This window comes from Triticum aestivum, chromosome 5B, assembly GCF_018294505.1.
Source record: "Triticum aestivum cultivar Chinese Spring chromosome 5B, IWGSC CS RefSeq v2.1, whole genome shotgun sequence".
NCBI classification, from domain to species: domain Eukaryota; kingdom Viridiplantae; phylum Streptophyta; class Magnoliopsida; order Poales; family Poaceae; genus Triticum; species Triticum aestivum.
Window position 1 is genome coordinate 164734764 of NC_057807.1, and position 72089 is coordinate 164806852.

Here is a 72089-nt window from a genome sequence, read left to right on the forward strand (position 1 = left end):
ACATATCTCGTTCTCAGGGCAACACCGGATGATACATCCTACGAGTAAAACCAGACCTCGAGTCTCCCCAAGGGGGCCCCGCAGTCTACTCGGTTCGGACCAGCACTTAGAGAAGCACTGGCCCGGGGGGGGGGGCTAAAATAAAGATGACCCTTGGGTTAATTACTCCCAAGGGAAAGGTATAGTTGGTAGGCAAATGGTAAAACCAATGTTGGGCCTTGCTGGAGGAGTTTTATTCAAGGCGAACTGTCAAGGGGGTCCCATAAATCACCCAACCACGTTAGGGACGCAAAATTCGGGAACATAATACCGGTATGACGGAAACTAGGGCGGCAAGAGTGGAACAAAACACCAGGCATAAGGCCGAGCCTTCCACCCTTTACCAAGTATATAGATGCATTAATAATATAAGAGATATTGTGATATCCCAACATAATCCTGTCCACCATGGAGCAATCTTCAACTTCATCTGCAACTAACAATGCTATAAGAGGGGCTAAGCAAAAGTGGTAACATAGCCAAGCAACGGTTTGCTAGGAAGGGTGAAAAAGGTTAGAGACTGACATGGCAAATTGGGAGGCTTGAGGAACAAGAGATAGGTAGCGCAACATAGCGATAGAACGAAGCAACTAGCATAGCAATGATAGTAGTGAGATCCAGGGTAGCGGTCATCTTGCCTGAAATCCTGCAAGGAAGAAGAACGAGTCCATGAAGAAGATGAAGCCACGAAGACGAATCAAGCGTAGATGAACGAATCCTCACGATCGCAACGAAACGGGAACTATCGAGAAGAAGCACACAACATGGTAAACACACCACACATATACATGACATGATGCACAAACACTCATGATGCATGACCAAGCTAGATGAGGCTACTCATGGCAAGATATGATGCATACAAGAGCAACATATCAAAGCAAGTTTATATGAGGCCGGAAACAACATGTAACAATTCCGGTAAGTCCTCATATGCAAATTTAGAAATTGGTCCGAACTGAATAAACCTTATGTTCAAGTTGTTAAACAGCAAGTTAAGATGCACCAAGATGATCTACACGAGATTCTAGTCAAGTTTCATATAAAATTCATTTAATTCGGAGCTACGGCCTAGAAGATATGAGCAAAACAAGTTAAACATGGCATTGATGCAAAATGCATACAAACATCAATCAAACACTCCCAAAACAAGGATGCAACATGATAATATGAAACTACATGCAAAATCAAGCAAGTTTCATATAGAGCACACTCAAAACGGAGCAACGGTTCAACACACACTCTATACAAGTTTAAAGGACAAGCTGTCCAAAACAGCAACTAGGCATCTAGCAAGCATCAAAACAATATGCTACATCATCTCAACGTAAGAACAAAAGGCATGGGCATGAATTACAGGTAAAGCATGACAAAACATGAACACTGAGCTATCTCCAGAAACCACTAGAACATGCACAAAAGGTCATGGCAAGATTGCAAATAATAACAGTTTCAGACTTGGCAGAAATAACATCAGGTTGCAATGTTTAGAGCTATCAAACAATAAGTAGGCATGTTGGTGAGCTTGTAACACTCACCACAGAGCAATACATGGCATGACAAGGTGACCAACAGTAAGAAGACTTGTTTATGAAGCTAAGCATGGCAAGAGAAAGTTCATAGGGTGCATGGATCACTAGCAAAGCTCATGGCAAAACTGAACTTAATGTTAACAGGCTGACATCAACATTATTTAGCAAGTTTGGAGCAAGATAACAACAAGTTACAGCAGGCTATAAATGCAACCAGGGGTATGGATGGATAGAGCATGACATGTACAACAAAACATCCTTAGTGAACATCTCCATATTATGCATAGAATGACTTGTAGCAGCAGGTTTACATAGCATCATGATATAGCAATTTCAGCCTAGCAAAACAGCAACAGCAAGTATCCTACTTAACAAGCTTGATTCACTCACTACAAGACTCACAAAAATACATGGATTGCACCACTGTAAAGAAGGCATGATGTAGCTCAAAACTCATGTAGACATCATGCTCATAGGATGCACACACAAAATGCAATGAAAAAGATAAAACAGCAAGTTATAACAGTTTCAGCAGGTTAACATCATATAACACTCTTGCAACGATGATTAGGGCATCAAGACAAGCATCTCACAATGAACATTTTGTCATATCATGCGCATGAAACGGAGCTATGGATGCAGATTTATGATGCGATGAACATGAGCTAAAAATACTGAAGAAAAAGGACTTGGAAGAATTAGACCTCTCCGAGATCTAGGGTAGACCCGGACACGGACTACGAGGTTCGCTGGAGCTCGTCGGGGTCTCGCCGGAGAACACGGGGAAGGCGGCGCCGGAGTTGGATCCGGTCGGTCCCGTCCCGGATCCGGCCGGGGAAGGCGCGACCGGGCGCGGCGGCGTCTGGCGGAGCGCGGCGAAGGGCGGCGGTGGCCGGTGGCGTGCTGGGCGGCGAGGGGCGGTGCGGTCACCGGGCGGCGGCGGAGGCGGGCGCCGTTGCGGAGGCGAGGGCGGGCGGCGCGGGAGCGGGCACGGGCCGGGGAGGGCCTGCCTCGGGCCCGAGCAGGCCGGCGGCGACAGGCGGTGGGGAGTGCCACGTGGCGCGCCCCGATTGGCGCGGGCAGCAGCGGCGGTTTCGTCCGGTGGCGCCGGGGAGGATTTAGACTAGGGTTTGGACCCGAAATTTGGACGGGGAGGTGCAAATATATAGGTAGAGGGAGCTAGGAGAGTCCAAATGGGGAGCGGTTTTCGGCCACGCGATCATGATAGAATGACCGAGAGCAGGGAGGGGGTTAGGATGGGCTCATGGGCTGTTATGAAGGGGTGTTGGGCTGCACACAAAAGAGGGCTTTACGGTTACCTGGTTAACCGTTGGAGTATCAGACGACCTCCAAATGGCACGAAACTTGACAGGCGGTCTATCGGTGGTGTACCAAGGCCGCTTGGCAAGCCACGGTCCATTCTGAGAATGTTTAACACCCGCTCACAACAGGAGACAAAAGGGGAACGCCGGAGGGCATAGGAGTGCCAGATTGCAAAATGGACAACGGGGAAAAAGCTTGGATGCATGAGACGAACACGTATGCAAAATGAAATGCACAAGATGACATGGCAAAATGCAACACACAAGCAAATGACATGGCAATGCCGACGAATAACTGGCAGACACCTGGAGCATCGAATCCGGGGCGTTATAGTGATGGCTCAAGCTTGTAAAAGGATACTCAGAAGTTCAAAGTAGACTTAAACAGAAGTTCAGAAAATAAAATAAATAGTGTTATGTGTTGCTGCGTCCATGCTAGGTCTTATGTCTTGCATGTGTGTGTGCACTCACTGTGTGGGTGCTTCGTGTGTGTGTCGTACTCTTTATATCCTTGTTCTTCGTCACAGAAGGTTAACCGTCTCCAAAAGCATTTTGCAAGGCCACAATTTTCTTGTGTTACGATCAAATTTTCTGTGAGTAATTAGTATGGCTGTAGTCCAATGTGTTGATTTTTAGCAGGCCAAAATTGTGTTCATTAATCAAATTTGTAGAAATGGAAGGCGCTTGGCTGCAACTCCTTGTGTTATGACCTTGTAGTCCAATTTTCTCATTTCAAAAAACACGTAGAGGTTCAATTTTAAATAATGGAGAAGTCCAACATTCATTAGAAAGTTGGGAAGGTGAAACTAAAAATATAGTGCAGTTTATTTTTTTTAAAAGCAAAATTTTCCCATTGCTAAAAAAACCTAGAAGTTCAATTAAAATACCAGAGCGGTTCAGTATTATAATAAAATTTGGATTTCTCCAGTTCCTAAAAAATAAAAACCAAGAAGTTCAATTTAAGATAACACGGAAGTTCGATGGTTATATACCATGAAGAAAAACAAAGCATCAACTATAATAGTGTTAACTTGGGGAGTTCAAATTTGATAAAAATAGAGATTTTGAAGAAAATGTTATCATTGTACTAAAAAAATCCCATGAATTTTCCCATTATTGAAAAATGATTACCAAAAAGTTCAAATTAAAATAACAAAGCCGTTCAATATATGTAATAGAAAACATTTTTTCATGGTTTTAAATAACACCTAGAAGGTCAAATTAAAATAACATAGCAATTTAAAAAGACTTTATAAAAAAGATTTTCTCCTTTTCTGTGAAAAACCTAGAGGTTCAAATTTATAAAATGAAGTGGGTCTATGTTTATAAAGCCAAAACGTTCACTTTAAAAAAATGGAGGGTCCGATGTATACAAAAAAAATCAGATTCTTTTCATTTCATGAAGAAGTAAGTATAAAGTTCAATTTGAAAAACTAAAGTGTAAGGGATTTTCACTGTTTCTAAATAAAAAGTCTCGAAGTTCAAATTAAAATAAGAGAGCGGTTCGATTTAACTAAAAACTAGGTTTATTCCCATTACTATAAAACAAGAAGTCCAAATTTAAAAGATGGTGAAGTTCGGTGTGAATAAAGTACTCAGATTTTTTCTCGTGACTAAAAAATAAAATGAAGATGTTGAAATTTAAATAAAGAAACAAGTAAAAAAAATTAAAATATAATATGAAAAAGTGCAATATTACATTGGATTAAAAAATAGAGGTCAAAAAACTTATGAGGATGTTGATATTCTAAAAATGTGGAAGTTGAAAAACAATTGAGCAAGAAGTTTTTGTTGCTAGAAGTTCAAGTGCTCGGCCCGAGAAATTCAAATAATTTCATGAGAGAGGTTGAACAAAAAAATGTGACAGTAGTTCAAGGTGAAAACAGTGGGAAGTTCGATGATTATAGAAAAATCAAAATTTTCCTCGTTATTAAAGAATGGAAACAAGTAGTTCAAAAATAAAAACAAGAAGTTCAACTTTTAAAAATAGAGGGCTTCAAAATTTCATAAAGAAGATTAAGAAATAAACCCTTGAAGTCCATATTAAAAAGATGGGGAAATTCAATGATTATAGATAACTCAGATTTTTCCTTGTTATTAAAGAATGGAAACAAGAAGTTCAAAAAATAAATAACAAGAAGTTCAACTTTTAAAAATAGAGCGCTTCAATATTCATAAAAAACAATTAAGAAAATCAGATTAAAAATTCATAAGAAAACTCAAATATATTCACGTAACCGAGAGAAGTTCAGACTGATAACTGCCAGAAGTTCACGTACTACACGGTGTGCATTTTGTATTAAAAAAGAATGAAAAAAGCAAAGGTTGATAGTGTTGTTGCTACAATTTCAAGTGCTCAGCCCGAGAAAATTCAAAAATTCGTGTGAGAGAGGTTGAACAAAAAAACGTGACAGAAGTTCAAGGTGAAAAGAGCGGGAAGTTCAACTACCACATGGAATGCGTTTCATATAAGAATATAAGAATAGAAAACAAAACGCTTAAAAGGTTTGTTGCAAGAAGTTCAAGTGTTTTGTCCGGGGAAGTTCAAAAATTCTTGCGAGAGAGGTTCACCTTGTATTTCCATGTTCGAAAACAATAAAAAAGAAATTGTTTTTCTACGTTTTGAAATAATTCTCTCAATACACAAAGAAGTTCAATTACTATTTGGGAGCAATTTGATTTCAAAAAGAAATAAAAAATTTAAATTATAAAAATGGAAAAGGTTCATGTAGTGCATGGCGTGTGTTTGATATGAGAAAAATGAATTAAAAGGCAAGGTCCCAATTTTTTGTCATAAGTTCAAGTCCTCGGTCGGGGAAAGTTAAAAAAATTATTGTGAGTGAGGTTTGTAAAAAGGAATATCATTCGTGTAACGCTGACAAAATGAATAAGAAAATTACAAACAAAAATACGTCACAGAAGTTCAACGTGAAAACAGTAGGAAGTTCAACTACTACACTGACTGAATTTCAGATGGAATTTTTTTAAACCGCCGCGAGTATGAAAAAATAATCAACACGGGAAAGTTGCGTGTTTACAGCAGCTTTCCATCGGTATATCACCTGCTCAATTCCAGTGAATGAATGGAGAGCTACAAGCAGTGGATGGAGATCTACAAGCAAAAAAAAACACGTGAAAAACAAAGGGAAGTTCAGGTAGACATGCCGAGAAGTTCAAGTTCTTCACGCGGTGCATTTTCCAAGAATTCGTTTCGCGATAAAGGCAGAACGCATGATCTCACTGTGTTTGAAATTACTTAAAAACGGCTAGGAATCAGAGAAAACCATTAACATGAAAAAGTTTCGCATTTTCTGTAGCTTTTTAGCCGTATATTATTTGCCCCATTCTGATAAAGTTTGTAGAAATTATGCCAAAAATACATTTTGAGCCATTTTCAAAATAGACTTAAAACAGTAAGGAATTGAGAGAAACAATATATACAAAACAGTTTCGCATTTCCTCACGCTTTCGAACGCCATATCATTTGTTGCATGCGGACGTACCGTTAAAAAATTAGCTTGAAAATACAAACCTGGTGGAACCTATACCATTTTCTAAATTACTTTTAAACCGTTCAAAATTAGAAAAAACTTTCAACATGAAAAAATAGCGCATTTTCACAATCTTTCCAACGCAATATCATTTGCCTCAATTGGATTAGCCGTTTAGAAATTATATTGAAAATACGAACTTGACTCTTCGGTTTGAGAAATTTTACGATTTTCCAAGTTACTCTTTTATCTATGGGGAATTAGAGAAAACTTTCAACATGTCGAAGGAGCGGTTTTGCGGCAGTTTTCCAATGCCATATTATTTACCTCATTCCGATAAACGGTTTGGAAATGCGATCGAAAATACGATTCACGTTGTTTGTATGAAGAAAAAACGGTTTTCAAAACTGCTCTTAAATCGCTCACATTTTGCCAAAAATTTAACTTGGGTCATGATACTGATGACCATAGCTTTCCAACAATATATCGCAAGCCCCATTTAGACACCTTTTAGCTGAAGTTCAACCTAGTACTCAGAGAAGGTCAGGCGCGTTACTCGGGAAGTCCATGTTGTGATCAGAATATTATTCTGATCCCATTATTGGTAAAATGTTTGGGGTACCTAGGTGCCTGGGCACCTAAAGCGTCCACCGTTGGGTCAATCTATGATTCAACCAATACATATCGGATTCTGGATGGTGCAACCCGTTAACAAAATTCATTAGCGATTCTTAAATATTGCATGCGTTCCAATTTGTAATGGATTCCTAGCTTCCAAATATTGTTGCATGTATATGATTTATTCCTTTCCATATTTTTCGCATTATATTGTTGCTCTTTAATTCTATTCTTTCCAAATATAAAAGTTGCCTTCTAATTTGATTTTTACCAAGAAAATGGCCCCACGATACTTGCCATAATTTGTTGGAGCAATTAAACATGGACCAAAGCCAACCACTCCATCACGCATTGCACACCTACGTGATTCATTCATCTCTCTCTCAATCGTCTTCTACACGCACTGCATACCCAGATGATTCGTTGCTGCCGTCGTGTATATACGCCTTCTGTGCATCTTGCTTTTTTTGCGGGGTTTCTGTGCATCTTGCTGGCCGACGATGATTTGACAAGGTCATCTATCAAGGTACGTGTGTATGGTATTGTTCATTTTTAAAGGCTCTACTAGGTATGCATGTCTCTACGGCCGTCTCCTACAGGTATGGTTATACACGGTTAATCTAGCATAAGAAATTATGCGCAATATCGAATTGATTCTTCTTATATGTTCTTTCTGTGCCAGGCTACATAAAGAATATTTTTTGCCGCATGCGGCTTCAAACGGAACTAGGTTAATCTAAATCCTTACATGCAGTAATGGGTTTCTTGATACCTTGCGCGGCAAGAGCAAACGAATTTACGAGAGAAGATACACATGACATTTTGATTTATTTAAAATGTTTGTTTGTATTCTTTTTGATAACTTGCAATTTGTTTCCTCCCATGTATAGACTTGAATGAGTTTGCGTGAAAAAAGGCGATTCAAATAATATGTGCACTTTTAATCTTTGATCATTTTTCTACGGCTAGCAGAGACATACCCGATACTTCAAATTTCCTCCCCTGGGAAAATATGTGAGTGGGAAATTAATACCCGACTAGTAGAATGCCCGTGCGTTGCCACGGGCTTCTGAAATATTTTTCTAAAGTTGTGTAAAGATAATGCATGCTAAATTTCACAGGTAGAGACCATATATAGAGACAATGTAACATGGTCACAAGTGCATAATAATTCAAGTTCACTTCATTTGTAATGTAAAGTGATCACAAAATGGAAAATTAACAATGTGTACAAATATAGTCTGTTGGCATGATACAAAATCGAGTGAATTAGGCAATATGACGAAGGAAAGATCGATAACAACATTGAAAAAAAATACATTGCGCGGTAACATTTAATTGGCATCCTTTTTTGATTTTTTATGAGATATCACCGCTTCCACATCATTATGTTGTAAAAAATTCGATGAAGCCCCATTTTAGTGACGTCGCTTCGGAACCCTTGTCGATGGATTCTTTTTGTGCATCTCCAAATTCCATATCTATGTCTCCTATATTCTGAAAAAAATACATAAAGAATACACCTTTTGTATTATCATGTATAACATACATACAAAGATTAGCTATATGCACCTCTTCTCATAGTGTTTCAGTCAGGTCAGCCATCGTTACATCAGTGTGTATGTCGGAACCCATCACTTTTTATATCCGATGAAAGAAACATAGATAATATATAAAATGAAAATAAAAGTGAAACTAACACAACTATTTTATTTTGTAAAATAGAAAACCCGTTTTTCATATTATAAAAAAAGATGTTGCATTTATCTCGGAGAAAATAACCAACTATAATGTTCTTATATAAATAAGCAGTCATATGAAATTTCTTCAATCATTTTAATTTATTTATATAGGCTAAGGAAAATCGTCCGACAAAAGATAAAATCATGCAAGCAATCCAACACAAACCAAGTATATTCGGTTTCTTCTCTCAAAATTGCGTTTTTTGTGTGATACTTTCAATATATCTAATAAGTATAAAAAATATTTTTTTGTATGCTCCATGTTTAATTAATATATGTATACACTTTAATATATATGTTTTTGTATGCCCAAATCAGCTACAAACACGGCCCAACCAGCACCCAATCTACCCCCTAAAAAAACAGCACCCAACCTATCCTTCCCCGCACGACCCAAGCCCAACCAGCACCTGTCTCCCTCCCCTGATCCCCTCACTCTCTCCACTCCCAGACTCCCAGTCCACTCACGATGCCAGATCTCGACGAGTCACCCATTCCACCCCCTCCGCTCTCGCCCCCACAGCTGGCGACCTCGTCTCGCACCGCCGCCTCCTCTCATCCCCTCCCCAGCTCCCCTCCACTCATCCGACGGCGGCTAGATGCGCACACAACCAGCGACCAACATCACACAAAGGTCGCCACCGCCGGCGGTGGAAGGACAGTCTTCTACCGCCGCTAGCCGCAGCCTCCGCCTCACCCTGATCCTCGGCCTCCTCGACCGCCGCTCACTCTCCTAGGAAGCACCTCGCCGCCTCCCTGCCCATGCCGTGTTCGCCGACTGCCCTGCTCGCGCTGACCTCGCCAATCTCGCGGCCGCGCTTGGTAGTGCTCGACTTGTCCTCGCCGCCGCCAGCGGCGACGGGTCCTTGCCGTGCCTCTACCGCCTCGTGGCCGTTTCCTTTGTCGAGCCTGCCGTGCCAGCGACATGAGCAGGATGGTGTACCGGCTTCACAGACATGTGGCCGTCGAGGCTTCGGATGAGGTCGACGCAGATGAGAACAGTCCATAGAGCCGTACCAGGTATAGCTACTCTTCCCCTTCAATCAATAGCATGCAATTCTGTGTGTGGAGGTTGCAGCTCACATGGGTTTGTGGAGGTGTTGGCTCCAGTATTTACCAAGGATGTTTGTAGATGTGTTGGCATATGAACCAGTACATAAATTGATTGATTGATTGCTTAGCACAATGCTGGTTAGACTAAATAATTAGTTGATCGAATTATTTGCATCTGACATGTTGCACACATATATCAGGCAGAACAAGCTGTTCCACGCATGGGGTCTGATTACAATATTTTCGGAGATGCATAATATGCCAAACACTTCTAAAGGTGCCTCGTCCATGGGCGCATGATAGTGGAAAAACATCTGTAAATTGTGCAGGATCCTATAGAGCAAATGGGCATCATCGACATGCAGTACACGCTCTCTTAGGCAGATAAGTAACCTCAGACAACTTATTTTGTGAAGATCGGTGGTTCATGGTCTGAAAGTTTTGTTTTTCTCTCTAAATTTTGTACTTAGATAATCCCTTAAATGCTTTTTACTGCTTGATCACATAATACATGTCCGTGCAAGAAAGGAGTTGTTAATTGAAACAATAATGTTAATTTTTGTTGTTAACTGAAACAATAATGTTAATTTATGTTAACTACAAACTGTCTTGGACATTGGTTTTTTCAAATTAACTCCGTGTTGAACTGGTTCTTCTTGTTGTGTGCTGCAGCCCAGCAATCTGTTCATGCCAAATGATTGAGTCCTGGTGAGGTTCATTGCTGGACATGCACGGTCTCCGCAGGCAAGGTATTCGAAGCTGCCCTTTGGTCGCTTTTGTTTTATTTCCAAAGAGTTGCAAGACCTCTAAAGGAAATTTTCGTATTGATGTGATTAGCAGTGTATTTAACAATGCATATATGTACGCGAGTTATGTGTAGTGCTGAATCTGATGTGGCTGAACTATCTTCAATTTATGAAGACCTATTTTCCTTTTTAGCATTTTGTACGAACAATATACTTATAATCAGTGTGGAGTTTATTGTAATTTTGGTTGTTCTCTCATAAGTAGAGGCATGCTTTACTGCATTTATGACCACAATCTTCAATTGCCTGACCCCAACAACAAAACTCATGATAGCTACAATGTATTTGTTTTGTGTATTTTGGATTTGTTCCTCTATGGCTGCATTATCACAGTTTTCTCCTTGCATGTAAAGATGAATCTAAAAGATGTGACTCCCTTAGAGTAGCCTAATAATAAATTCTTTCCTCCCCCTCCCTCTTTGTCGGAAAATGCTGGTACCATCTTCTACTTTATGTAGTCAAGAAGAAAACCCATTTTCACTTAATTTGGTTACTCTATTCAGGAACACATAAAAGTAAATCAGCGTGTTATCAGAAACTCATGAGCACGAAAGAGAAATTTGGATCATGTGCGAACATGGGTAGAGAGCAGATCGAGGAGAACTTGAAGATTAAAGGCAATGAAAGGTATGTGCCTATAACCATCATATTTTTATGTTGAATATTCGCTAGCTGGTATGTGCTAATTTCCGACGAAGTAAAGCCCGACATCATTGGTCAGTGAGGTATAACAAAAATAATCATTCTGGTGAAAGTACATGCAAGATAATAAAGAACTTCTCCTTATTAGGAGCATGCATAGTTTGAATTAATCTTTCAAACTGATTAGGAAGTAGAGATAGTATATACTTTATATCTCAGGGAATGCAAGAGAAGTACTTGCGCGGCAATGAAGGAAGACTTGCTAATTACAGGCCAAAGTACTCTATAGTGGTTTTTGCAGATTAAAAGTTTAGCGGTGCTAATTTCGTTATCTACATAGAGCAAAGCCTATAACAGAAAAGCGTCAATGGATTTAAGATGCGGGAGGATTCTGGATAGTTGGCCTCACCGGAAATAGATGCGCTCGGTTGTGCTCGATGCGGATACGATAGTAAGATATCAAATAAATCACAATTTTATTTCAGGTATGAATTATCATGGAATTCGATGCCTGTAAGTGCATCTAGTGCCCCTTAGTGATTTTGGTGTATTGAAGACTTATAGGTTAAGGGATTAATGTGTTTATGAGTGTACACAGGTTTATAAGTCTATGAGGAGTTTGATATTTACAGAGAAAGTCGACCCCTAAAAATGAATATCTTCGACTGAAGATTTTGGTATTCCTGAAGACTTTCATGGAGACTTTGAAAGTGAAGAAATTGGTGTGTCCGTGAAGACTTGATATTCATGCGAGGAATATGAAGCTTGAAGACTTTCGTTTTCATAGTTTTGTTTTTCTCTTTCTTGAGTCATAGGAAACACCGTACTGTTAAAGGGGGTCGAGGAAATACTAAGGAAAAATTTTCATGTGATGCTCAACTCAAAATCCTACACCTACCAATCCTTTCGAGTGAAGCCATTGGAAATCTCATACAGTTCAGTCAATTTCTTCAGTGATAGAGACGAAGTTCTTCTGGTCGCTGAGGAATTTGTTTTGACTGAGGAGTTAGGAATTCGCCAGTGCGGATTGCCTACACAGTGAGGAACATGATAGCCCTGAGGAATTTGAGAGTCAAATTTCCGACCATTGCTGTGCTACACGCCAGCTGTCCCAAATATCTTATCCATCTAACGGTCATATCATTGAAGGGCATTTATGTCTTATCATGTCAGGCTGCTCCCTAGGCTATAAATAGCCGCCCCTACAACCACTAGCTGGTTGGCTGCTCCGAGAGAAACTGACACTTGTCATTTGAGAGCAACCCATCCTCCGAGGACTTTGAGTGAAAATCATTGAGTGAGGAAAATCCAAATCCAAACACCCATAAACCCAAAGTGATTGAGCATCACTGAAGAGATTGATCCTGCGTGGATCCGACGCTTGTTACCTTTGAAGACTGTGCTTCTTTCAGACGGTTAGGCCTCATGGTCTAGAGCATCCAAGAGGAATTGTGGATCGCCGAGTGGCCAAAGTCTGTGAAGGTTTGGAAGTCGCCTGAAGACTTACCACGAGTGATTGGACGAGGTCTGTGTGACCTTAGTTCAAGGAGAATACGGTGAGGACTTGGTGTCCTGAGCTGCGTGCTCAGTGACTGGGTGTCCGGGACTGTGTGTCCTCGAGTTTAAATACTCAGCCGCTCCAACCAGACGTACAACTGAGACAGCAGTTGGAACTGCTCTATCAAATCATTGTCTTCTCCAACCCTACTGGTTCTATTTCCTCAACTCTTCCATTTCCTCATTACTGTGTTGAGTAGTTGTTCATATATGTGTTTGAAGACTTTGACTGAAGACTTTCTCAATTTCCTCAGTTCAATTTCTTCAGTCTGTTTGTCTTCGTCTTGTGTTATCCTGTGTTTATGCTTTCTGTACTCTGTAATTGTCTTCATTTCATCATGATGACCATGCATGTCTTCTGTTATGCTTACTTCTGAGTACTTATTCCGCTGGAAGTAGTTCTTCGCTAAGGAATTTCCTCACCATCAAATTCCTCGGTGAAGAATTCATAAAAATCACCTATTCACCCTCCTCTAGTCGATATAACGCACTTTCAATTGGTATCAGAGCAAGGTACTCCCTTGTTCTGTGTAATTTTGGTTTAACCGCCTGGAGTTTTTGTTATGTCGACCACAGGTATGATCAAGGTCTTTGCTGGGTGTCCTACCTTCGATGGCACGGACTACCCCTACTGGAAGAATAAGATGCGAATGCATCTTGAAGCAATTGACAACGATCTCTGGTACGTTGTGGAAAATGGTGTTCCCTCAGTCACGCCTTCCCTGAATGCTGCTGATGTGAAGAGATTCAAGCAACCGATTCTCAAGCGAAGAGTATCATATGTGGTCATCTGAGTAAAGGGCAGTATGGTAGAGTGAGTGCTTTGGAAACTACTAAGCTTATCAGGGATAGGCTCTCCAAAGTTAAAGAAGGAGTCTCAACTCAACGTGACTCTCGTGTTGACGTTCTTCGCAATCTCTTCAACCGCTTCAAAAGACTCGACAATGAAAATGTTCAGCAAACCTTCAATCGCCTCACTGATATCTCAAATGAGCTTCAAGCACTTGGTGCCATTGACATCACCGATCATGAGGTGGTGAAGAAATTGCAGAGATCACTCGATTTGTCATTTGACACTCTGGCACTGATGATACAAGAGCGTGCTAATTATAAGTCACTAGATCTTGCTGATATCCTCGAGAGGCCAAATACTCATGAGTTCCAGCTTGCTGAAAAGAGAGATCTCTATGGTTCAAGCTATGGCAAACCACGTGCCCTGAAGGCCAAGGCAGTGTCTGAATCTGAGTGTGAAGATTCTGGTAGTAGCCTTGGTGACCCTGAAGAATTGAGCCAGGAGCTAGCACTGCTCGTGAAGAAGTTTCAGAAATTCTCAAGACGTGGTCGTTTTGGAAAATCTTCAAGGAGCAGTGATTCCTCATCAAGTGACTATAAGAGAAGGCTATGCCACAAATGTAAGAAGCCTGGTCACTACATTCAAGATTGTCCTCAATGGGACAAGGAACTAAAGAAGAAGAAATACAAGGATTACAGTTCTGATGATGCCAAGAAGAAGAAGAAATCTTCAAAGTCCTCATCATCAAAATCCTCGAAGTCTTCATCCCACAAGAAGAGCAGCTCCAAGAAGGCTCGGGCATTCATTGGCAAGTAAATGGATTCTGAGGCTGAATCTGAGGATAATGAGGAAGAAGAGGAATCCGAGGAGTCTGAGTAAGGTGTGTCGAGTCTAGCTCTTGCTACCGCATTTGTCAGCAAGTCTATCTTCAACTCTGAAGAAAATGGCAACACCAACAACGCTGATGAAGGCAATGATGACTATGCCCCACCTATTGCTTCATGGCAAAGGCTACTAAGGTAACTAAATACCCCTCCTCTGAATCAAGTGAGGATGAATCTGATGAAAATCTTAAGCCTAGCTACTCTAAACTTGCTAAGATTGCTGTGAAACAACAAAAGGCTATTGAAAAACTTCGAAACATGCTAGACAAAAGTGATGATATGTTGGGTGAAGAAATGGACCGCACTAAAGACTTAACTGAAAATCTTCAGAAACTTCAGTCTAAGTTTGACAATCTTCAGAGTCATCATAAAACACTCTTAACTGATCATGAGAAGCTTTCTTATGAATTTCTTCAAAGAAAGCAAGATCTTGAGAAGTTAAGAGTGAGTTATGAAGATCTTCAGAAGGAGCGTGATTCGTTACTTGCTCAACAAATCAGCGCCACTCAGGAACAATTTGATCCTCCATGCTTAAAGTGCATTGAATATGAATCTGCTAATTCTTCACCTGAATGTTCAAATGCTTCAAATATTACAAATTTTTCACCTGCCTCTGCTATCACTAATTCCTTATCTGAGGACAGTGCTAGTATCACTGACAATGCAGGGCTGAAGGAATTGTATATGACGGGCATGTACAAAACCCTCAAAGGGCATCAGACTCTTTGTGATGTGCTTAAAAAGCAGATCCTCAACAGAAACCCTAGGAAAGAGGGTATTGCCTTTGAGAGGAAACTCAATGCTGATGGAACATATTGGAAGCCTGAGCAGTACCCCAAAACCTCATGGGTTGCTGCAAAGGGACCTCCAGTTGATCCATCTAACTTATCTGGCTTTACATGTGAATCTCCTCATTCTTCTGATGAGTCATTTGACTCCAACTATAAACTGTTCAAAAATCAGAATGGTGAAGTATTTGCTAGATATGTTGACATTAACTGCAGGAACGATTCCCCTATGAAGAAAATCTGGGTTCCCAAAAGTTATGTTGAAAGTCTTCAGGTGAATGTCCTCATGACACCACCAGTGAAGAACAGGAACCCCAGATCAAATTCTTCATATGGACCAAATTCTTCATATGGATCCAAGTCCTCATAAGGACCAAATTCCTCACATGGATCAAATTCCTCAAAAGGATCAAACTCCTCATATGAACATCATCGTGCTAACAACTCTGTTTCGCAGGGAAGAGCTAAGGGCTATGAATATGTGCATTATTCTTCAAATCATTATGTTCATAAGTCCTCAAAGAATTTCTCTGCTTATTCATATGCTTACCCTAACCCCTCTTATGTGAAACGAAATGGTTTGGCATCTTTGCCACCTTTTTCATATGGTGCTCGCAGAGTGATGAACTCTTTGCCACCCCTCCAGATGTGGGTGGTGAAGAAAAAGAATTAATCTCTTATGCAGGGTCAGGCCTCCAGACGTGCGTTAACGTCTGAATAATTTGCTGGGGGCCTGACAAAATGCCTGAAAGGACGCAGGCTAATCATGATGAAATGAACCTTCATTTCACACATCCTCAATACTGCTTATCTGTGCTATTGATTGATGAAATTGAACTGATGATACTGATGTCATATTCTTCACTGATGAAGTATGAGTTTGTAAGCTGCACTAATTCATCTGCAGGATGATCAACCCAAAGCAAATGAGTGGGTCCTCGACAGTGGATGTACAAATCACATGACTGGTGATAAGAATCTATTAATGGATGCTCCATTAACATCGTCACATCTGAAGCATATCATCTTCGTTGATAAACGCAAAAGTCAGGTATTGGGTCTAGGTAAGGTTGCGATCTCTAAAGATCGACACATGGACAAAGTCATGCTTGTCGAGTCCTTGGGATACAACCTCATGTCTGTCTCAATGCTTTGTGATCTTGATATGGTTGTTGTCTTTGGCAAGTATCATTGTGTTGTGATCATGAAAGCTGACAATTCCAAAGTCTTCGAAGGCTTTAGGAGAGGATACTTGTACATTGTTGATTTCTCTACAGGACCACAGCCTGCCGTGTGCTTACTTGCAAAAGCTTCAGAAGGCTGGCTATGGCATACGACTTGGTCATGCTAGCATGAGGAATCTGCACATGCTCGCGAAGAAGAAGCATGTCATTGGCATTGAGAATGTCAAATTCCTCAAGGATCACCTGTGTGGTGTTTGTGAAGCTGGAAAAATGACCAAGGCCAAGCATCCAGCGAAGACTATCATGACTACCACTTGACCATTTGAATTGCTTCACATGGATCTCTTCGGTCCTAATCATTATTCTGCTGTGACTAATGATGCATCTCTATATGGCTTTGTTATTGTTGATGATTACTCTCATTACACATGGGTACACATAGTTACTTACAAACATGAAGTGTAGGAAGTCTTCAAATGATTTTCCTCAAGGGCTTCAACCAACTTTGGTGTGAAGATCAAGCACATCAGGAGTGACAATGGAACTGAATTCAAGAATTCCGGTCTTGATGGCTATCTTGATGAACTTGGTATTACTCATGAATTATCTGCTCCTTATACTCCCCAGCAAAATGGCGTCTTGGAGCGCAAGAACAGAACTCTTGTTGAGATGGCTCGCACTATGCTTGATGAATACAAAACCCCTCATCGGTTTTGGATTGATGCAATTGATACCACGTGCCACATCATCAACAGAGTATATCTTCACAAATTCTTCAAGAAGATTGCCTATGAACTCCTCACTGACAAGAAACCCAATATGAACCAGCACCTGAAGATTCTATCAAGCTTATGGCTACTGAGGATGTTATTCCTACTGAAAAATCTACTGAATAATTCATTACCGAACGCGAAGACCGTCCAACTGATGTACCTGAGGAAAATGCTGAAGAAAATGGTGCTGAAGAAAATGCTGATCAAATTCCTCGACGACAACCAGCTCATCCTCGCGTTGCAAAAGAAGTGCAAGTTGAAAAGATCATCGATGACATTGAAGCACCAGGTCCTCTCACACGCTCAAAAGCTTCACATTTATCTAACTTTTGTGGGCACTATGCTTTTGTCTCTATCACAGAGCCCACTAAGGTAGATGAAGCATTTCTGGAGCCTGAGTGGATTCAGGCTATGCAAGAAGAATTACATCAGTTCGAGCTCAATAATGTCTGGGAACTGGTCAAACGTCCAGATCCTCGCAAGCATAATATCATCAGCACAAAGTGGATCTACCACAACAAGCAAGATGAAAATGGCCTTGTGGTGAGGAATAAGGCACGACTTGTAGCTCAAGGCTACACACAGGTTGAAGGAATTGATTTCGATGAAACCTTTGCACCTGTTGCTAGACTTGAGGCTATTCGCATATTACTTGCTTATGCCAACCATCATAATATCACTTTATATCAAATGGATGTGAAAAGTGCATTCCTCAATGGTAAGCTTGAGGAAGAAGTATATGTTGCTCAACCCCCAGGTTTTGAAGATCCAAAGAATCCTGACAAAGTCTTAAGACTCAACAAGGCCCTCTATGGCCTCAAGCAGGCCCCTCGGGCGTGGTATGATACTTTGAAGGAATTCTTCATGAAGAATGGCTTCACACCCGGTTCACTCGATTCTACTCTCTTTACTAAATCTTATGATGGTGAACTGTTTGTGTGTCAAATATATGTTGATGATATTATCTTTGGCTGTACTGACCAACGTTATAGTGATGAATTTGCCTATATGATGAGTGTCGGTGTCAAAACCGGCGGATCTCGGGTAGGGGGTCCCGAACTGTGCGTCTAGGCGGATGGTAACAGGAGACAAGGGGCACGATGTTTTACCCAGGTTCGGGCCCTCTTGATGGAGGTAAAACCCTATGTCCTGCTTGATTGATATTGATATTGTGGATGTTACAAGAGTGGATCTACCACGAGATCGAGGAGGCTAAACCCTAAAAGCTAGCCTATGGTATGATTGTAAGGGTTGATGTTGTTGTCCTACGGACTAGAGCCATCCGGTTTATATAGACACCGGAGAGGGCTAGGGTTACATAGAGTCGGTTACAAGGGTAGGAGATCTACATATCCGTATCTCCAAGCTTGCCTTCCACGCCAAGGAAAGTCCCATCCGGACACGGGACGAAGTCTTCAATCTTGTATCTTCATAGTCTTGGAGTCCGGTCGATGATGATAGTCCGGCCGATGATAGTTCGGCCGATGGTGGTAGTCCGGCTATCCGGACACCCCCTAGTCTAGGACTCCCTCAGTAGCCCCCGAACCAGTCTTCAATGACGATAAGTCCAGCATGTGTATAGTCTTCGGCGTTGCAAGGCGGGTTCTCCTTCAAGTTCCATGTACCGGCCGAACAGTGTCCGGCTTGCTCATCAATGTTGTGCTTCTTGGCTTCCACGCCCAATAATGGCCTTCTTCCACGCATCGCACGAATACGAAAAGCCAGGGTGTCTTTTATGTTTTACCCCCTAGTTGTGCGAATAATCTGCCCATAAGAGAGGCAAGAATCCAGATCCAGATCGCCATCTTCCTCCCGCGAATACTCATCGGAGCGCTTTCGACCAAGAATCCATTCCATCATGGACCATCAACGCAGATCCTCTTCTCGCGCTCCCAGCCCTCTGCCAGGAGATTGGAGGAGATGCTCTGTTCCGCACAACGAGCTGGTGAAGCTCCAAACAGGGGGATATCTCCCTCCGGCCTTCATGGTTCCGGTCCAAGCCGGGCTAGCCACCTACAAAGGTGGGAAGCAAGCGGAGGCTACCCCAAGTCCCAACAAAGGGGAGCAGGTATGCTTTGTCCCCTATCTGATAAGGGGGCTCGGATTTCCTGTACATCCGTTCCTCCGCGGGCTCCTGGAGTTCTACGGACTCCAGCTTCATCACCTCACGCCTGCCTCGATCCTGCATATTGTGGGTTACGTAGCTCTTTGCGAGCTATTCCTGGGCGTCGAGCCCCATTTCGCGTTGTGGAAGAGGTTGTTTTGCCTTGTACCCCGCTCTCACGAGGGGTCCATATATCAACTGGGCGGCGCCGAAATATGGCGCATCGCCGGGACCGGATATCCATCCGGAACCCCTAAGAAGGCGTCCGAAGACTGGCCCTCGGAATGGTTTTATATAGAAGACGCTCCGCTGCCGGACCCTGTTCGGATCGGCCTCCCGGAGTTTAGCAACGCTCCTCTGAAGAAACGCCTTAGTTGGCGTCCGCGGAGCCCCCAACTGGAGGAAGACAAGAGCGTCCATTATTTGATGGGCCGGATAAGGTTACTGGCCCATTCCAAGTTGACCATGATTGGAGTCATGGCAACATGCATTATGCGGGGGGGGGGGGGGGTGCAACCACTACAATACAGGGGCCACCCCATGTGGGATTTTAACGGGGAGGACGACGCCACCCGCCACGGCTGCAAGTGGCCGGGCTCGGCCGAGGATCTGGTGAAGATCCTGTCCGGCCTGTACAAGGGGGAGAAAGAAGACTTCCTCCGGACGAACCCATTGAACGGGTTTTCTATGAGTAACCCTCAGAGCTGGGTAAGCGAACGTTTATTCATCCGACCCGTGCTTCTAAAGCCGAGTACCTTATTCTGTGATTTTGACGCAGGAACTGCGCCGGGATGTGGAGGACATTCACAGTCCGGCTCCACAACCCGAGGATCCGGGAAGATCCCTTGATCCGACCTCCGAAGAGGATCCGGATATAAAGGTGGAGCTAATTGATGGGGTGTTCCATCAGCTCAGCATCGATAATGCTTTAGTCGCCATCACGGCCGACTACCCCGGCCTGTCGCCGGCTCCCCAGGTACTTTATGGCCGGATTCTTAACACCATTACTCCATCTTCGCGCATTTCTGACCACCATATACAACGGTATCGTGCAGGCTGCGCCTTCAAGGCGGGAAGCCGAACCCATTACGGCTGACCAACAAGGGTCAGTTCGGCCCAGCAGGCGGAAGAGGAGTGCGGCGCAAGTCGAAACATCGCCGCAAAGGTATAGCTCATGGTTCGTTGTTTAAAACAACGTCCCTAGGAAGTGTTTGAGTGCTTATGAGTTTTGTAGGAGAAAAAGCGCCCGCCGGACTGCGGGCGTGGAGGTGGCCAATCCGGCCTCTACCAGCCAAGCTCCAGCGCCTGGCCTGGAGGGGGAGGCGAGTGCAAGGCGCGAGCCGGATACTCCTCCAACGAAGGATGCCGATAGACTGTCAGCCACCAAATCTGAGGTGGAGAGCGCCATGAACCACAGGCGCCGTCGGACAGTTTTTCGTGACGCGTGCTTCTCCCCTGAGGCGTTGGATGCCTTTAATGCAGGGGACGCGCACCTCCGTGCCGCTCAAGATGGTTTGACCAGAGCCACGGAGCAGTATGTAAAAGACATACGGGTAAGAGAATTTAATAGTTATATATGCCAGTAGCCCCCGAGACTTAAAGTAGTTATATTAACTGATTTAAGGATCATATGAAACGCAGGGTCTTACCGAGAAGAATACCCAACTGTCTCAGGAGCTGCAAGAGTGTAAGGCTCAACTTGAGGCTGCACTCGCTGCCGCAGGAGGAAACACAAGGACCTCTCCTGGTAACACATTATTTTAAAAAAGATAAGTAGTGTTTGGCCTGTACGCAAGTCTGATAATGACATTGCAGGTGCTGCTGGACAAGATCCGGATAGGCAAGAACTTCTGCGCCAGCTGAAGGCCGGCGAGAGGGTGCTGCATAAGGTGCAGCATGAAAGGAACAAGCTCCAGGATGCCCATGCCCAGCTAGGAGAAGAGCTGAAAGGCGTTCGGGCCGAGCTGTCTGGCTCCGTTAAGGAGAATCAGCGGCTTCGTCGCGGCATCTATAGTAAGTGCTTGAGCGAACTCCTTTGAAAAGAAGAGTTCGGCGAGGAAGTCGATTTGACAAAATATGTCTGTAGGTATACTCACAGGTCGCCCTGTGGAGGAGATGCCCGTATCAACGGGTGATCAACTTCCCGAATTGTTGCAACTGATTGAACGAGTTCGACAGGCAATGAGCGGCGTCATCCAGGCTTTATGGCCAACCTTCTCCTTACCCGAGGGCCTTGGGGAGAAGCTTCAGGGGAATTTTTTTCAAAAGTATCATGTTTTTTGTAGTAATTTCGGAAACTATAGTGTAGAATGAGAAAAATGCAAAACTAGTAGCCCGTCGGCCAGGGGTGGGCCGAAAAGGGGCTTTTCGGCCAGGGCATGGCCGAAGTAGGCTTTTCGGCCGCGCTTGGGCCGAAAACGCGCTGTCGGCTGGGGCCCGACCGAAAATAGTAGCTTCGGCTGCTGGGAGGCCGAACTGGGCCGTTTTCGGCCCACAGGTGACCGAAGCAGAGCTTTTCGGCCAGGCTACGGCCGAAAAGGTGCGGATAAGCCCCGCCGACGCCAGCGCTCTGTTCTTTCCTGTTCTTCTTCGTTTCCCTTTCTCTCTCTCAGTTCTTCTCTACCTCGCCCCCCCGCGCCGATCTCCTCCATTTGCCACTCATTTGCAAATCCAACCCACAGAATCGGTAGATCATCGCAATCTCCACCGGCCTATGGTGTTATTTTTTGCTATGGGATAGTTTTTGATGTGTTTGGGGAGGAGTAGCCATGGTGGGGAGGAGGAGCCATGGTGGAGAGGAGGACGGGTAGTAGGTGGTGGTGACTAGTAGAAGCTGCTGCAGAGGAGGAGGTGGTGAGGAGGAGGAGCAGGTTAGGGGCTGACCGGAGTTGAACCTCCGGTCGTCGGGGGCGGCGTTGTCGTTCTCCGATGGTGCAAGAAGCGTACACACACTTCGAAGGTATAATCACGGCCTCACAAATATTATGTAAATTGTATAGTTTAGTTAGTGTATATAAGTCATATTGTGAATTTTAGTGTCAATAAATTTTTGGAGGCATTTTAGCGCATAGTTCGTGTAGCGGATAATATTAGTGTTCGTTGTGAATTGCAGTGTTAATATAATTTTGGAGGCATTTTAGCGCATAGTTCGTGTAGCGGATAATATTAGTGTTCGTTGTGAATTTTAGTGTTAATATAATTTTGGAGGCATTTTAGCGCATAGTTCGTGTAGCGGATAATATTAGTGTATATTGTGAATTTTAGTGTTAATATATTTTTGGAGGCATTTTAGCGCATAGTCCGTGTAGCGGATAATATTAGTGTATATTGTGATTAATGAGAAGATGGCAATGTCTGACAGGTGAAAATGTCTGAATCAGTAAATCTGAATGTTTACTACGGCGCTGGTAATGTTCGATATAATGAGTTGGGGGTTGATCTTAGCGAGTTTAAAAATGGCGTCATGACACTAGCTGACCCGGACAGACTGGACATTAGACAGTTGAAGTACTGGTTGACAACTAGTTTCGGTCTGGATCCTGAAGTATGTTCTGTCAGTATTCATGCATTGTGGACCAAATCCTGTAAAAATGTCAAGTGGGAGTTGATGCCGGTAGATAGGAGTCAGCATTGGTTGTCCCTGTTAAGACGCTGTCGAGACCGAAGAATCCACCCATATGCACTTGTGCAACCTGTGCCGAAGGAGGAGAATACCGTAGAACTCCACAGGGGGTATGAACCCGGCCAAGGCAGTGAAGTGGCTAACGAGATTGTTTTATCCGGGTCACAACCACAAGATGTGGATGCTAGCCAACCCGAGAAAGAGTCAGACTACGTGCCACACGATGTTTGTGGTCCTGATACTGGGCAGAGCAGCCAGTCGATAATATTAGCTGGTTCAGGTTTTGCTGATGGGGATGAGGAAGGGGATGAAATGCAGAGGGTGATGGAGGAAGAGGACGAGGATGGATTGGTGGAGGAACTGGATTCTGAAAATTCTGAGGATGAAGTTGAGGTACCGATTCCTTCTGCATGGGAGCAGGACATATCCACCGGCCTTACGGTGAACGATGGCCATGAGACTCCATGGCAGTATAATCTGAACCAAGTACAAATAGGGGCTATGTTTGATACAAAGAAAAAATTGAAGTATGCGGTGATAAAGTGGGCTATGTCTACGCAGAGGGTTTTTAAGACACACATATCAAGTCCAACAAACTATACCGTGAAATGTGTTGAAAAAGGTTGTCCAGGGAAGGTGCACGGGCACGTGCCGAAGTACGACATCCACTGGGTTGTCACCATTGTCATCCCACATAATTGTGTGAGGAAGAACCTGCTGGTGAAGCATCCGAACCTGACTTCAAGTCTCATTGCACAACTCATGTATACTGAGATAGTTGAGAAGAAAGATATGGAAGCAAAACACATCCAGACAGCAGTGAAGGTCAGATGGAAGTATGTCATTCCTTATGGGAAGGCTTGGAGGGCTAAGCAGAAGGCTATGGAGGAAAGGTTTGGGACGTTCTTCGACTCATATGATAATGTTGTCCGTCTCCTGGGCATACTGAAGGAGAGGAATCCCGGCACTTATGTGAACGTACAACACATGAGGTTGCTGAGTATACCAGATTTCAAGGTGTTGAAACGAGTGTTCTTCTCTTTTGGTATGTGCATCGAAGCTTTCCGACATTGTCCTCCTGTTCTGTTTGTGGATGGTACATTCCTGACCGGTCAGTATAGAGGGCAAATCCTGACTGCTATTGGTGTGGACGGGAACAATCAAATCATCCCACTTGCCATGGCATTTGTGGAGGGTGAGAACTTTCTCAGCTGGGTATGGTTCTTCCGGCAAGTGAAAATTGCCATTGTGAAGGACCGACCAAACGTGTGTGTCATTCATGACAGACATGCTGGTATATTGAAGGCCGTGAAGACACTTCGTAATCCAACAGATGACGAACGAACACCTTGGAGGGACTTGCAGAGCCGGTGGTGCATGCGCCATCTTGGGGCTAATTTTTTCTCACAGTTCAAGAACAAGCGGTTGATGAACTTGTTCAAAAAATTATGCAAGCAGAGCCAGCAGCGCAAATACGAATTTATTTGGTCAAAACTAGATGAGTTTACTAAGAAGCAGGTCCGTGCGAGGAAGAAAATGGAAGAAGATCAAGTTAAATTAGCAGCACTCATCGCGGAGCTAGAGGAGCCAGTAGGTCTTTGTGACTTGCCAGGAATTGACCCTCCTAATACTACGAGAAAGAAGGGAAGGGCAATAAAGAATTTTTCTGAGTGGATAGAGAAAGAGCCTCCAGTGAATTGGTCTTTGCTGCATGACACACATGGAGCTAGGTATGGCCACATGACAACCAATCTTGCAGAGGTGTATAACTTTGTGCTGAGAGGGAACAGAGCATTGCCACTCACAGCTATTGTGGAGGCTGTATTCCATGGCACTTTGAGATATTTCAGAGAAAGGCACGAGTTAGCACAGAAGCATATTGAAGATAATCAGAACACACCTTATTGTAGCCGTGTCATGGAATACATGGCAAAGAAGATAGAGAAAGCAAAGAAGCACACTGTCAGACTCATAGGGAATCAAGAAAGGAGGTATGAGGTTCAGCTTCCTACCGATGGTTTTGGTTCTGGAAATGAGGTGAAGACACACGAGGTAAAAATTGGAACGGAATTTTATCCAACGTGTGAGTGTACATGCAACAAACCGAAGTTGTTGCACCTACCTTGCTCTCATGTGTTGGCTGCCTGTGGGCAGATTGAGTTGGATGCTATCTCCTTCGTGTCCCCATACTATTTAAAAGAGGCAGTGCTCAACACCTGGACAGGCGAGATGACAGGGTTTAGAGTCGTCGGCAATTTCAACAAGGTAAACGACGGTGAGAGAGTATATATCCCGCATCCAGACCTTCGGCGAACAAGTAGGGGCAGACGGAAGGCCCGTCGCATCCGGAACGATATGGACCAGTCTGAAGCTGGTGGAGCAACCAGGCAATGTTTGTTATGCGCGGCTTATGGGCATAGGATGAAATATTGTCCCGACCTAAACAAAGATGGCGCTTCCGCATCGACGAGTGCTTCCACATCGACGGCTGCGACAACAAGAGGAAGAGGCGGACGTGGTCGTGGCAGTCGAGGCCGAAGGGGCGGACGAGGAAGAAATAACTCACAAGCTATATAATGTGTCGTAGTGGGTTTTAATATGTCAGGACTATGTTTTAATTTGTAATATGTCAGGACTATGTTTAATTGTAATATGTCAGGACTATGTTTTAATTTGTAATATGTTAGATCTATGTTTTAATTTGTAATATGTCAGGACTTTGTTTTAATATGTAAATCCTCATGGACTATGTTTTAATTCGTACTATGTCAGGACTATGTTTTAATTTGTAATATGTCAGATCTATGTTTTTATTTGCGCCTGAGATTTGTTGTTTGAATTGCAGATATGTCTTTGTATCCGTTGCTTAATGGCAACATCGACAGAAAGCACCGGTGCGCCCTATTGGAAGCGGGCAACAACTTAGACGTGTTGGTCACTCGTACCCCAAAGACTAACTGGCTGATACACGATTCATGGGTTGATAGGTATGTGTGCATATAATGGAGTCCATATAATGACTTACTATGTTTTACATACTTTTTATAGCCGCTAACAATATTTTTATTTTGTAGGTTAAGTTGGGCTGGACTTCTACCCTTGGCACGGCTGGTTCAGGGTACATTGGATGAGTGGATTGATGGTCCGGACTTAGATGAGGCAGGTGAACCAGTGCAGTTACACAAGAGGCAAGTGAGACGTTTCTCTTACGACAAGTCACTCCTTACCTGCTTAGTAGATAGATGGAGGCCAGAGACACATACGTTTCACTTCCCATGGGGAGAGATGGCGCCTACTTTACAGGATGTGTTGTACTTGTTGGGATTACCTCTGGCCGGTGCTGCCATAGGTCCCTTAGAGGCAGAATCAGGGTGGCAAACAGCGATGCAGACCCGTTTTTTGGCTGCGGTCCCGACTGCTAGGGCCATAGACAACGATCCTCATGGACCTCTTTTTAGATGGTTGAGCCAGTTTCAGGTAACCATCACGGCCACGTAAACAAATGTTGTTTTTTAGTTGCCCGATTTTCATACAATTATTACGTTTCTATGTAGATTGTCTCGTTAGGACATCCCAATGTTGAGTTCTCGGAGGCACAGATTGACCGGTCCTTAGAGGCATATATTCTTTGGCTGTTCGGCAAGACGATGTTTACGGAGAACCACGTGACCACTGTCGATGCACGACTCATCGGTATTGCACGAGAGATAGCTGACGCACGTTGCCCCGCGGATATTCTACAGAGGAGTTTTGGTTCTGCTGTGTTAGCGGCTACGTACAGAGGCCTGTGCAAAGCTTGCTTGTTGAAGTCTAGAAAATCTGGTGTTGTTGGATGTCCATTATTGTTGCTGCTCTGGTCATACGAGAGATTCCCTACTGGACGACCCTATGTCTACATTGATAAACCTTTTGGTTTGGAGGACTTAGCTGGGGCTTATGTGCCTGCTATCGGCGACTTACCTACTATGGGTTCTGTTTGGGCACGGCGAGAGGTACATTTATATTAAGTAACAATTAATTTAATTATTTTTTGCCATTCATTAGTATTACTAATGCTTATTTGTTGTCATGCACAGAGACAGTTTGCACATAGTCAGGTTAGGGGATGCTACCCGTCCTTCACGGCGCAGTTTGATAGTTTGCACGAGGATCAAGTTATCTGGGAGCCATACTCGGCTGAGGCTATATCATCGAGGTACCCAGTTGGGATTTCTGGATTGTGCACTAGAGATCGGCATTTTTGGATGACCAAGGCCAAGTTGGTGTTCGATGTGACGGTTGAGGAGATGTCTCTTCATAGAGTAATGAGACAGTTCGGTCTATATCAAGAGCCTGAGATTCCAAAAATTCCACAGTTGCCAGAGCACGTGCACAAGTAAGTACTAATACTATTTTAGTTGTCAGCTATACATTCATAATATACCTAATTCTGTATCGCGCATGTCAATATCAGGGACAGTCGCCTAGGAGGAAACAAGTCCATGGATTACTGGCTTAAGAGCATTACCCCTTACGTTGACGAATGGACTACCGCTGCGACAAATACCTGGGGTGAGGGTCGGGCCTTTAACTGGCAAATGTTCGGGTTGTATCTGCAGCGTTACCGGCATACAACAAGGATCTACTTGGTTCCATCAGCTGCTCCTGATCAGATCGAAGCCCCTCTCACCAGCGATATGTACCCAACTGCCTCTGTTGTGGGAACCAGACACCACGCGGTAAATGCCTTGGTTCTTATATGTTGAGTCTTTTGTTAATCTGGAGATACTCGTTTGGGTGTCTATTCGTGGTGTCTATCATACAACGAGGATATAATTGGTTAACTCTTCATCTACAGGGTGACTTGACAGTACAGGCGCGAGAGGAGGTTTCCGCTTTAATGCGGCGCTTTCAGAGGGGAGAAACTATCCCACCGCGAGAGGGCGTCTCATGGTTGAGGCGTCTTGATGACAAGCTACGGGGGATTTACGCTGCTGTTACGTGTAGACGGTCTTCGGATGTTGCACTTCCTCCTCCAGCACATCGTCCGCCACGTCCCTCTGTACAGCATTCAGAACCACGACCCTCTGTGCAACGTTCACAACCACGACCTTCTGTGCACCGTGCAGAACCTCATCCTTCACAGCCAGGGAGCTCTTCTAGGCATGAGCCACCTCCTTCACAGCCAGGGAGCTCTTCCTGGAATGAGCCACCTCCTTCACAGCCAGGGAGCTCTTCCTGGCATGAGCCACCTCCTTCACAGCCAGGGAGCTCTTCCTGGAATGAGCCACCTCCTTCACAGCCAGGGAGCTCTTCCTGGAATGAGCCACCTCCTTCACAGCCAGGGAGCTCTTACTGGCATCAGCCACCTCCTTCACAGCCAGGGAGCTCTTACTGGCATCAGCAGATGGAACTAGGTAACCCTACTCACTACATTCTTTTGAACAGAGTAGTAATCGTTCATGCATTTGTATCAATTTTACAAGTTTTTTACTTTACTGCAGGCGGCAACCTGTCGCAACCGTTCATGCATTCAGAGCAGTCACCCATCCTTAGTGGTGGTGCTGATTACTTTGAGGGCGACCGCGAGGATGATGACCATGCTACAAACATTTATGGCTTCTCGCAGACAGTGTTTCACACTCCACCACCACCACCGACGCAGGAGACACAGACCGTGACAGACGAGGTTAACTATGGTCGTGGTTATCGCGAGCCTCGTCCACCGCCTCAGCGCTTATCGCCTTCCGGTCCTCGCCCGAGGAAGACCCAGACTCGTCGCCGTCCCCCGCAGTGATATGCTTATTATCTATGTATGACTCATTATCTATGTTAATTTCAGACTATTCGCATATGCTTATTATCTATGTATGACTCATTATCTATGTTACTATCGCACTTCCTTCTATCTGATCAGGAGACATATATTGTTTTATGTATGCGAGAGACATATTACTATTAATTCGCATTCTTATTCCAGTTACATTTCCAAATAGATTACAACCGATAATTAAGATACAAGTACATCTGAATTAAACGGTGCGGCTGAACTTGTGCAATACATCTTACATACTACAAAATGAAATTCAGATAGAACATAATGCCCTACAATAATACAATACAAACTGGAATACATCTTACATACTACATGAAGTCATCATCGTCATCCTCTGTTGATGCAGCCCTCTTGCCCTTCGACGATGCGGTCCTCTTGCCCTCCGTCGATGCAGAACTCTTGCCCTTGCTGGATGCAGAACTCTTGCCCTTCGAGGATGCAGAAGTCTTGCCTTTGGACGATGCAGAACTCTTGCCCTTTGACGATGCAGAACCCGGAAGCGGCGGCATGAAGACATCTTCGTCGTCCTCGCTCTCCTCAGTCCATAAAAATGTATTCTTTGCTGCAGTCCTTCTGAAAGTTTCACTCTTCGGCTCCACTACCTTCTTCCACCTTTCATGCAACCTAAGAAGTTCTTGACGTACCTCCTCATAGGTCCTTTCAGGCCACCCAGACCTACGTAATTGGTGAGCCAACTCATTCATTATGGTGTCACTACCGGTGAGTTCGTCCCATGGAACTATCCTATTGTCCATCCTGAAATCGGTAACTAGACTCAGAAGAGTGCTGCTCATCCCAGGGTGAAAACTACGATCGAATGGATAATGGGACATCTCGACTACACTACACTGGAATGCTTATCCACCTTCGCCTGAAGGGGGTTTTATAGATACAGAGGAGAAAATAAGGCAGGAAAGAGTTGGCGGGAAACGGGTGGCGGGAAGGGGTTGGCGGGAAACGGGTGGCGGGAACATATGGCGGGAAACGGGTGGCGGGAAGGGGTTGGCGGGAAACGGGTGGCGGGAACATATGGCGGGAAGGGTTGGCGGGAACATATGGCGGGAAACGGGTGGCGGGAAGGGGTTGGCGGGAAACGGGTGGCGGGAAGGGGTGGCGGGAACATTTCAGCACGAGCCATGCAACTTCGGCCTACATGAGACCGAAGTAGTACTTTTCGGCCTAGACTAGACCAAAAAGTCTATTTCGGCCTAGCTTTGGCCGAAATGCTCCACTTCGGCCAAATGATGGCCGAAATCACCTACTTCGGCCTAATGATGGCCGAAATCACCTACTTCGGCCTAGCTTTGGCCGAAAAGCCCTACTTCGGCCTAGCTTTGGCCGAAAGGCCCTACTTCGGCCAGAGGATGGCCGACGGGCTACTAGTTGTGGTTTTTTTGCATTACGTCATATAGTTTCCGAAAATGCTATAAAATCTATCACAGTTTTGAAAAAAATTCGCTTCAGGGAGTGCGGCAGCACTTCCATTTATGGAAGATTTCAGCCTGCCGCCAAGGTGCCAGGGAGGCCTGGGCCATGGTAAAGACGCGGTACAAGAAGGCGGATCCCAACCACATGGCCGAGGTCGGACCTGTGGGGCCCGATGGGAAGGAGATCCCTGTGAGTTTAGTATACGGCCAAGTAGAGCTGGCCGCTAAATTTTCCCAACAGGACTGTAAATTAGACAGCCTGTTAGATGGGATTGAGGAAGAATACAGTCAGTCGATTTGACAATGTATTATAAAATGACATGTAAAATGCCTTCTAGCCGGATTGTAGATCGTTTGTCTTTGCCGACCTTTTCGCTTCGACCTCGGGACCCTAGGGTCCGGAGTGTGTCCGAATACCTTCTCGGTTATGAAACAACCGGGGTATGCATGGAGACCAGGCGTAGGGGTCATTAGTGCTTTATCAGACAAGTGCCCAACTAGTTATGTTATATTACATGGTTAGTAAGAAACATCTTCCAGGGAGAATAGTTCCGTTAAGGGTTCCTTTCCTCTGGGGGTGGCATGCCCTAAAGTGCATGTCCGGACTGCGAAAAAAGCAGAAAAACATCTGGGGACAGATAAATAAGTAGATAAAAAATCATCTTACAAGTCACCGACCGCATATTCCCTTAAGAACACTAGCTTTCAGCTTCACCCAGTCTGAGGTACACATCCGGCTGACCCGGCAGTAACAATCGCAAAGGTGCTCCCTTTACCTCCTAGCCGAACAATCGGGAACGTAGGGGTAAGCACAGGAGCCAGGCAACCCAGCTTGGCCAAAACTTAAGTCATATCGATGCATATAATGGTGAATAAAAGGTACATGTGGAAGCTTGACACATGTGCTGGGCATGAAGCCCTTATAATTAAGCTTCTGGTAAAGAAGCCCCCAGGTATAGTGAGTGCGGATAGCACATCAATTACGTGCGAACTATGCGCAAATAAGCCTTTGAAGGCTGTTATGAATAGGGGTGAGAGAAAAAAGAGAAACAAAAAGGCAGCTGAAGTATAAAAAATTTGGATGGGGGAAAGGGACGAACTCCTAATCCGGCGCTAGGCATAGAATCTTCGGAGGCGGGCTGCGTTCAATGGGTTCGGCTCTAGTCGGTTATCCGATGCACTTCGTAGACGGTACGCTCCGCCGGTCAGGACTTGATCGATGATGAAGGGGCCCTCCCATTTGGGCTTGAGCTTGTCCTTTTTCTTGTCCGGCAGGCATAGAACTAGTTCACCAACATTGTAAGTCTTGGCCCGTACTTCTCTGCTTTGATATCTTCGAGCCTGCTGCTGATAGAATGCGGAACGAGCCTTGGCGATGTCGCATTCTTCCTCCAATGTGTCCAAGCTGTCCTACCGATCCAGCTCGGCCTCTCTTTCTTCATACATGCGCACTCGAGGTGAGTCATGAATAATGTCGCAAGGCAGAACTGCCTCTGCGCCGTACACCATAAAAAATGGTGTGAATCCGGTAGTGCGGTTGGGCGTTGTCCGCAGCCCCCAGAGTATGGAGTCGAGCTCCTCAACCCAGTGCGTGTCAGATTTCGTAAGTGACTGCACTAGTCTGGGTTTGATGCCGCTCATTATTAGACCATTTGCTTGTTCCACTTGACCGTTGGTTTGAGGATGATAGACTGAAGCGTAATCGAGCTTAATGCCCATATTTTTGCACCATGATTTAACCTCGTCGGCCATAAAATTCGTGCCGTTATCGGTGATGATGCTGTGGGGGACACCGTAATGGTTTACTACCCCGGATATAAAGTCTATCACTGGTCCAGACTCTGCCGTTTTAACTGGCTTGGCCTCTATCCATTTGGTGAATTTATCCACCATGACCAATAGGTACCTTTGCTTGTGGGTTCCCCCTTTAAGTGGTCCAACCATGTCAAGCCCCCAGACCGCGAACGGCCAGGTAATGGGTATAGTTTTGAGGGCGGTGGGTGGCATATGTCTCTGATTAGCAAAGAGCTGACAGCCGACGCATCTTTGGACTAAGTCCTGAGCATCTGCCCGGGCGGTTGGCCAATAAAATCCTGTACGGAATGCCTTTCCTACAATAGCCCGGGCTGCAGCGTGGTGTCCGCCTAGTCCGGCGTGAATTTCAGCCAGGAGGTCTCGCCCTTCCTCTTCGGAGATACACCTTTGAAGGACTCCGGTTGTGCTTTTCTTATAAAGTTCTCCCTCGTGGACCTTGTAGGCTTTAGATCGCCGAACTATGCAGCGGGCCTCATTTTGGTCTTCGGGGAGTTCCTGCCTAAGCAAGTAGGCTAGGAATGGTTCTGTCCATGGGGCAATTACGGCCATTATGTCGTGGGCTGAAGGTGTTATTTCAGCAGCGGAATCGCCGCTTATGTCAAATTGCTCTGTGTCGGTTTGTGTGGCTGCTTCCGGTTTGTTATTTCCGGACTCCTCTTCCCATAGTACGGATGGCTTGAACAGCCGTTCTAGGAAGATGTTTGGAGGGACATCGTCACGTTTTGTGCCAATGCGTGCCAATACGTCGGCCGCTTGGTTATTATCCCTGGCTACGTGATGGAATTCGAGTCCGTCGAACCGAGCTGACATTTTTAGGACAGCGTTGCGATATGCTGCCATTTTCGGATCCTTGGCATCAAAGTCTCCATTTATTTGGGATATTGCATGGTTTGAATCCCCGCGCACCTCTAGGCGTTGGATGCCCATGGAGATTGCCATCCAGAGACCATGTAAAAGGGCCTCGTATTCGGCTGCGTTGTTGGAGTCCGTGTACATTATTTGAAGTACATATCGGACTGTGTCCCCGGTCGGGGACGTCAATACGACGCCAGCCCCCAGCCCGGCCAACATTTTAGAGCCATCGAAGTGCATAATCCAATTGGAGTATGCGCCGTACTCTTTAGGGAGTTCGGCTTCGGTCCATTCAGCGACAAAGTCAGCCAAAACTTGTGACTTTATAGCTCGCCGAGGTTTGTAAGTTATATCGAATGGTAAGAGCTCAATGGCCCATTTTGCAATCCTGCCCGTTGCGTCGCGGTTGTTTATAATGTCGTTAAGTGGTACTTCGGAGGCCACTGTTATCGAACACTCTTGAAAGTAGTGTCGGAGCTTCCGGGATGCCATGAACACCGCATACGCTATCTTCTGATAGTGCGGGTAACGGGACTTGTAGGGGGTTAACACAGTGGATACATAGTACACTGGTTTTTGAAGAGGGAATTTATGCCCTTCTGTCTCTCGTTCGACGACGAGTACCGCGCTTACAACTTGATGCGCTGCTGCGATGTATAACAACATTGGTTCGCCCAGGTTGGGCGCAGCCAGGACCGGACTCGTTGCCAATATGGCCTTTATTTCTTCGAGTCCAGTGGTGGCAGCATCCGTCCACTCGAAGTGTTCGGTGTGCCTGAGGAGGCGGTAGAGGGGCAATGCCTTTTCTCCTAAGCGGGAGATAAAGCGGCTGAGAGCCGCCACGCATCCAGTCAATTTCTGGATCTGTTTGAGGTTTTTTGGAATATCCAGCTGTGATAGAGCTCGGATCTTGGCCGGATTTGCTTCAATTCCTCTACCGGATACAATGAAGCCCAAGAGCTTTCCGGCTGGTACGCCGAAAACGCATTTTTCCGGATTCAGCTTGATATCATATGCTCGGAGGTTGTCAAATGTGACCCTCAAGTCGTCTACTAGAGTTTCGACGTGTTTAGTTTTGACGACTACGTCGTCTACGTATGCCTCTACTGTTTTGCCGATCTGGGTAGCCAGACATGTCTGAATCATGCGCTGATATGTTGCGTCGGGGTTTTTAAATCCGAAGGGCATCGTGTTGAAGCAGAATGGTCCATATGGAGTAATGAATGCCGTTGCGGCTTGATCCGCTTCTGCCATCTTGATTTGATGATAGCCGGAGTATGCGTCCAGGAAGCACAATAAATCGTGCCCTGCAGTGGCATCGATGATTTGGTCGAGGCGGGGGAGGGGGAAGGGATCCTTTGGGCAGGCTTTATTTAGGTCTTTGAAATCGACACATAGGCGCCAGGATTTGTCCTTCTTTGGTACCATTACCAGGTTTGCTAGCCAATCCGGATGTTTGATGTCTCTGATGAATCCGGCCTCCAATAGTTTGGCTAGTTCCTCTCCCATTGCCTGTCTTTTGGGTTCGGAAAATCGTCGAAGAGCCTATTTGACTGGCTTGAATCCTTTTAGGATGTTTAGGCTGTGTTCTGCCAATCTGCATGGGATTTCGGGCATATCCGAGGGGTGCCAGGCAAAAATGTCCCAATTTTCCCGAAGGAATTCTCGCAGTGCGGCGTCTACATCAGGGTTCAATTGTGCCCCGATGGAGGCCGTCTTTGTCGGGTCCGTTGGGTGGACCTGTAATTTACTATTTCATCTGCTGGTTTAAAGGAGGTGGACTTGGACCTCTTATCGAGTATCACATCGTCCCTATTCACCGTAGAGCGCAGCGCGGTGAGTTCCTCTGCCACTAGGGCTTCGGATAGTGCCTCTAGGGCTAATGCGGCTGTCTTGTTTTCGGATAGTCCCTCAATGAGTGAAGAATATCAAATTTCTATGATGGGAGAGTTGAAATTCTTCTTAGGTCTTCAAATTCGTCAACAGCACAACAACATATTCATATCTCAGGAGAAATACCTCAAGGATGTACTGAGGAAATTCGGCATGCAAGATTGCAAAGGAGTCAAAATTCCTATGCCCACAAATGGCCATCTATGCACTGATGAAAATGGTATTGACTTCGATCACAAGGTATACCGCTCCATGATTGGTTCTTTATTGTACTTATGTGCATCTAGGCCAGATATAATGCTTAGTGTTTGCATGTGTGCCCGATTTCAAGCTTCACCGAAGGAATCACACCATAAGGCTATGAAGCATATTCTTCGATATCTAGCTTACACACCAACATTAGGACTATGGTACCCCAAGGGCTCTACCTTTGATCTCATTGGATATTCTGACTCTGACTATGCTGGTGATCGTGTGGACCGCAAGTCAACATCGGGTACTTGTCTTTTCCTTGGATGATCTCTAGTCTGTTGGTCATCGAAGAAACAGAACTGTGTATCACTGTCTACTGCTGAAGCTGAGTATATTGCTGCTGGTTCTTGCTGTGCTCAATTGCTGTGGATGAAGCAAACTCTCAAGGACTACGGCATCAACATGAAGAATGTGCCTCTCTACTGTGACAATGAGAGCGCCATCAAGATTGCTCATAACCCAGTTCAGCACTCGAAGACAAAGCACATTCAGATCCGTCATCATTTTCTTCGTGATCATGTGTTGAAGGGCAACATTGCTATTGAACATGTGAAGACTGAAGAACAGCTAGCCGATATCTTCACAAAGCCCTTGGATGAGAAGAAATTTAGCAAGTTGCGGTGTGAGCTAAATATCTTAGAATCTTCGAATGTTCTTTGAAAAAGACACACATCCTAACACTTATGCAAAATTGATGACTTAGATGTGCAACACATGAAGAAACGTTTTTCTTCAATCAATGAAGAATTACACTCTAAGTGTGAAGAAATTAATGAAGAATTTGATTCTCAGAACCCTACGACAATTGTACGCGGTGTCTGAAATCATCATTCTTATACGGTGGGTCACGCCACCACAAAAAGTTGAAAATCTTCAATTTGAGTTTTTCCTCAGTTTTGAAATTCCTCAGTTTTTCAAATTCTTCAACTTTGCAAAATCTTCACTATTTCCGTCGTCTTTCTTCATTGGCTATATATATATATATATATATATATATATATATATATATATATATATATATATATATGGGTTTATGTCCTCTACAACATTCACTTATGGCTATTTCTTCAAGTTGCATTTTCTGCTAAGTGAATGTGATCGGACCCTTCCCCCTCTATGCTATACTCAACCCAATCTATTCACAAATTCTTCATGTGCGTTCTATTTGAAACTCGTTCAAAATCTTCACTGTGTCCTTGTCAGCTGAAAAAATTGTGAACGAAACTTTAAAACCTATATTATCCAAATTTTTTGGTTTTGCCGCTTAAACCGTCCCGTTTCCCACGATAGACTTATCTATTCACCCATGATCTAACACGATCTCCACTATTCAGTACGTGGGTGACACATGTCAAGTGAATGAGAAGGGCCAGGGGCACGTTCGTCCTAAATCTTCGGGCGAACAGTTTGTCACTGCGACTATAAATACCCCCTCACCCTTCCTCACTTCCTTTACTCTACTCGACCGCTCTCTCTCTCCCGCACTTGAGCTTCTCAAACCCTAGCGCCTCCGCTACTCCATCGTCGCCGGTGAGGAAGAGCTTCACTGCCTCGACCTCGTCGCCGTCGTACTCGTGCCGGCCGCGGAAATCTTCACTCCGCCGCCGCCGTAGCTGTCTTCCTCCGCCACGTTAGGGCGTGGAAGATCTGAACTGACGATCTTCCAATCTACTCTTCTCAGTTCGTCGTGTTCTTCAACCAGGGTAATTAAAAGTTACTTTTACTGCCCTCTTTGATTCATATTTTCACTACAAAATCTTCAAAGGTGTTTTATTCTTCAAATCTTCACACACACACAAAACACCTCACATATTATCTGTTCTTGATTCGTTTCCCTAAGCTTCATTTTCTTTAAGATTCCTCAATTGTGTGGATCATAGATCTATACAACTCTGGAACCTAAGACAAAGTACGCTTAGTGAAATTCTTCAAGATTCATCTGGTCAAATTCCTCAAACTTGTTCATTTTGAAAACCTTCTGAGAACGCATATGACCTCTTCAAATTCCTCGCAACTATACTCTGTTCACAGGTACTCATGTCCGCTGCTGAATCGCTAGGTTCTCATCAACTTAACTCATTTGCAGCGTTCCTTGAAGAAAAACTGCATACTTCTTCAGAGTGTTCAATTGTTCAAATTCCTCATCTGAAGAATATGGCTGAAGGTAAGAAACCACAGAAAGGAGGAAAGAAGCCTGAGGTCATGACTGCTTTTGAGATCCCTGATGACATCTATAAGGACTATTGCACACCTGATGAGGCCAATTTCGGCAAAGAGAACAAAAATCAGCGCAAGGTGCGCATACAGAGGATTGAAAGGAGATGGGCAAGAGAATGGAGGGAGTACAGATATGTAACTCCAAAGTATATGAAGAAATTTGCTCTAAATCCTCCATGCCAAAGAGCTCCATTGGCACCTGGCCAAGTAGCTGATCCCACCAGCATCAAGCGTGGTGAGGATTTTCCTGATGAATGGGCCAAGCGCCAAGCCAAGTTGGCTAGACAAGCCAAAGAAGCTGTGAGGAAATTTAATGAAGACTCTGCTGCTGCTGCTGCCACAAAGGCCTCTGACAAGCCTAGGAAATCTATGGCAAAGAAGCCCGCTCACAAGCCAAGTTCCTCAGCAATGCCCTCACGGCCAGAATCCTCAAAGCCCTCACGGCAAATTCCTCACGCTGCTCCAGCTCCTCAAAAGTCCTCAGTTGCTCCGGCAAAGTCCTCAACACCTGTACATTTGGCCACATGCCAAAGGACTACTGGCATCTCCATTGCCTCTTGTGTCTCAGCAAGTTCCTCAGCTGCACCAAATTCTTCATCTGGCCCCACTCTGCTGAAGACAAAGGCCACTCCTGGACGAGGTCGTCGTCCTAGTCCGAAGAAGAAACAAGTTGCCTTCCATGTGCCATCTGATGATGAAGTCGATGATGAAGAACTTGCAGATATCATCAGAGACAGGCAGGAAAGGGCCGCTAGAGCCAAAGGCACAAATGTGCCACTGCTTTTGGATCCTAAGGTGATCCTCGACTACATTGATCTCTGGCACAAGGACCCAAACACTCCTATGCCTGATTTTCATTTGACACCTGGCCAAAGTCACGTGCTGACCCACTTCATAAATGAAGAAAAGTGGAAATTTGAGAAGGCCAGGAAAATCAAGAAGGCTCAGTTCAGAAAAGAGAAGTTCCTGAAGAACAATGTTGTCAAAATGACACCTCATGAACTCCTCAAGATCCAGTCTGAGATCAAAACCCTCAGTGATAATTTCAATTCCTATTATGCTGATTGGCAAGGAGCCAAAGTCAGGTTTGTTAAACTGTCTGAGAAGTTCACCAATGTTGCAGACCCATCGCAACATGAAATTCCTCATGCTGAAGCCTCTGCTCAGCAAACTGAAGAACATGCCAGCACCGCTGATGATTTTCAGCCTGCTGAAGAAAATACTAGTTCCAGAGCTGATGACTCCATTCCAGCTACTGAAGAAACTGCCAGGGCATCCACTAGTGGTGCGCCTGAAGAAAATGAAGAAGTCAGGCCAACTGCATCAGTTGCGCCTGAGGAAATGCCAACAGATTCCTCAGCTCCTCCTGCGCCTACCCCAACTCCTACCCTTCCATCTGCATCAGATGTGAGGAAGACCAAGGCTGCAGAGAAAGCTGCAGTGAAGAAAAGGAAAGCATCGTCTGCTTCAGATTCTTCAGTTCCGAAGAAAATGAAGACTTTGACCAGTTCACATACGAATCCAATTGATGCTGTTCCGATTTCCTCCATGCCATCAAAGGAGCTTGTTCCTTATGGTGAAGAATATGTGATCCCCAACGGATCTGATGAAGAAAATCATTCTGCTGCTTCGTCAGAGAAGATTGATGAAGAAATTGAAGTGGATGCGATCCCTTCAACACCTGCTGCTTCCTCTCCCATGCCTCAGTTCACAGCTGAAGAGGCTGGCGTTGAAGAACTTGAAGATGAAGACGTGGACATTGGATGCACCACGCCTGTGATGAATAATGACTTTTGGGAAAGTTAGCATCCCAATTCTCCACACTTCACCCCTCTACAGCAAATACCTCAGTCCCCTGCACCAACTGTTCAAATGGGCTCTAAAGAAACTCATCCCACCTCATTTGTGCATGAAGAAATTCCAGCCACTAGTGCTGAAGAAACTGTTGCTGCTGATAACTTGAACTTGCAGACTGCCACTAAAGAGGAACCAGAAATTCCTCAGCCTGAAGAACCTGCGATTTTGATTCCTGAGGTTGTGTTGCAAATCACTGACACTCCTATGCCCAAGCCAAAGGATCCCTTCTCAAAGAAGCAAAAGTTCAAGGCTGCTGATTTCTTCAACGAGCATGTGTTCTTCACTGACTATAACCCTATGACTCTGCTCGCATAAGGAAGATGCGTTTCTGGACTGCTAGTCAAGCAAACTATTAATCTTCTGTGCTTTTTGACAAAGACAAAGTCTTCGAGCATGCACACATTCCTCACGTGGACATGGAATCTCTGCCGTGCTTCGAGCCAGTCCTCAGTGTTCTTCAAGATGCTGGATTACTGAATTTCAGCATTGACATATGTGATTGGAATGAAGAACTCATTCTTCAATTCTATGCGACGCTGCACATCACAGGAAATTCTGAAGATGTGAACACTTGGGTGCTGGACTGGATGTCTGAAAACACTCAATACAAGGCACCAGCAATTGAACTGCTTCGTGTCCTCCCACTCAGTCCCCCCTTGATGGTGCTCGTTGCATCTACAATGAACCTGAACTTACAAATCATTATATGCAAGTGCTGATGAAGCCTTTGAAGCCAGGGCAAGCCCCACGGACCAAATTCCTCGTCAAGGAATTACTGTATGTGCCACGGACTTTCTATCGCATCCTGGCGAAGACAATGAGTCCTATCAAAGGCCATGACTCAAATGATGAAGAAGTCGTTGGCATCATGCATGAAGAATATGCTTTTCAATATCATTCATGGCGTTCCCATCAACTTCCATGATTTCTTCATGAGGACTCTGGCCAATATTGCTATGTCACCGTTTGAGCTGAAGCCTTATGCACCATGGATTATGAAATTCATCAGGACAAGGTCTTCACTCAATTATAAGGCTGGTACTCTGAACCATGGCAGCTTCTTGCCTCCAATTGAAGTCCTCAAAAGGACACATTCCTCAGCCGATGACAAATGCAAGGCAACTGCTGTGATAGATGAAGGCATTCGTCCATTGGATGGTCAATTTCACAAAGCTGCATCTTACTCCACCTATGATGACTCTGCCACACATGATTCTTCCGCCAACACCTCTGCCAAGCAAATTCCTCAAGCCACAGCTCCCAGGGTGATGACTGATCGTGAGTTACTCCTCAGTCTTCATCAGAAAGTTGATCGCAATCATAAATGGGTCAAGCGTCAGTTTGGTTCAATTCTTCATAACATGACCTCAACCCACAATGCAGTGAGGAGAAACCAATACTACCTCCATGAAACCTTCAACCGTACTTGGGCTGTTCTATCTCACATCTACAGCGCTGATGATCTGAAGAGCATGGGTCTCAAGAAAGAATTTGACTGGTCTGCACCTCCACCGAAGAAATTCAAGAAGGTCAAGGTTCCTTTCTTGGAAGCCAGCTCCTATTCTTCATCGTGCGCCACTGATGAAAATGAAGACTTGGACGACACTGCGGCAGGCCCTACTACGACAACCAACCCCGACAACACTGGCGCTCCTCCATCAAGTTGATAATCTTTTGGGGCGTTAGTCCTCAGTTTCAATCCTTTTGGTCATTCGATGACAAAGGGGGAGAAATCGGAGTTAGTCTTCAAGCGGGTCTATTATATGGGCGTTTTCTTGTTAAGTTACAACTCTCGCTCTTCTGAAACTTTTATTGGATCGAGTTGTAATCTTAAAACCGATGGTGCTCTGATATTTTTTATGCACTGTGCTCTGATGCTTTTGATGCGTGACTCTGCATGCTTGTTCCTCATTAATATTATTGCTCGCATGCTGAATCTCTTCAGGCACCATATTTCATCATGCATTTCAAATTCTTCATATTATATGTCAAATGCATGTATGAATTACAAGATATAGGGGGAGATCTCCATGATTCAACTCTTCAAGTGTGCATTGTTTCAAAAGCAAATTCCTCACTATGCACATCTTCAGGGGGAGTTCTTCTATATCTTGCAATCAAATTCCTCAATATCAGTACTTACACTTCATGTGTTTATCCCCGTTGAAAACTTAACCTATATTGTCATCAATCACCAAAAAGGGGGAGATTGTAAGTGCATCTAGTGCCCCTTAGTGATTTTGGTGTATTCAAGACTTATAGGTTAAGGGACTAATGTGTTTATGAGTGTACACAGGTCTATAAGTCTATGAGGAGTTTGATATTTACAGAGAAAGTCGACCCCTAAAAATGAATATCTTCGACTGAAGATTTTGGTATTCCTGAAGACTTTCATGAAGACTTTGAAAGTGAAGAAATTGGTGTGTCCGTGAAGACTTGATATTCATGCGAGGAATATGAAGCTTGAAGACTTTCGTTTTCATAGTTTTGTTTTTCTCTTTCTTGAGTCATAGGAAACACCGTACTGTTAAAGGGGGTTGAGGAAATACTAAGGAAAAATTTCCATGTGATGCTCAACTCAAAATCCTGCACCTACCAATCCCTTCGAGTGAAGCCATTGGAAATCTCATACAGTTCAGTCAATTTCTTCAGTGACAGAGACGAAGTTCTTCTGGTCGCTGAGGAATTTGTTCTGACTGAGGAGTTAGGAATTCGCCAGTGCGGATTGCCTACACAGTGAGGAACATGATAGCCCTGAGGAATTTGAGAGTCAAATTTTTGACCGTTGCTGTGCTACGCGCCAGCTGTCCCAAATATCTTATCCACCTAACGGTCATATCATTGAAGGGCATTTATGTCTTATCATGTCGGGCTACTCCCTAGGCTATAAATAGCCGCCCCCTACAACCACTAGCTGGTTGGCTGCTCTGAGAGAAACTGACACTTGTCATTTGAGAGCAACCCATCCTCCGAGGACTTTGAATGAAAATCATCGAGTGAGGAAAATCCAAACCCAAACACCCACAAACCCAAAGTGATTGAGCATCACTGAAGAGATTGATCCTACGTGGATCCGACGCTTGTTACCTTTGAAGACTGTGCTTCTTCCAGACGGTTAGGCGTCATGGTCTAGAGCATCCAAGAGGAATTGTGGATCGCCGAGTGACCAAAGTCTGTGAAGGTTTGGAAGTCGCCTGAAGACTTACCACGAGTGATTGGACGGGGTCTGTGTGACCTTAGTTCAAGGAGAATACGGTGAGGACTTGGTGTCCTGAGCTGCGTGCTCAGTGTCTGGGTGTCCGGGACTGTGTGTCCTCGAGTTTAAATACTCAGCCGCTCCAACCAGACATACAACTGAGAACAGTTGGAACTGGTCTATCAAATCATTGTCTTCACCAACCCTACTGGTTCTATTCCCTCAACTCTTCCATTTCCTCATTACTGTGTTGAGTAGTTCATATCTGTGTTTGAAGACTTTGACTGAAGACTTTCTCAATTTCCTCAGTTCAATTTCTCCAGTCTGTTTGTCTTCGTCTTGTGTTATCCTGTGTTTACGCTTTCTGTACTTTGTGATTGTCTTCATTTCATCATGATGACCGTGCATGTCTTCTGTTATGCTTACTTCTGAGTACTTATTCCGCTGCAAGTAGTTCTTCGCTAAGGAATTTCCTCACCATCAAATTCCTCAGTGAAGAATTCATAAAAATCGCCTATTCACCCCCGCTCTAGTCGATATAACGCACTTTCAATGCCACATTATAATTAACGTATCTGCATCTATATTTTTAACATTGAATTACAGATTGGTCATCAAGTGGCTCAGGCTGTAGGGTGTAGGCATCAACGTACAAAGATCACGATAATAAGTAAACATACAGTCTGCATTGGGGCCGCATCATAAATATTTCTCTAATGTAGAACACTTGAGTGGAGTCTAGTTTTACAAGAACGAAGTGACCAAGGCAGTGTGCAATATTTGTGCAGAAAAACAAAGCCGAGTTTAGATGTAGTAGATGATTGATTACAAAACAACAAAAGAATAATATACATAAGCAAACCAGAAAAACGAAAAATAATGTCACATACTGCAAAATTTGGCAACTTGCAAAGTCACAAATCCGAGGCAATATTATTAATACTTGCCTTGTACTATAAACATAATAAAGTTCAACTGCAAACATCGAAAGATATAGATATGTACAAAGACACCAAAGAGCACCAAATTACCTATAGCATAAGAGTAAATCCTCTCACATATTTAAGAGCGGACTTCAGCCTGTAAGGACTTACTTATAGATGATGTTCTTCATCGAGGTCTGTAAGGACAGGGCAGGTCTTTTTCGCTTCTTAGATTTACCGCTTTGCTTCTTGGCATTCTCCTTCTCCTTCTCCTTCTCAATGAGGATCTTTATATTTCTCTTTGTGGTGGCTCGAGACAATGCAACATAGAGTTGACCATGAGAGAACACCGGATTAGGTAGGTACACGCCAACAATCGGAATCGTCTGGCCTTGAGCCTTGTTAATCGTCATAGCAAAGCTAAGCCTTACAGGAAATTGCTTCCTCTTGAACTTGAATGGAAACATGTTGTTTTCAGACGGGCATAGGGGTATTCGAGGAAGGAATACCGTCCTACTTGCGTGTTGTCCGATCACGATTTCTGCATCAATGGCGTTCCTCTCGAAACCTCACACCACAAGCCTCGTCCTGTTACACAGACCATTAGCCGGATCAATGTTCCTCAGAAGTATGACAGGGCAGTTGAGCTTCAGTTTGAGTGCATGCGGAGGCAGACCGTTGGGAGTCAATCCATTTAGGAACTCGGGAGCGTAGTAGCCATACGGGTCGTCTTCTGCACTGTCAAAGCTATGGTAGATTACTTCTTCTCCCCGAAAACGCTCTACCATGCGTATGTTTATCTTGTCGACGTTGTCGTTCGTGGTGGAGAGGATTGCACGTGAAGTCATGTAATTCGGATCGGACTGGTTGTCATCTAGTCTCGGAAACACATGGTCAATCAGCTTCTCCAGGTCATCACCCTCACCTGTAGACAGCACACAAATATCTTCAGGGAGTCGTATGTTTCCTTGATCGTCAACTTCCTCAGTGCCATTGCCTACCCTTAGCAAGTAATCGGCAAACCAGGTGTCATTATGATCCCTCATGTTGGTGACGAGCCTTAGCTGGCGCATACCCGTCCAGAGGTGTGAACTTCGGAGGGTTGCATTGATTATCTAACCCGGGACCCCCTCCTGACGACGGGAAGCACCTGCCTGAAGTCCCCGCCAAACACAACAGTTTTTCCTCCAAAGGGTCGGTCTCGTCTTCCCATGATGTCGCGCATGCTGTTGTCCAGTGCCTCGACCGCCTGTCGCTTAGTCATGGTGGCCTCGTCCCATAGTATCAATGAGGCCATCCTCAGTAGCTTGGCGGTACCATTCTGCTTCGTGAAGGTGCATGAGGCGCCATCGTCGCAGCTCAACGGGATCTTGAACCTCGAGTGGGCAGTCCTGCCTCCAGGCATGATAGAAGCGGCGACGCCTAACGTCACGGTAGCGATAGCGATGTTTCCCTCGCTTCGAACCTTGGCGAGCAGCGCCCTGTACAGGAAGGTCTTCCCTGTACCTCCCGGGCCATCAACAAAGAACACACACCCATCACCGCATTCAACAGGAGCTAGTATCTCGTCGTATGCAGCCCTCTGCTCCAAGTTTAGCGACGAAGCCAATTTAGTGTCATTGATGTCAAAATCATCGTTGGATTCGTCGATCACTTCTCTGGCCTCGACCTCGGTTGGGTCGAAAGCATCGTCAATGCATGGAAGAGCGAAATCAGCTATGTCTTTGCCCATGGACTGCAACATACCCCTAATGTCAAGCAACACCATCTGTTCCACCCTAATCGGGCACGTGTGTGATCGCCGATAGTCATCAGACATAGACTCGAAGTGCCTATCCCATAAACCACGCACGTCGCCTAGCTCACAGTGCACCAAAATTGTTGCGAAGAGCCTCCTGAGCGAACATGGCATCGCCCACTGCTCTGCCTCGGTAAGACAGTTGTCGAGCGTGTTATCTGCCTCGATGAGTCCCAACCTTTCAGCAACCTCTCTAAAGCTCCCGCATAGCCTACCGTCCACGGTGAGCAGGTCCTCATAGGATGTCTTGCCAGCAACATGGTTTAGCAGCACACGCAGATAGTATCGCTCCCCCTCGGCAGGATTGGCAGACACAATTCGACCTATCTGATAACGCTCCACCCGCTCTTTCCAATACTTCTTACCCTTCTGCCATGTGAACCTTCCAGGAAAATCCTTGTACAATATATTCCTAGCCCATGGGTGGTTTTGGTTAGCTTTGAAATACTCTGTCAACATGGATTTGGAAGCATTCTCAGAGGCGACTACGTCGGTCAAGTGAGCTTGCTCATTGAATGCCACCCTATGCATATTCGGGAGATGAAGAGGCAACTGTAGGACAGGCGGGTCATTGGCACACAAGGGAAAGCCAAATATCCTCCACATCGCCTCTGGAGGAGTAACCCACCTCGCGTCTACGTATCTTTTGATCTCATCAATGTTACCATTGGCATCGGGCTGGTCGATGCTGAAAGAAGCCCTATCATGGCCCTTGTATATGTACTTGTAAAGGTATTTGACGGCCTTTATGCTGGAGAAAACCTCAACGTTGATGTGGCAATTGAACATCCGCAGAAGGTAAGGGTTATACGGCACAACCCATCTATTGTCCAACATTTTACCCCGGACCTTAGCCTGCCGACCATTATCTCGACGACGATAAACTGGGTATGAGTCCTTGCCCTGTGCCGTGTTCTCATTGAACGGCCGCGGGTATCTGCACTTGCACTCGTTCTGTTGCATGCACACATTTTTGGGGTTGAGAGCACCGCATGGTCCGTGCATCATATGTTTCACCACCAAGGCGTGGAGTTCAGGATACTTCTGCTTGTCTGGGAGCTCGGCAGAAATGAGTCGGTCGTACTGCTCCGGAACGACAAGCTTATAGGCAGAATCCATGATAACAAAAAGTGTGCGTGGGGGAGGCCCCTCTTCTGGAACTCGACTACGTATACATGTGCGACAACAACACCCAAGATATTCTTCTTGAACAACATCTCTTTCATAGCCTCTAGCTTGCCATGGAACACACGAGCCACAAGATCAGGTCGGTCTTGCGCTGTCTGACCAGGAAACAACTCATTCGTTATCTCTTCCCAGTTAATGTTGCAGGTCATGGTCAAGAAGATGCCAGGCTTCCCATAGGTATGGACAATTGCCATGGCATCCATATGCCTCCGCTTCATGTCGCGGTCGCCACCTGGGTACGTTCCAGGGAGCACTATCCTTACTCCAACAGCGCTTGCCCGGGTCTCCCCAGATGTAATTGCATCAACAACTCCTTTATACAGGTCGGCACGGATCTTTGTCTGGTTCTTTCTGTACCATTTCAACCTACAACTCTCAATCTTGATGTACATGTCCACCCCCCATTGCTGGAGCAATCGTGCTCCACAGAGTATGGGATTGAATATCCTAGGTCGTGTCTGGAGCATGTAACAGTAGTAGTCTCTCACCGAGACGTGTAACCTGCTATTCCCCTCTGCACATGGATGAGTAACACGGACATTAGAATTCATATGAGAAGTATACAATTCATCTGAACGACAGAATACGAATAAGGCTTACCTGCGTCCTCATCATCATCATCATCATCATCATCATCATCATCATCATCATCATCATCATCATCACGTTTACCTCTTGGTTGTTGCACAACCGGCCAAGGGACATCACGTTTAGGAAGTTTCGGGTGCCAACCGAGCTCCCCCCTTGGGTAGAAGAGTGGGTAAGAGAGCGGGTCATACGAGCAAGCCGTCACATGTATACTGTGCCTCTGGTTGTCATTCCCGCAAAGTGTAATCCTACGATCGAACCTCTTCGCTAGGTCAGTGCCCTCCACCCAAATCGCAGTGACCTCAGATGATAGAGGTCTATTATACTTTCGTTGGTCTAGTCTCTGGTCAGTGTTGAGGTCTATCCTATAATCATCGAGGTTGTCCCTGTGCGCACTCAAACTCCTAAACTGCTGGGAGTACGGGTTTTCCCTGAGTATGTCCACTAACTTTCTGACAACATCCTGGTCTAATTGCTCGGTGGCAGCCTTGCGATGGGTTAGGCCTGGGTCGTCGTCGTAGAAGTACAACTGTAGATGATCTGGACGTGACGTTGGCCCGAAGAAATGAATGTTGTGGTAGATGGTTCCATGCGCCCGGAACGTGTACACCCCAGACTTCATGTTTGTGTAGCTTTCATCAAGGCTGACTCCGAGGGTTGTGAAGGAGAGTGGCCATTGAAGAACCGTATGTTCTCCCGAAAATGCCTTGAGTCCGCATCCATGCTAGACCAAAGCCTCATTAGCTCCGGGATGGGCTCCGGTTGCTTCAGTTGGATCTGCCCACTGCGACAGCAGAATCCCGAGGCCTCGGACACAAACTTCTTGGCCTTGCAGTGATCGCAATTTGCGGCGTGCTTCAGGATGTGTGTGTGGTCTGGGAGGTTTGAGTAGACATAGTCCAATGGATCATGGTCGACATAGGTATTGTGACTTGAGTCTTCCAATTCGTCGTGCTCCATGTCATCAGCATCTGAGCCTGCAAACAATGTTTAAAATTAGTGTGATATTCCCAACGGGTGGATGTTGCTCAAGTGGGTGTACATACCTTCACCAGCAAACAGGTAATACTCATCGTCAAAGAGGCTGTCAGGGTTGACATTATCATTCATGAGACGACTAAGGTAAGCGTCCATGTCGTCTGCTCAGGTGCGAAACCAATAAATGAGGGTTCAGTCTCAAGGGACGCAAGGAGAGTAAGGATGGGAGTGTTACCTTCACTTCTGATCGTGTACTCCGGTGTGCTAGATGAGGTCGAGGCACCGTGTGCTTCCACTACGGTAGGTTGTCCACTTGAGCTCATTTCCGGTATGGAGATGGACCTGACGGTTGGGGTCTTCACCCTACCTGCAAACCTTTCATTACGCCGATCTAGTAGAGCATTCCTCTCACCACGTGGTACCTTCTGTGATGTTTTTTGCTTGCCAATTTTCTCCTGACGCTTCTTCGCCGCCATACTTCCCTTGCAAGCTCGCTCTCTTGTCCTATGCCGAGCTCTGGACTCATGATTCTGCTCGTCCGCTCCGTTATCCGCTATTGTTACCGGATCACTGGTTAGCTGGTCGACACTTTTTAGGTCATCATCGATTTTGATTGGGTCATCATCTACAGCCCCGTCACCGAAGGTTCTACTTAGGTAGGCACCTGCAACATTTTTGAGTTGTCATAAACAACTGTTGAATGTTTACAAAATGAAAGCTGGTTCATGATGGGATAAGTACCATCGGTTTTCGGTGTTTCGAATGTATGTGGGGCTCTTGGTGACAGCAGGAACATGATCAATTTGTTCACCATGGGATTGTTGCCTAGGATCCAATATGAGGATACTATCGTCCAGCGTACTGGTACAGTAGGCGGCTGCACCGATACGGAGCAAGTAAATATTTGTTTAATGCATACGAACATAAGGTGTGGAGTACACAGGCGAGGAATACCGTAAGATTTGAAGGTGTAACCTCATGTGCTCGCCGTAGCTGAGGTTGCTAAATCAGGACGAGGCATCGCAATGGATTCAGCACACGGGGTGTTCCGGATAGCTTTCTCTCGCTGTCGGCGCTGAGCACTAATCTCCCCTTTCTGCTCTGGTGTTAAGCTATCACGATGTTTCTGAGCCGTTTCCCGTCTTTGCGTGTTTATTTGTTCCTTCTTCTCGTAAGCGGCTCGCCTCTTTGCGTTTATGATATCTAATGTGTTTGTGTCCTTTGGTGTCTTCATCTCGTAAGCTGCTCGTCTTTGTGTGTTCAACTTATCCTTTTGTTCTTGGTACCCTTCCTCTTCTATTTTCTTTTTATAAGTTGCTCGTCTCCGTGCGTTTATGACATCATTTTTTCCGTTGATAATGTCCCTTTACGTTGGCCCTCACAGCCCCTTATAGCTGGACCTGTTGTTGTAGGTCTATACACATTAGCATCCGAACCAGAACAATCAAGTTCAAAGCTCTCATGGTTGACTGGAGGTACAAAAGTAATACTCCCTCCGTCCCAAAATAAGTGACTCAACTTTGTACTTATTTCTGTTTCGATGTTTGTAGAAAATCAAAGGAGGTGTGAGTTCGAAAGTAATACCTGGACTACCTATGGGGAGTTCTATGGTTGACACAGAGGGGATTGTTGTTTCATGTATAATCAGGCCTCTCAATCCTTGTGGGTCAGCTGCAATGGCTTGCGAAAGGGATTGTTCAAATTATTCAAAATTCAATATGAAAGGCATTTAAAGATTGTCTCAGAGTTATACCTAGACTCCCTTTGGGTAGTTCAATGGTTGAGGGTGATGGGGTTGGTGCTTTGTGAATAAATAGTCCGCTTGATGGTTGTGGGTCAGATCGGTTGTCTTGCGAAAGGGACTTTGCTAATTAGTAAGAAACAACATTGAAGGTGAATTACTAAAAACATTACACAAATTCCATATACCTGGACCCTCTTTGGGGAGTATATTAACATTGGTGTCTTCACCAAGAGCGTGTCGGAGGCCATCTGTCGCATCCATCTGTCGCTGTCGGTCTTCCTGTTGTTTCTTCTTCTGATAAGATTCTCGTCTCTTTGTGTTCAACTTATCCTTTTGTTCTTGGTACCCTTGCTCTTCTTTTTTCTTCTTATAAGTTGCTCTTCTCCGTGCGTTGATGACATCCCTTTCTTCCTTTGATAAGGTCCCTTTACGTTGGCCAGCACGGCCCCTCGTAGCTCCATCTGTTGTTGTAGGTATACACACATTAGCATCTGATTTTGAACAGTAATAGTATTTATGGATAAAATCATGCACCATCAGGGTTGCGATATATTAATTATATACCAAACCAGATGATTCGCAACAATCCCCTCTGATGGATTAAATTTACCGCTTCATTATATTTAGAAATTGGAAGGAGGTGTGAGTTCGGAAGCTATACCTGGACTACCTTTGTGGTTTTCTATGGTTGACGCAGAGGGGATTGGTGCTTCATGTATAATCAGGCTGCTCGATGGTCGTGGGTCAGATGCAACGGCTTGCGAAAGGGATTGTTCAAATTAGTAATCACCAATATCGAAGGCATTTAAATATTACGATGAGTTATACCTGGACTCCCTTTCGGGAGTTCTATGGTCAAGGGAGACGGGACATCTGCTTCACGAATAAACAAGCCGCTCGATGGTTGTGGGCCAGCTCCAATGGCTTGCGGAAGGGATTGTTCAGATTAGTAATTTAACAATCACCAAATACCAATCAATTATCAATTCAATATACCTGGACCCTCTTTGGGGAGTCTATCAACATTGGTGATATCACCAAGAGGTTGTCGGAGCCCATTTGTCGCCTCCATTTGTCGCTGTCGGTGTTGCTTAGCAAGATTCACCCTTTCCGAACGAGAACCAAACGGGGTCAAGTCGTTTGAGGACATCACTGTCATAAACAATTGTCATTGGCAAAGCAGATCAATAAGTACCGTATACTATATTTAACGCACTTTAATCTACATTGAACAGAAGTAAAGTAAGTTCTTGGCATGTTTGGTACAATAATGCTTCTCTTCAGTTTTTGTGCCCAATAACCAACATTGTCATGTAATGCATTGCTTGCTACAGGTTCCGTAAAATGGCAGCGGGTAGAGTTCTTGTCCTGCACAAAGGAAGGTAACTAACCTTCTTGTATTATCTTTATATCTGCATGATTTTGGTGGAAGCAACAGAACAATTTGAAATGCATTGAGTTGTGCAATGGATTAACTACTTTGGTTCAAGTTTTCTTCTTCCTAGGCTGGTCGAGATTAAGAAAAGCAAAAAAAAAAAAAAAATAGGAGAGTAGATGAAACCACACAGAAAAGCATAGAGTCAGGGGACAACATGAAAATGTTGCTTTGGCCTGGCAGCATCATCTCGTCCTCCATTTGTAGTATTTTTTCTCGGACACAAATCTTATTTCTCATACGCCACTGACAAGACAAACTTGCTTGGAGTTTTGGCTCCAGGGAGCATATACTCCCTGGTGAACAGTAAATAGAAAACAAAATCCTGAAGATGGATCTTGTTTTGTAAACACAATAAATTTTCAAAATCCTGAAGCTTTTCTATAGACCTTCATGTTAGTATAACAAGCGTGCTTGCCAATTATCTCGGTCTACTCCTTGCTCTTGCTTTGGTGTTATCTGTCTATTTCTCTCCATACAGTTTCACCCTGACATGAAAAGCTAGTTCTTATTATCCATGTCATTTATTTTTGTATGCATTGGTAACGCTCATATGTATATATGTGCTAATCAAATATTTGGATTTTGAACCACCAGACCATTCAAATAAATGTATGGACTCTCACCTAAATATAACTAAATGGCAGGGATAGTTCCATCAGTACATGCTTGAGGAACACTATGTTTGACAACCAAGATAGGTTTGTGCCAAGTACTGATTTGTGAAAAGTATATATACAAACTGAAGATAGTTCCATCAGTATATATAGAAACTAAAGATAGTCAACTAAGTGCATATAAGTGCATACTGGATTCCATATCAATTATGTACCACAGTTATTTTAACAAGCTCTTGATAATTAAAAAAAGGAACACTATGGAGCTAATCTGAAACCGCACAATCATATTCGTGCTGCATTTATTCTGATAGCGTTGCTTGTTGAATAGAAATCATGTATATATCAAATTATCCTCCTTAGCCATGTTCTTGGTACAGGTTACTTCGGTAGAACGTCAGAAAAATTATAGCCGGGGTTAGGATACCTCTCGAGAAGCAGTAAGTTTTCGAAAGGGTTGAATGTATACATATGTCAAGCCTTGCTATGCATTGGTTGTATACTTAAAGCAGTTTAATCTAATACTTTGAACAGGTATATGCCTCGCTAGCACACAAGAACAGTCAGGACCATGTACGAATCGGACGAACAGTTGGGGCTATGTCACACCACCAATCGAACAGTTGTATAGTTAACCCAGTCTCTTCCCGCATTAGTTTAACCAGAAGCGAACTGTGTACAGGTTACTAACCTGTGTCTCGCTCGCAGCCGCGCCGGGACCTGTGTCTCGCTCGCAGCCGCGCCGGCACCCGTGGATCGCTGGAAGCCTCGCCGGCACCCGTGTCTCACTGGCAGCCGCGCCGGCACCGGGGGCAAAGTTTGAAGAAACAGGCCTCACACACCTGATCCGACGGCAAACTTTGAAGAAACAGTTCAAATCCACATGATCCAAATGCAAACCTGGAAGAGTGGAGAATCAGGCCTTGACTGCCCCGCTCGAAAGATGGGATTTGAAAATTATTTGTTGTATATGGAAAGAGAAAAAATATTAGATTAAACTGTTGTTTATGGAAGCTTCTCGTGACGGAATTTTCCGATATGATTCCATATGATTTGATTTGATTGGTGTCGTAAATTGAAGGGAAGGATGGAAGGGTTGTTGTTTTATATGGAAGGGGATGGAACGTTTGGCTTGGTTCTTGTGATGCATGAAAGAAAACAGGTCTCAGTTTTCGGTGGGAAGAAAAAAATCGGTGGGGGGAGGGATCGCCTGGTGCCGTGATCGATGGGACGGTGGGAACGAACGAAGCGAACGAACGACTTACGTACTGAGACATTAGAAGTAGAGATACTTCATATTTGATGTTAATTTGAGTTATCGGATATGCACATAACTGGAACCTGAAATTTTTGGTATCAGATATATGCATATTTTCCTACGGCTAGCAGGGACATACCCAATGTTTCTAATTCCAATCCACAAGACGCGGGGCCTAAATCTATAGCCACACCTCAAAATGAAACGTATCTATTATTAAAGCTCATCATAAGTATATACATAGGTGACTTAAAATAAATATAATATACCTAGAACAACTAACTGGCACACCTCAAAAGATGATATAGAAAAAAAATACCGTACTTGAATTGGACGATGTGGCTTAACTAGAAAGGATATGGCTCAAATCAACTTTTATACCCTGGGGACTTGGGAGTAAAATAATATACCTTCAACAGATAAATGCCATACCTCACAAGAATGAGATAGATGAAATAAACTTAATACTAAATTAGAAAATATGAGACAACTAGGAATGCTATACGTGGAGACATACCCAAGGTATATACATGTTATTTCAAGGTATCACATGTCCACCACCAGTAAAATTTAGACTTTTTGAATTTCGTTTCAACTGAGGCATATATGCCTACGCAAATCAAGGACATGCCCATTGGTCACACAATTTAATATGTCACCCGTACACTACTATGCCATTTTAAAAATATAATTTAAAAAAGGGCAAGCCAAGGCCAAGTGTCTTTTCCATATATATTGTTTATTTAAAATTTGAATTTAATATTCCACGGGTATGAGATACACATACACCACGTTCTAAGAACCTCCTAATTGAAATTTATGTAAAAATATTCAAGCTACTCTTTCGGGTATCCCATACCTATGCGCATTCATGACCCTATTATTTCCTCGGGTATCTTAGTAGTGGCAATCCCTATTTTCACCAGACATGTGGCCTTGTCTAATACACCATCCATTGAAATTAATGTTTCACATTTCCTAATCATTTTGCACTACTCCAAAGCAAAGTCGCTAATATTTTTATCAAATAATTAATAATGATATTTTGAGTTTCACATATCCTAATCATTTTGCGCTACAGTTAATAATGAGGCATCTCATGTCCATAACTTCACTCCACACTACTTTTCGAGTAACCCATACCCACATACGTTCATAATCCATTATATGTATACATTGATTAAATAATAAATCCACTTTATTTAAAAATCTTAGGGAATGAGTAAAGATATTTTCTGCATACATATACGTGTGAAATTATTTATATGGGGCTATGTGAACCATTTGCATCTCGTTGTAAATATATTTGAGTAAAATCAGTTTGTGTGTGCAGTGTGCTACCAATCAAACTATGAGAAAATTAGAAAGTTTGAACCATCCGTGGGTATGTGCTACCTTTCTATTTTTCATAAAATATTTACATTGAGTCGCAAGTACTCTTCTGTATGTTATATTCTATCCTGGTAGAAAAATGGTTATTATAACCTAATTACTGGATAGCCATATTTTTCAACGATTTATTTATTCTCAGTAATCACATACTCGCCATTGTGTATAAAGAACTGATGGAGATACATGATACCTTGGGGATCAATGAAAAAATGTACTCGAGTATCCACAATAAAATGATGTGTGCATACCCGACTGGACGCGTGGATTTAATCAGCATGAACTACATCTACAGAAAAATGTTCTCAAAATTGAGCACATGGGGTATACTTTAAAATCACGCTCAAAAATATAGTTAGACAAAATCAATACTTTAATTACGACAAATCCTCACATACCTACTGATAAATATCGAGTAATCTTGACAAATGCTCGCATACCTACTGATAAAGGTGCTTCCTTTATCATATATTACTTACCTTACGATCCATATATTACTTACCTTCCCGCAAAAAAAAAAAATCCTATTTTGTCCGCCGCATAAAAAAACATACCTATTTCAAAAACGGCAACAAGTTCTTTTTAATTGGAAATTTCTCTCAGGCAGGTCAATTAATGACGCAAACCAATTAGGAAGCGTTAATTATTTTGATAGCAGCATGGCAAATCATATGGAAGGTAATCATGTGCCATTCGTGGGTATGCACATGCAAGAAATATATGGAAACAGTACAAACTCTCAATCCATGTGTTGGCGGGTATAACCCGATAATCCGATTCGCCATCTGAACATCTGAACGATGAAAGGATTGAACGGTATCCAGTCAAGGTGCCTGGGCACCTAGGTGTCCTATATATATATATATATATATATATATATATATATATATATATATATATATATATATATATAGACGGTCTATTCTGCTAATATTAGCAGAATAATTATTCTGCACACCACTTCCGCACTGTACGTTCAATGCAAGTGCACGTCATTCTTTGAACCAAGTGTGCTGCAATACTCACACGAGTGAACTTCTCGTCGGAAAAAACTGCACGTGTTGTTTTTTCGGTACTGTTTTTGCTCTAATTTTTTAACCATTTATCGGAATGAGGCGTGTAATATACCGTTGAAAAGCTATGGATTAGGCGCAACTTCGACATGTTGAACACTTTTCAAGATTCCACACGGTTTAAGATCAGTTTTGAAAATGGTGCGGCCCATGACAAGTGCCAGCGAGCGTTTTTTCACAATTTCTTCTAAACCGCTCGTCGGAATGAAGCAAACGATACGCCTTTGGATAGATATCATCGAGACGCATCTTTTCCATATATAAAGTTTTCTCTTATTCCTTACGGTTTAAGAGCAGTTTCAAATTTACTAACTCGCGGAATTCTGTTTTTCAATTTTTTTCAAATTTTTGGTACTGTTTTTGCTCTAGTTTTTTAACCGTTTGTCGAAACGAGGCGTGTAATATATCGCTGAAAAGCTATGGACGAGGCGCAACTTTCAAATGTTGCAATGTTTTTGAGATTCCTTACGGTTTTAAGTTCATTTTAAAAATCGTGTGGCGGACGACGAGTGACAGCTGTTGTTTTTCATGAAATTTTTACAAACCGCTGCTCGGAATGATTCAAATGATAGGCCGTTGGAAAGGTATCGACGAGACGCAACTTTTTTATGTAGAACACTCTCTCTAATTCTTTACGGTTTGAGAGCAGTTTTAAATTTACCGAAACGCGGACACTCTGTTTTTCGCGACACCCAAATCTTCATATGTACTTCATGAGACATAAGAACGCACTGCTTCAGACTAAAAACCACACTGCATCAGACGGGCTACCGAACTTCATTGTGTTTTTTTAGACGTTAATTTTGTCAGGCGAGGAAGTGGAGTGTGCTTCACATCGGGCATAAGTGAACCGCAACTCTATCGAGAGCTGAGCCGCATGAGATTACAAAGTGAGCTTCACATCGGATCGGGCGTAAGTGGACCGCAAAACTATCGAGAGTTGAGCCGCTTGAGATTACAAAGTGAGCTTCACTTCGGGCGTAAGTGGATCGCAAAACTATCAAGGCGAGCCACATGACATTACAAAGTGAGCTTCACCTCGAGGGTAAGTGGACCGCAAAACTATCAAGAGGTGAGCCACATGACATTACAAAGTGAGCTTCACCTCGAGGGTAAGTGGACCGCAAAACTATCAAGAGGTGAGCCACATGACATTACAAAGTGAGCTTCACCTCGGGCGTAAGTGGACCACATAACTATCGAGAGGTGAGCCACATGACATTACAAAGTGAGCTTCAAAAATTTTACACACCAGACACTTTTGTTTACCAAGTGAACCACATAGGGTTTTACACTTAATCGCATCTAAGCATCATTTTCTATAACAAACTTGGCCTTGCAATTCTGTTACACAGGCTGTACACACAATTCACATAAAAATTATGGGGTAGGATAGCACCACGAGGCCTTCAACGGGACTCTGAAACCGAAACTACACTGCATTTGCACTGCGGTACTGCACTGAACAAACAAACGTTGTACTTGTTGGGTTGGATGGATGTGTTACTGCAAAAATAATCAAAAACTGTACTCAAACTGCACGATGTGGTGCAGACGCGATGTGGACTCGCGAGAGAGAGTTTGCTCAGCGGAGGTGAGCTGCACGGGGGCGGCAAGCGAGCTGCACGGTGAGAGGCAACCGAGCTGCACAGAGGCTGGCGATGCGGTGGGTCACCGGGGAACTGCACGGCTACAACGCAAGTACTGCACAGTCGCGACGCATGGACTTCCAGGGATCCAGCAACTGCATAGACGTGCCTCCGCCGACGAGGATCCCGCAGTGATGGTAGGACGCCCGTGGGAGCACACTCCCTCGTCCCTCTGCCCACCCCGCGCCATGACATGCATCCAATCCCACGGGAACGGATCAGGCGACATCCGACTCTCCTCTTACGGCCTCCTGTCCATCGCCGGTGTGCTTGGGAGCCGCGGCGACCTCGCTGTGGGGCCTCGACCGCGCGCCCGAGGTGGGCGAGGTGGGGCCACGACCTCTGCCGTTGACCTTGCCGTCAATGGAGCACCTCCTCCCCATCCTCCCATCGGAAGGGCGCAGGATAGGGGCGGTCTCGGCGGCGCGGGACAGGGGAACCCATGCAGATCTCGCCGGATTCGGCGACGAGCTGCGCGAGCAGGGTGGCTTCCGTGCTGAGGGGCCGGCGGTGGCCGGATCCGGTGGCTGAGGCCGCGCCGGAGGCCGAGGGCGGCCGGATCCTGCCATGTCCGCTGGATAGTGTGGAAGAAAGAGGAGCGTGGCGGCCGGTGTAGATGATGGTGCCCGTGGGACGCAGCCGGAGGTGGTGGTGGGTGGCGCCGCCAGAGAAGAAGGGTTGGGTAGGGGTGCTCCGCTCCGGAGGTGGGGAGGGAAGTGGGGCAGCGCAGGGGGAGAAGTGGGGCGCGGTGTGGGGAGGGATGTGGGGCGCTGCGTGGGGAGGTGGCTGGCTGGGAGGGGAGCAGGGAGTTTCTTTTTTTACCTCGTGCAGCTCGTCTCTTGCTTTTGCGGGGTTAGTTTGTAGTTACGGGTCAGCTCGGTACTGTTAGCAGAATAAGCTTTTTTGTTAGCAGAATAAGGTCTTAAGGGGTGTTATCATAATAGACCCACCCTATATATATATATATATATATATATATATATATATATATGAGTTGTGCATCATCTTGAAAAAACAAACATAACTTGGGCTGCTGATGTTATAGACAAGCTAGGTTGGGAGGCCCAGAGGCCGCTTGATCCAAAAAACGGTGAAACATGTCGTGGGTTGCCCATGTTAAACAACAAAACCTAGGCCATGGACTTGGTGGGCCCTGGACTGTCAGCCTCTTGACGAAGAGTTGTCTCCTGATTCCTCTTGTTTTGCTGACCATGTTGGGAACGACAGACGGCGGCGCCGCGGGGAGGGCACCAAGGTGGAGGATGACGTCGAGACCATGGACCGAACGAACTGGAGCGGGGGAAGGCGCGGGCGGAGGGGAGTACGAGGGTTGACTTGTTCGGATGCAGGGTGGCCAGTGGAGCTGCTTGGTATCGTTGTCTTTTTTCATGTTGGCGTAGCAGGGTTGATGATGATCTCGGCTAGTCCTTCTCCTGCCCGTTGCCGATGATCTTGTATTGCTTCTGGATGTCGACAAGCTTGTTGCACTAGATGGCCGAATCGTCGCGTTCTTCCTTCTCTCCACCGTAGCGAAGGAGAAACGGGCGAATGCTCCAGAACCTCTGATGGCCCTACAGCAGTGGTAGACGAGAACCTCGTCTCGCACGCATACCTCGAAGACCGCGATCCGCTGGTCCCTGTCAGGAGACAATGGATGGGCACAAGGTCTAGTCCTGCGACCTTGTGCTTTCTCGTCCTGTAGGTACTGCTTGAAGCGAGGCAGAGCTTCACCGAGTCCGGATCGTTGGTGTACATCACATTCAATTTGGTGCCGCCATGGGACTGAACAGAGAACTCAAAGGTGAACTCCTTGCCGAAGTCCATATCCAGCAGGCTCACCCCTTGGATCACCATTGGAGTCTCTTCAAGTGAATGAGTGAGTAGGCGGCAACAGCAGTTGGTTTTTTAGCTCTTGGGGAACTGGATTGAGCAGTAAAATGAGTGTGTATAGGTGACAATAGTTACTACCCCTCCTTCACCTGCTACATGCCCGACAGAATATGCACCCTCGGCGCATTCAAACGCCTCCATTAAGAAACCTATTCCGGCCATACACGTCGGTTCACGAGTGGGTCTGTATTGGTACAATAATAACAAGTGTTAGTGGTCACTTTACTTAAATTTAATTAGCTTTAATTAAAATGTATTCAAACAAGCAATGCATTGGCTTGTTCTATCAGTGCCACATGATCAACATGCACAACAATTAGAATTATTATTCTAAGGACGCACATGATCAACACATTTTCCGCACTTTCACACAGAAAATACTACCAAGTTTGAACAGTTTGTTATGGTTGCTGTCCTCTACATCATCATGCCGTGTTTCCCAGCTTGCAAGATTCAGAACCAACAAATGAGATTCAAGCAATAAGTACAACAAAGATGCCTACACATCTCATTGATTCCCAGCTTCCAAGATTCAGAACCAACAAATAAGATTTAAATAATAAGTACAACAAAGATGCCTACACATCTCATTGATTCCCAACTTGCAAGATTCAGAACCAACCCATTAGAGCTTTTGATAAAGTGAATATCGGGATTAAATCCATCTTGGCTAGCTGTGTCATACAACCCAAGAACTTGGCGAATGCTCTTGACCATCACAACATATGTAGTAGATTATTCCTGTTTGCATAGATAAGAAAGAGCACAATTACTATAATAGTGGCACTAGTTGAAGCAACCAGTGTGAGGGGCCCTATACCGCCACGACTCGATGTGGTGAACCTGAAACTCCACTCGGATGAGGTCAACCTGCAGATCCATGATTCAATTCATGCGCCTTTTTCTGCAGTTCACGTGAAATGAAGCAAAGATTGCATCATTCAGCTAGCAATAAGTACTTGCTCTCGTGAGCTGGCAGATTCTTCTTTAGTAGTTGCACTAAAATTTAGCAACATTGAGGTTGGCTGTCCTACTCATGTAAGGTGCAGCCATAATTTGCTTATCCTTTTGTGCAGTTCCACTAAAATAAAGTGCCATTGTGGTGACAGTGATGGCTCATCTTGCAAAAGCTAATAAAATGTTGCACGAGATTACCAACAGAATTTGATGGAGATTTTGGAAACTCCAATCACCATTTTGTGCAGTTCCACCAAAATTGAGAGATGTTGCCCACGTGACATTTTAGTTGAACTGCACAAGACACTCATTCCAAAAGAAAGTGTTTTGTGCAGTTTACCAAAAGGTCACAGTAGCAACAGGTGAAATGGATATCCCTATCTGCACAAAAGATAGAAAGTAAACAGTTGCTGGTCAATAAGAATATATGGAACATACACGAAATGAAAAGAAGCATATTAATTATGTTCATGGCAATCACGCAAGGACAGTAGAAAATTTAAAACGTCAGCAATGCTTCATGTTACCGGAAGCATTACGATCAACTATGACATTCGTCAAATATGGGATTACTTTAATGGTGGCGTTGCTTGTTTACCAGATACAGTAAATCAACAGCAGCTAAAAAGTTGGTTTAAGGGCATGGGACCATGGGGACACTAGGTCACTCAGCAGTGTAAAGAAGCAGCTTACTTATCATACTTGGGAAAATAGCAGGAGTACCATTTGTTAACACAGTTTAATTGCATCATATCACTGGAGGCATTAGATTAATAATAACACTGGTTAGACATGTCCTTAAGGTAACAGTGTGATCGCTTCATCTTACATGCGCCCTTACATTAACAACAGCAAAAGGTTGGTATAAGGACATGCGACAGTGGACGCATCACCACAATGTACCTACAAGGAGGCATAAACTGGTGATGCCGAGTTTGTTCATGCTCTGTGAGGGCAACAAATCTAATCATGGAGAACTTTTCCTATGTGAGGGCAGCAAATCTAATCCTGGAGACCTTTTACTATGTGAGGGCAGCAAATCTAAACATGGAGACCTTTTACTATGTGAGGGCAGCAAATGTAATCCTGGAGACCTTTTACTATGTGAGGGCAGCAAATCTAATCCTGGACATACTCTGTTGACTTGTCCACCAGCCGCCACTTTCTATCCTTTTTTCAACCAATAATAGATCTATTCCTTATCCACTTTGTACTGAGTTTCCCATTATTTCCCTTTTCAACCAAGAGACCGGTTGGATACCTGGTCTCTGCTACTTTCCCCTTGTTATTTCCTCTTTGAATCAAGTCCTAGATTCATGCTATGATTTTCCCCCTTTATTCGTTGTTTGAACCAAGTCCTAGATTCGAATGCATGAAGTAGCTTTACCTCTAATAATACTAAAAATTTAGGTGGATTTGGAAGAGTTGATGGAAGTAGAAAAAGATGCACATGTAGACACGTTGGGAGCTGGGGCAATAGAGCAAGGCCGCTTTCGAAGAACTTGTACCTGAGGTTCGTCGGGATGTCAGTGGCGGCAGGTCCGATCTGCGCACAATACGGGAGGGAGGAAGAAGGGTCGGAGGACCTCCCGAGCCGGCGTTTTGTCGGAGAGAATGGCACGAGCAGAGGATCGGGACCCGCCGGCAGCTGTGGGTTTCCTCCCTCGGCGGCAATGACCGCGTGAACGATGCACCTTTTAGTCCTCTACACACACCGGCCGAAGGGATCCAGCCGGATCTATGACCAGCGGTGAGCAGAGAGAAAATGTCACTACCGCTGTCTTGTTTAGATCTGGAGAGGATGAGAGAATGAAGAGAGCAACCCTAGTAAAGCAAGCGCTCAGGCCCCTGCGTACATATACAGTGGAGTGATTATCTTTTTCTCTCCACAACAAGCATTTCAATTTGTGTACGTGGCATTAAAGAAAAGAAACTCTCTTATTTAAGGTGACTAACTATACGACTCCTACTTACTACTAGTAGTACTAGTATTGTTCACTTGTGCTCCCCGGCCCTCCATTCATTGAACAACCCCACGGGTGAATAAATATACAGTAAGTATTTATATAGAATGAACAAGCTCGAACTATTTTCGCGTAGTTAAAAGTTGAGGGCGGGGCTTTTCCCAGGCAGTATGCGTGGCAGTTTTCAGGTAGGCGGTTTGACAGAGAGGCGAGGAGGGTGAGGGAGTGGCGGATCAAACTTACTGCTGGAAAGGTGGGGCTATGCGATTTGACGGCGCGTTACTGTTGGAAAGACTTGTGATATGACTACTCACTATAGTCATGAATTATACTGATGTTCAAAAAATAATTTACTGGCGCTTCGAACGGGGTGATGCCCCCCTTCCGTTCCACACTCTAATATGGTGCATGACACGTTGATCCGTATGCTGGCTCTCCCACATGTCGGCGAAGTACGTAGTAAGAAGGATCAAAGAATGATGCGGTATATACTACAGTACTACTACTACTCAGGTTGGAGGAGTGCGAACCACGGCAGCCCAGTGAACCAGCAGTGCGAACCATGGTAGCCCAGTGAACCAACAGTAGAAAACAATGTGGTGATATGACCATAAAAACAATGTGCTACGGTCCAGACTGTAGCATGTACAGTACTACTCCTCTTTGTTTGGATCCCTGAGTTAGACTGTTTGGATTGAAATAGCCTCAAATTATCGAAACAGGAGGGGTTAGTTTGAGCTAGTTTGCTCTAACCCAGCTAAAAAACTAGCCCGATGGAGAGGTTCTAATTGGGTTAGTTATCCTCGGTCCCACTAAAAGAGAACTAAAAAAATCTCCCCTGCCCGCACCAGATCGCTCCATCCCCCCTCGCACGACTCCTCTCTGTTCCCCATCGGGCCACCCGCCCAAGAGCCGCTCTGCCGCTCGCCCTCTCTCTCCTCCAGCCGCCCTCTCCTTCCGGCCTCCGCCGCCCTACTCCGGCCGCTCTCTCCCTCCGGCCTTCGAAGGTCGCCCCGCTCCCCCTTCACTGGTCGTTTTTCTCCCTCTGTCGTGTGTGGCGGCGGCGCGTCTACCACGGAGGTCACGAGAGGGGTGAATTTGTTTGTTCCTTCTCTGTCTCACAGCCATATCATTGATCTTGCTCGCTCTAGCGCAAATTCTGATTTGGAAAAGTAGATCCTGACCAAACTTGGTATAGATTTGTGGTGCACGCATGGAATAGTTTGATGCTGCTTTAGGAGGTAAATAATCTTTCTAGAGGCCCAAAGATTCAGTTCACCTTTCTAGGTATTTCAGTTTCAGGCTTGCATTATTTCTAGAGGCCCAAAGATTCTGTTCACCTTTCTAGGTATTCCAGTTTCAGGCTTGCATTATTTCTAGAGGCCCAAAGATTCAGTTCACCTTTCTAGGTATTTTAGTTTTAGGCTTGCATTATTTCTAGAGGCCCAAAGATTAAGTTCCCAGTCGGCGGCAAGTGGCCTTTCTCCCCATGCCGGTGTCGACCTCAACTCGCAAGCGTCGGCGTCGGAGGAGTTCCTGGGGCTTGGGATCTACAAAGCCTTCCTCTAGAGCGACGATGACGAGCTCCTCCCTCAGTGCGTGAGGGGTTCCAGGCTCCCTCCCTATCATGAATGACTTCCGTGATGAGTTACCTCATGCTTTGTTTGATGGAGTGTTTTTTTTTGTGAAGCTTGATTGACGACTTGTATGTTTAAGTGGGATATCTCATTTGTATGGACAAAGTAAAATTTATCATGTTTTGCATGCTTGATTTGTAAAGATGGTTCGTTTATGTCAATTGTGAGTGGGAGGAGGCCACACAAGAGCCGGCCACACCAAATCCGGCAGGAAATTTGGTCCAAAGTAGTCAAATTATTGAGAAAGAGCATTTATTCTCAATCTAACCCTGCCATCCATACACCTCTTTGGTTTAGAGTTAGTTCAGGGTTAGAATCTAACTCTAACCTCTAACTGAGCTAGAGTTCTCCTCGTCTTAGTTCATCGCCATCATACTTTCCCCATTCCTGTGTTTTCAGTATCCTGCGAATCAAAGAGGCCCTTAGACTGGTTTAGGTCCGATCATTTTTTATAAATGTGTCATGTCCAAAATTTAATGAACATGCTCCGGTTTCTATGAAAATAATCCGGTTTCATGTAGTAATTCATTTACTTATTTATTCTTCTGTGGGGGGTTTGCATGTAATTTGTGAGGTCTGAAACGTAAAGTACCTCGGCATATGCTCCGAGTCGTGCATGCACTACGACCCAGATGCTCTATGTCCGACATGTCGGCTAAAGGGAGCACGTGGAAATAGCCTAGGAGTACATATAGGAGGATAAATGCGTGAAAAAAATATGTAATGTAAAGCGTAGCTGCGGTTCGAAAAGGAGACATAAAGTGATGACAGCTATAGGTCGCACGCACCCAACTAGTGGTACTAGACATACGACTATTTTTCCCTCAAAAAAAGAGGTACGAGTGCTCAATACTCCTATTCTATCAACACGAGTCCCATATGACAACAGCGTCCGTGCTATAGCTAGCTCTCCTCCCTAGTTTCTCTCTTCTAATTCTAAACTCTGTCGACGCCCCGTGGGCGGGGTGGGTTTGCTCAACTACGGCCCCATCACACAGTGAAAAGGTTATGACTGGAATAAAAATGCCATATACTCCCTCCATTCCTAAATAAGCCTTTTTAGATACTAGTTCAAATGGAATACAACTTACGGATGTATGTAGACATATTTTAGAGTGTAGATTCACTCATTTTGCTCTGTATGTACTCACTTGCTGGAATCTCTAGAAAGACTTATATTTGGAAACGGAGAGAGTACTATACTAATAAAACATTAAGGCCACGAAGTGATGAAGTGCTGGTTATAGGAGGCAAGAATAAGAGTTGCATCCATTGACGACGTCCACCTCCTCGACTCAGGGCGTCGGCCAACCGAATGTCGCCTAAGTAGCAGCGACTTTCATGGCCAGGTCGACGTGCTTCTGAAAAATGGCGTCCAAAGATTCTAGCCGCTGGAAGAAGGCCAACGTCTTTCTGTCCTCGCTTGCCTTGTAGTGTCCTATGTAGACGATTTTCTCGTAGACGTGGATGTGCAGGTCGACGGTTTCTTGCATGGCGAGGCGCTGCGCGGGGAGCGCGGCCTCGAGGTGCACATTCTTCGTCGCGACCTCCGGCACCTGCAGGGCTACCAGGGCTTCAAAGAGTTTGTCACCATGGAGGCCGATGAGGATGGCAGGCAATGAGGAGCCTGAGTGCGCGGGCTAGAGCAGTACGGCAAGGTCGTCTGCATGCTTCTTGACGGCGGTGAACTTGCAGATGGAGTTGACCATCATGTCGTCCATGCGAGAGGCAAAGCCAGTGTCGGCAAGGGCTATGATGCCGGCGGTCGCCAGCACTGTCTGGAAATGCTGCGCGGTGCGGGGCCGCAGGCCGGCGCCTTGGATGATTTGGCACAGCCGACTGCCGCTCGCGTCCATCGCCTCCATAGGTGCTTGTGGCTTCTATTCACTTGGTCTTGGATTGGAGTGAGCAGTGTTGCGCAGAGACTTAGGAGTAGATGTATTGGAGTGGTGGGGCGCCTTTATATGAGAGTCCAAACTCTATTGCATTCACATCGTGCTGGCTCTATTCTGCTTCTCCAGTTAATTCCCTCTGCATGTAATTGAGGATGCATCATTGACCGTTCAACATCTCAGGAACCGCTACCCTCTCCCTCCTTGGCATTCAAGCACCTATGGAGACGACTGCCACTCGCGTCTATTGCGAGTCAGGAGATGTTCCCGTCGACGACGAGGTGCCTATGGTGACTTCGTAAATTTCAAGATGATAGTGCCAACTCAGTCTTTCGGAGGTGCTCATAGGGGTAGGGTGTGCATGTGTGCGTTCATAGGGGTGAATGTATGCGTGTATATGAGCGCTTGTGTCGAGGAAACTGATCCACGAACACCTATGGGACCGGCGGACCGAGCCCCTTTCGGTTCGGCGGGGGGAAGAGATCGCACGAAGAGCGGATCGAGGCGAAGCACACGAGCAGTTTACCCAGCTTCGGAGCTCTCCGGAGAGATAACACTCCTACTGCTGCGTGTCTGAGTGTATTGAGTTCTTGTTCGGGAGCGCTGAGTGCTACAGTACACACTAGCTGCTAACGAGACCGATCGTGAATGTTTTTCTGCCCTCGAAACCCCGCTCTACGTTGCGCATGGGCCTCCTTTTATATGCTAAAGGGGTCACCGACAGGTGGTAACATAGACAAGGGTAAAAATGGAAAAGGAATTGCGATTGGTACAACTACCTGTACAGTGTATCATACCAAACCCTGACGGCAGGGGACAAAGGCATTAAATGCCCGTCTGCGTCACCCAAATAGTGCAAAAAGGGACCGTCGGGGACGCCACCGCTTGCCACGATGGTAATATTGTCAGCGTCGCTTGCCACTGCGCACCGCTGGCTGCACAACCTCTTGCCACACGCGCCTGGAAAGGTCCCAGGGCGACACGTTGGTGGATGTGCTGGAGCGCGGGTACAGAGTGGTAGCTTGCCGCGGCAAGCGCCTTGCCGCGGTCGTTGTCTTGTCGTGTCCGGAAGCTTGTCGCTCACCGGGCCTCGCCGGGACGCGTGGCGCGTCGCGGCAAGTTCCTTGAGATGCCTTGGTTGGCCTTCCCGGCAAGCTCCTCTTGCCGGGGCCTTGTCTCCTTGGCTTGAATACTTTGTTCTTGAATGGCTCCAAAGGAACCACAGAGGACCTTGGCGGTCACCCGGCAAGCCTTGCCTCGGGGTGCTGCGACTGCCCATGCACAAGTTCGGGATACTAGGGTACCCCTACTCTAGTACACCGACAGGAGCCCCCAGGCCTAGGCCACACACGGTGCCGAGCGCTGTTGGGCCAGGCCCAAAACAGGGCACGGGCACGCGCGGCCTGGGTTACGCCGTATCTCACTCTGTATCCACCGCGCCCATCTCGAACGGCATGCGTCGAATGCGGCGTCGTGGGAGAGATCGTGGGTGGTTTCTTTATTCGGAAAGACGGAACGTCCGCCCCCTCCCTCTTTATAAGCAGGGGAAACAGGGGCAGTTCGCCCATCTCGCCGGTTGCTATTCCAATCTCAAAAAACCTCCGCCGCTCCCCCCTTCTTCCCATAGCTGAGAGAGAGCAGCGCTCCGCCCCCATCGCCACCGGCACGACCAACACTGTCGATCTCTCTCACCACCTCCGCCATGGCTCCGAAAGCCGGGAAAGTCGTGAAGTCGGCCGAGGCGCAGCGGCTCGCGGCGCTGCGGGGAAACTGATCCACGAACACCTATGGGACCGGCGGACCGAGCCCCTTTCGGTTCGACGGGGGGCGGAGATCGCACAAAGAGCGGATCGAGGCGAAGCACACGAGCAGTTTACCCAGCTTCGGAGCTCTCCGGAGAGATAACACTCCTACTGCTGCATGTCTGAGTGTATTGAGTTCTTGTTCGGGAGCGCTGAGTGCTACAGTACACACTAGCTGCTAACGAGACCGAGCGTGAATGTTTTTCTACCCTCGAAACCCCCCTCTACGTTGCGCATGGGCCTCCTTTTATATGCTAAAGGGGTCACCGACAGGTGGCAACATAGACAAGGGTAAAAATGGAAAAGGAATTGCGGTTGGTACAACTACCTGTACAGTGTATCATACCTAACCCTGACGGCAGGGGACAAAGGCATTAAATGCCCGTCTGCGTCGCCCAAATAGTGCAAAAAGGGACCGTCAGGGACGCCACCGCTTGCCACGATGGTAATCTTGTCAGCGTCGCTTGCCACCGTGCACCGCTGGCTGCACAGCCTCTTGCCACGTGCGCCTGGAAAGGTCCCAGGGCGACACGTTGGTGGATGTGCTGGAGCACGGGTACAGAGTGGTAGCTTGCCACGGCAAGCGCCTTTCCGCGGTCGTTGTCTTGTCGCGTCCGGAAGCTTGTCGCTCACCGGGCCTCGCCGGGACGCGTGGCGCGTCGCGGCAAGTTCCTTGAGATGCCTTGGTTGGCCTTCCCGGCAAGCTCCTCTTGCCGGGGCCTTGTCTCCTTGGCTTGAATACTTTGTTCTTGAATGGCTCCAAAGGAACCACGGAGGACCTTGGCGGTCACCCGGCAAGCCTTGCCTCGGGGTGCTGCGACTGCCCGTGCACAAGTTCGGGATACTAGGGTACCCCTACTCTAGTACACCGACAGCTTGCGTCTGTACTGTGTCAAAAAAAAACATAAATGCATCTCAAAAAGAGACTAGTTAATATACTCAATATTGTGCACTGCGGAGAGGAAAACGAGAGAACTACGTATTTATTTATGGTGCAGGTTCACTCATTTTGCTCCATATGTACTCCATCTCGGTGTAGTCTAGTCACTTGTTGAAATCTCTAGAAAGGCAAATACTCCTTTCTGGTTTACAGGGCTATACTAGCAAGTACGTACTACAATAGTGGGCTCACATAGCAATATTTTCTCATGCAAGAGCCTGGCTATATGCATGCTCCAAGGTTCGCAACTACCACATTCGGGTTGCGCTTGGCTCTTCGCCTCTTCGAGAAGACGAACAATGATGTTACTACTACTGCTTCTGCAGTATCGAATCCACTGTTGCATGTCCGTCCACCGCGAGCGGGAGGGATAGCTTGTTGTAGTACTATAAGCTTGCGAGCAACCACGCGCATGGGCGAGGGAGAAGGCGTGTAGTAGTAAAATCAAGCTTCTCCTCGTTGTACGAGTTGACACGACACATCATAGCAGTGGCCCCACATGCTTGCCTCTAAACTTGGCTAAAAGACATGCAGTGTACAATATATTTGCTACAACCTTTAACATTTACCCACCACAAATTAAAATATATATTCCTATCCTGACCAGATGAGCGTGCAAACTACAATCACCAGGATGACAGGTAGGGCCAGAAGACTATTTTAATTAAAAAAACTTTGAGACGACCACATAGCATGGAGCCGACCGATGATTTTAAGCTTATAGGCATGGTACACGCTATCCTAGACTACTCTACACATTAAACTGCCACATGAGCATCTGGGCTGCGCTTGCCTCTTTGCCTCTTCGGGAAGTCGAACAATGATGGAATACTATTGCACTGGAGGAGTACTACAGTATGCTTCTGGCCATCTGAAACCGATTGAACTGCTGCATGTCCATCGCGTGCGGGAGGGAGAGCGTGTAGCGAAAGCTTCTCCTAGTCCTGCCAGCCACCACGCTCATGGGCGAGGGAGGGACGCTCATGCCTTTGCGTGCATGACAGGTGGGCCCAATAGGTGGATGGCCAACCTGTCATAGAGCCAAAGGCAGGTGTAGTTAAGTCTGCGAGGGAGAGGATAATCAAACTTCTCGTTGTTGTATGAGTTGACACGACACATCAAAGCACCGCACTCGATATATTTCAATAATTTGCGTTTACCGATGCATTAATTACAATGCATGCATGCATGCCATGACTCTCCTTTTGATACTTGCATGTGTTGATTTAATGCACCTTGAAGTAGTATCAATATGTGACGGTAAAGCTTTGTAATGCCCCGGCCCTACAGCGAGAGATGGTTGTGCACGAGGAGGGCGAGATCATGCAGACAGAACAGGACCCGATGATGGAGCTCTCTATGGTCTCGATGGACCTCACCTTGCTCCACTGCCCCTTGTGCCTCCGCCCCTTGATGCCTCCAGTGTATGAGGTTCAAATACACCTCGTCCGTTCGGCTGATCAAGCAAGGTGCAAGTTTCTTGATTGATGTGTTGTTCGATTGATTTCTGCGGTGCAAGGGAGGGCACCTGGCCTGTGCGGACAACCGCGTCGAGAGCCCTGGGAACCAGTGGCAGTGCTAGAAGTGCGAGCGCAGTGGTGGCTTCGACGTGCGGAACACGATGGTGGATGACGTCCTTTCGTCGGTGAAGGTGGAGTGCCCGCACGAAGGTTGTGGGCTCTACGTCACTTACCACAAGCTCGTCGATCACCAGAGCGTGTGTCCGCTCGCGCCCTGCAAATGCCCCGTGCCTGTCCGCGGCTACGAAGGCCCGCCGCCGGCGCTCTACCACCACATCAGCACCGCGCATCCCATGCTCGTGTACATGATCCAGTACGGCAAGGTGCTCCAGCTGCAAGTGCCACTCTTGGAGCCACGGCTCTTGCTGTTCGCGGAGGAGGACGGCAGTGTGTTTTTCTTGGTCGGCGGCGTGCTCAACATCGACGCGCCTATCACCATGTCGGTCATCTGCATCAGAGCGGGGGAGTCCCCACTGCCGCACTACGTGTCCAAGCCGGGGGAGCCCAAAGGCACGTCCAACGCCATCAAGGTGGAAATAGAGGTGACAAGCAACAAGGATCCCGGCGACGTCACCGTGCAGGAGCTGACCTTCTTCACAGTTCCGTCCAAGCTACTGGCCGGGGCTAAGCTGGTGTCCCTCCACATTCAGATTGACAAGCTCACGTCCTAAATGTTTCTACAGTGCCTTCTATTTATCTTAATAATATGCTAATATAGGGATTAGCTCGGTCTACTTTAGCTTAAGAGATGGTGGGTTTTGGTGGCGATGCAGCAATTACTTCGACATCAGATCAGTAATTTCCAATAGTCGAACGGATATTTTGTGTCCGTTGGATATAAAGTTCCTTTGGGTAAGAAGTACTATTTGTCATCAAAATGGATAAAAGGAGATGTATGTAGACATACTTTAGTTCTAGATACGTCCCTTTCTATCCATTTTGATGACATGTACTCCCTCCATTCCACAATACACGCCTTCCATTTGTCAAAATATAGATGTATCTAGAAATGTTTTAGTATATAGGTACATCCATTTTTGGACAAATGGAAGTGAAGTATGTAGTATTTTGGAACGGAGGGAGTATATGCTTGTTTGTTCACGAAGTGTTTCATGCGAGTTGATGCGACACATCAAAGTAGTACTAGTACTACTACTAGTAGTACTCCCTCTGACCCTAATTTCTCTGTGCATAAGTCGAGGCGCAGATACCAAGCAGGGCCTGGTTGTGTTGGACAACTCACCAGACTGCACACCAGGCAGACGAAGCTCATGTCGTGTTGGTGCCGTGTGCGGCCCGCACATTAACCAAAACCTCGCGCCTCCAGCTTAGCCTCCGCGTTTTGAACTTCTCAATCTCAAGGCCAATGAGCAACATGAATCCTATGATAGAGCTAACCGGATGGTTGAGAACACTACAATTTGTAGCTACAGATGCGTGTGTGACTCCCAGATGCAGAGGCCGGGGTCATCATCCTCCTTTTCGAGAAAAAATAGATTCGTGTGTGAGAGAGGATGAGTGCGTGCGTGCACCTCTTCTCTTCCTGTATAACGTATTAAACTCAGAGTACAAGTGTATGTGGGTGGCATTGACCTAGGGAGCTAGAGATGGTGCATGCGAGAAGTCCTGAGAGATAGGTTTAATGCGTCTGAAAAAAGGACTAGTCTGTAGCTCGCCACGCGGCTATTCCTGTCGAACGCCCCAATAACAGTAAGATATGTATCTGATGGTGCCAGTTATTGCACGTACTACACAGCAGTAGAAAAAGAACTACCATGGCATATGCTACACCATGGCCGAGAACACGTGCCCACATTACGCCATCCGGGAATAGTGCCGCACTTCGAAACTAGAACCATCAATAAATTTTGAGCTTGCGTCTCGTCACATTCCAAATTACTACTACTACCACGCTATATTTAATTACAAACCTGTTCACACCGATCACAACCTAAACGGTTTCCCACTTAGGAGCGTATTAGTACTCGGTTATCAATACTACTATGCCAAGATGACTGCACATTCCTCCTCAACTCCTTATCCACAAAAACAAACAAGTCATTCAGCATCCTTCCCTTGCGTCTGCCATGGCCAGCGTGAGTTCTGGGTCAAGAGATTACCACCAAGGAGAGGCGAGCATGGAAGCGGAAGCACGAGAGATGTCCCGCCTCACCGCGAAAGCAACCGACATGTTCCGCCGCACGGAAGTAGCAGCACAGAGGTCCTGTCGCGCCACCGAAGCAGCACAGAGGTCCCGCCGCACCGTCGATGCATCAGTCTGGTCCGGTCGCACCGAGGAAGTAGCAGAGATGTCCCGCCGCGCCGCGAATGCAGTAGAGATGTCCCATCGCGCCGCGGTGGCCTGGGAAAATGTCTCATGGGCAAGCGATGACTCTTACAGGCGCAAACATGCGATAGTCCATAGCCAGATGGATTAGATCTTCGGCTGGGCAAGGTTGCAGGACGACATGAAAGCCTCGTTTGAACAGGCTGCCGGCGTCATCCGGCAACTAAGGGAGGGCAATGAGAGGTTCCGGGCCGAGCGCGACCTGCTGAGGGCGAAGATCGTCTAA

At 45.5% G+C, this 72089-nt stretch overlaps 2 protein-coding genes across 9 annotated transcripts; one reads left to right on the forward strand and one right to left on the reverse strand.

Annotated features, from left to right (window-relative positions):
• Nucleotides 1-9146: 9146 nt before the first annotated feature.
• On the forward strand, nt 9147-52620 carry LOC123110920 (uncharacterized). 8 transcript variants are annotated; one of them, XM_044531561.1, is made up of 10 exons: nt 9147-9764; nt 9998-10546; nt 11107-11230; nt 25796-25937; nt 26025-26427; nt 26505-26942; nt 27027-27325; nt 27404-27668; nt 27788-28346; nt 28434-28868. In XM_044531561.1, the coding sequence occupies exons 3-10, from the start codon at nt 11224-11226 to the stop codon at nt 28724-28726; spliced, it is 2406 nt and encodes an 801-aa protein (XP_044387496.1). In that variant the 5' UTR covers nt 9147-9764; nt 9998-10546; nt 11107-11223; the 3' UTR covers nt 28727-28868. The 8 variants fall into 8 exon arrangements, 1 of the variants encoding a protein (XP_044387496.1); XR_006453826.1 differs by lacking the exons at nt 25796-25937; nt 26025-26427; nt 26505-26942; ... (2 more) ...; nt 27788-28346; nt 28434-28868 and adding exons at nt 50828-50875; nt 51576-51629; nt 51926-51985; nt 52080-52170; nt 52254-52620 and having other exon boundaries at nt 9155-9764; XR_006453823.1 differs by lacking the exons at nt 25796-25937; nt 26025-26427; nt 26505-26942; ... (2 more) ...; nt 27788-28346; nt 28434-28868 and adding exons at nt 49162-49224; nt 50828-50875; nt 51926-51985; nt 52080-52167; nt 52254-52620 and having other exon boundaries at nt 9156-9764.
• LOC123114712 (uncharacterized) lies at nt 47390-48049 on the reverse strand. Its single transcript, XM_044536145.1, has 2 exons — nt 47818-48049; nt 47390-47748 (listed from the first exon to the last, which is right to left on the reverse strand). The coding sequence occupies exons 1-2, from the start codon at nt 47903-47905 to the stop codon at nt 47390-47392; spliced, it is 447 nt and encodes a 148-aa protein (XP_044392080.1). The 5' UTR covers nt 47906-48049.
• Nucleotides 52621-72089: the final 19469 nt, after the last annotated feature.

Bases quoted from the DNA above. Each gene is read 5' to 3' on its own strand.
- LOC123114712 (XM_044536145.1), bottom strand. From the start codon at position 47,905: ATGGACGCTTACCTTAGTCGTCTCATGAATGATAATGTCAACCCTGAC. The intron at 47,749-47,817 runs GTATGTACACCC...CATTGTTTGCAG, and splicing joins TTACCTGTTTGCTGGTGAAG to GCTCAGATGCTGATGACATG.
- LOC123110920 (XM_044531561.1), top strand. The intron at 25,938-26,024 runs GTATGTGTGCAT...TTTATTTTGTAG, and splicing joins CACGATTCATGGGTTGATAG to GTTAAGTTGGGCTGGACTTC. The intron at 28,347-28,433 runs GTAACCCTACTC...ACTTTACTGCAG, and splicing joins GCATCAGCAGATGGAACTAG to GCGGCAACCTGTCGCAACCG.